This window comes from Coptis chinensis, chromosome 9, assembly GCF_015680905.1.
Source record: "Coptis chinensis isolate HL-2020 chromosome 9, ASM1568090v1, whole genome shotgun sequence".
Classification (NCBI taxonomy): domain Eukaryota; kingdom Viridiplantae; phylum Streptophyta; class Magnoliopsida; order Ranunculales; family Ranunculaceae; genus Coptis; species Coptis chinensis.
The window spans coordinates 54,560,249-54,632,337 of NC_141464.1; the positions used below are offsets into that span (position 1 = coordinate 54,560,249).

Below are 72,089 nucleotides of genomic sequence, written 5' to 3' on the forward strand. Positions count from 1 at the left end.
AACTTCAACAATTTAGTGACGAAGCTATAAAATTAAAATTGTTCCCATTTTCTCTTAAAGAAAAAGCCAAGAGTTGGTTTCACACTCTTCCATCGAATTCAATAACGGGATGGGAAAAGTTATGCATTGTCTTTTTTTAAAGAACTTTTTCCCTAATCATAAGGCGATTGCTTTTAGAAAAGACTTGTCATCTTTTGCCAAACTGATGGAGAGTCATTATGGAATTGTATGGAGAGGTTTAAGGACATGCTCTTGCAAAGTGTCCCAACCACGACCTAGAGAACGGTAGGCTAGTCAGATTCTCTCTATGAGGGTCTCGATTTTTAATTCTAAGGCTATGATTGAGACCATGAGTACCGGGGATTTCTGTGATAAGGCTGTAGAAGAAGCGTGGGACCTTTTTAGAAGAAGTCTCTGAGAAGGTCCAGCAATGGGAAACTAGTCGTGAGCCTAAGAAGGTGGCTAGTAGTACTACTACACAAAAGGGTTTGTTCCGTGTTGACAAGGAATTCGACACGAACGCTAGGATGGCCGCTTTAATTAGAAGAGTTGAAGCTCTCGAGCTAGAAAAAGAGACAAAGTCTCTAGCTCCAGTAGCCAATGTTGAAGTTCACGGGTGTCCGGTTGTGTGAAAGTCTTGATCACGTTATAGATAATTGCCCTGGTGTAAATGCACAAGTCAATGCTTTTAATTCATACCAAAAGCCAGGCAATAATCCTTTTTCTAACACGTATAACCCTGGATGGTGTAACCATCCCAATTTGTCTTGGTCTAAAGGTATACATCAAGGAGGCCCCGTGGTTAACTCAAACCCAGTACCACAGTATGCACCTCAACCACCTAAACTTTCACCTATAGAAGAGGCCATTGCTCAATTAACACAAAACACCATGAAATTCCAGGACACAACGCAACATTTTATGCAAGCCAGTCAAACGGCTACTCAGGATAATGCTCAAGCCATTAGGAAGATTGAAATCACCATAGGTCAAATTGCTAATACTTTGAATGAGAGAGACAAGGGTAGGTTTCCTAGTCAACCAGTAGCTAATCCGAGGAGTCAGTTGGAAATAAGTTCTAACTTAAACCAGGCTCACCAGGAGCAAGCCAAGGCTATCACTGTTCTTAGGAGTGGAAAACGTGTTGATAATAGGGTTGAGATGTCTAAGGACGCTGAGGTCAGATATGATTTTATAGAGTGTGACAAGGAGGAAGGTGAGGTGAGTGAATCTAATAGTCATAATACTTCTAGGAAGGGTGTAGAACCTCCTACTGCTGTGGAGACTAACCCTGTGCCATCTTATATACCTAAAGCTCCTTTTCCCCAACGTTTGATTCCGGCTAAGAAAGGTTCTAATCTTAATGAAATAATGGAAATGTTTAAACAGGTTCAAATAAATATTCCGTTACTTGATGCTATAAAACAAGTTCCTTCCTATGCCAAGTTTCTTAAAGATTTGTGTACACAAAAACGTAAGTTGAATGTGCACAAGAAAGCTTTCCTAACTGAGCAAGTGAGTTCTATTATCCAAAACCAAACTCCACCTAAGTTTAGAGATCCAGGATGCCCTACTATTTCTTGTGTTATTGGTGATCATATGATTGAGAAAGCATTACTTGATTTAGGAGCTAGCGTTAATTTGTTACCTTATTCAGTTTATTTACAGCTTGGTCTTGGTAAGTTGAAACCTACATCAATTACTCTTCAATTGGCAGATAAGTCTATTAGGATTCCACGTGGTGTTGTTGAGGATGTTTTGATTCAGGTTGATAAATTTTATTTCCCTGTTGACTTTGTTGTTCTGGATACACAACCTGTTCAAGATCCTAAACACCATATTCTGGTCATTTTAGGCCGTCCCTTTTTAGCCACTTCTAATGCTATCATTAACCGTAAGTAATGGAGTGTTAAAACTTTCTTTTGGTAATATGACTACTGAACTTAATGTGTTTAATGTGGGTCAAGAACCTCCCCGAACCGACATGATTTTTGGGATGTTAATCTTATTGATAGTATAGTTCACGAGACTTTCTTGGAGAGTTATTCGATGACCCTCTTGAGTCTTGTTTAACTAATTCGGTAGTGGTTGTGATGTAGATGATGTAATTTGTGAAGTTAATGTGTTCTTTGGATGCAACCCCAATTTTAGAAACCCGATAAGTGGAGAGCCACAATAGAGCATCCGACTCCATCCGAAGTCTACCCCGTCTCTTCTATAGAGAGTCCTCCTAAGCTAGAGTTGAAACCATTACGATACTCTTAAGTATGTTTTTCTCGACACCTGATGATTCTTTGCGGTTATTATTGCTTCTAATCTAGATAATGAACAAGAAGGTAAATTGATTAGGGTTCTTCAAGAGCATAGAGCAGCCTTTAGGGTGGAATATTGCGATATTAATGGTATAAGCCCAACCGATTGTATGCATCATATTCATCTTGAGAAGGATGCTAAACCAACCCGTGAGTTTGAGAGAGGCTTAATCCTAACATGAAAGAGGTAGTGAGAGCCGAGGTTCTCAAGTTGTTAGATCTTGGGTATCATTTATCCCATTTTCGATAGTAAATGGGTGAGTCCTGCTTCAGTTGTCCCTAAAAGTCCGGGCTTACGGTAGTTAAGAATCGCGGCGGGCGAAGTTAGTTCCCACCCGCATGACTACCGGATGGCGTTTTTGCATTGACTATCGTAAGTTGAATTTGGCTACTAGGAAAGATCACTTTCCTCTTCCGCTTATTGACCGGATGCTTTCGAGAGGTTAGCCGGTCATAAATATTATTGTTTTCTTGATGGTTATTCGGTTATTACCAAATATGTATTATCCCGGAGGATCAAGAAAAGACTACTTTTACTTGTCCTTTTGGAACTTTTGCCTATCGTCAGATGCCTTTTGGATTATGTAATGCACTGGTACCTTCCAAATGATGCATGCTTAGTATTTTTCCGATATGGTAGAAAGGTTTCTTGAGGTGTTTATGGATGACTTCTCAAGATTTGGGGATTCTTTTGATGAGGGTTTGCACCGTTTAGAATTAGTGTTAATTAGGTGCAAGGAGAAGAATCTTGTGTTGAATTGGGAGAAGTGTCATTTTATGGTTCAACAGGGTATTGTTCTTGGTCATATTGTTTCTAGTAAAGGAATTGAGGTCGATAAGGCCAAGGTTGATGTCATTTCTGGTCTTCCACCACCTAAGACTGTGAAAGATATTAGGTCATTCTTAGGTCATGCTGGTTTTTATAGGCGTTTCATTAAAGACTTTAGCAAGATTTCTCGTCCCTTATGCAATTTATTTGGTAAGGACGTCGCTTTTGTCTTTGATGATGATTGTTTAAAAGCTTTTGAGAAGCTTAAGCATTTATTGACTACCGCTCCTATCATACAACCACCTGATTGGAGTGAGCCTTTTGAGTTAATGTGTGATGCGTCTGACTATGCAGTTGGGGCTGTTTTAGGTCAACGGTTTGACAAGTTGCCCCATGTTATTTATTATGCTAGTCGAACCCTTAATGATGCACAGATGAACTACACTACAACTGAGAAAGAGTTGTTAGCTGTTGTGTTTGCTTTAGACAAATTTAGGTCTTACCTCATAGGGTCTAAGGTTGTCGTGTTTACTGATCATTCGGCTTTGAAATATCTCCTTACTAAGAATGATGCTAAAGCGCGTTTGATTCGCTGGGTACTCTTGTTGCAAGAATTTGATATAGAGATTAGGGATAAGAAGGGTACGGAGAACGTGGTCGCTGACCACTTGTCTAGACTTATAGTAGAATCTTCTACCGATATTTTGCCCTCAAATGAATCTTTTCCCCGATGAGCAACTTTTTGTTATATCACAATCGCCTTGGTATCACGAATATTGTTAATTATCTTGTAACTAAAACAGTTTCCCTCTCATTGGAGACAACATGATAAATCTAAGTTTCTTCTTTGAGGTTAGAATTTTTTTTCTCGGATGATCCATACTTGTTTAAGTCATGCCCCCACCGCATTGTTAGGAGATGTGTCTCCTCGAGAGTAAGTTTCATAGTATTCTCTCTTTTTGCCATGACCATGCATGTGGTGGTCACTTTGGTCCTAAAAAGACGGCTGCGAAGGTTTTGCAGTGTGGTTTTTATTGGCCTACTCTATTTAGGGATGCACATGAGTTTTGTTTGAATTGTGATAGATGCCAGCGTACAGGTAATATTTCCCATAGGAACATGATGTCTCTTTCCCCTATTTTAGTTGTGGAACTTTTTGATGTATGGGGTATTGACTTCATGGGTCCTTTCCCTCCTTCCTTTGGTTATCTTTATATCCTTGTTGCCGTAGACTATGTTTCTAAGTGGGTTGAGGCAGTGCCATGTAAAACGAATGATCATAAAGTCATAGTTAACTTTTTAAAATATAATATATATTTTCTCGTTTTGGTACTCCTCGTGCAATTATAAGTGATAATGGTACCCATTTTACACACCGAGCATTTGAATCTTTAATGAAAAAGTACTCTATTACTCATAAGCTTGCTACCCCATATCATCCTCAAACTAGTGGCTAAGTTGAAGTATCTAATAGGGAGATTAAGCGGATTTTAGAAAAGACTGTACGACCTGACCGTAAGGATTGGTCTCAACGTCTTAATGATTCTCTTTGGGCTTATAGAACTGCTTATAAGACTCCTATTGGTATGTCTCCTTATAGGCTTGTGTTTGGAAAGGCATGTCATTTGCCTGTAGAATTGGAACATCGTGCTTTTTGGGCCATTAAAATGTTTAACTTCGATATGCGTAAGGCTGGTTCATAACGTAAACTTCAGTTGAATGAGTTAGCTGAGTTAAGGAATGAGGCATATGAGAATGCCAAGATTTACAAAGAGCGGACTAAGATTTTTCATGATAAATCTTTTCTTCGAAAGTCTTTTGAACCTAATAAAAAAGTCTTGCTATATAATTCTCGTTTGCGTCTTTTTCCCCTGGTAAGTTACATTCTCTAGGTGGATGGTCCTTTCATTGTTAAAACTGTTTTTCCTCATGGTGCTTTGTTGAGATAGAAGATCCTACGGATGGTCGTGTGTGTTTAAGGTAAATGGTCAACGTTTGAAACCATACCTTGACGGGTTTGGCGGGCGGGATGTGGAAGAGGTAAGTCCGCTTGATCCTATTTATCATGACTGATTGAGTATCCGGCTTGTTGATAAGCCCACATAGCACCGATCGGTTGTGTGAAGCATTCGTGCGCTAGAGACGCGTTAATCGTAAGGCGCTTGTGGGAGGCAACCCATGTTTTTAGTATTTCCTAAATTGTCGTAAAAGCTTTTGGCAACTTCCCAATTCGTTTTAGCAACTTAAAACCTCTAAAAACTTCATTCATTCTACTTGTTTCCATTCTTCACCATTTTATTTCTTCGGAAAAAAAAAAACCTTGAGCGCGACTTCGCCTCTACACGTCGAGAAAATTCAACTTTGAGCGCGCCCGTGCCCAAGTTGAGCGCGACTTGCGCCTAAAACACTGTAAATCCAAAACTCGAAGGCGCCAGCGCCTACCACCGACCTATATGGGACGAAATTTTCCGATTTTAAAGGGGACCGGTCGGTCGAACCCTACTGAACTAAGCGAAGACAACCAAAAAGAGTTCGGTGAATAGGATGGAGCAATGAATATGACCATAATAGTTGAGAATTTATTTTCCATTTTATTGTTCGCATTTGCTTATTCTATATGCATGTTTTTATTTGTGGATGGTTGCGACACTAAGCCCACCAGTTGTGTGAAGCATTCGTCTGCTAGAGACGTTAACTGTAGCGCTTGTGGGAGGCAACCCATGTTTTTATTTTTGAGTCATGTGTACCTTTCGCATATCTCATGCATTCCACTTTAGCACCTTTTCTCCGTGTTTTTGGAGACGTGTAACTCTATGGAATGAGATATGTGCCACAGGTTAGTCGTCATAGTAAATTGGTTCCTTTTCTATTTTTTCGATATTATATCTTTAGTGAGGTACTAATTTCTACAGGTGACTCGAGTTTTATTTTTCGTTCAGGGAGCTATTGGTAACTTCTTTCCTTATTCTTTTACTTGTCCATGTTATTACTTTTTGGAATTAAGCATATCTGTCAACATTGAGGACAATGTCTGAACTAAGTGTGGGGGTGGGAACAAAATGTTTTGTTTAGCGAAAAATAAAACTCATGTATACTATGCACTTAGGGGTAGTGGTATTGTTTCCTTTTCTATGATGATTATAGTCTAGAAATCTCAGTTAGCATTATAATTAAGAGTAGTTATTAAGAAACTTAGGTTAAGATATAGGTAATAGTCTCTGCATCTTTTCATAAATATCTTGCATGAACGTTATATTTGTACTTGGCAGTACTTTTCTGAGACCTAGGTTAGAGTGCTTAATTTTACATATCCGGTGAGAATCTAGCCTAAAAGCCTCATATGAGTTGATATCTGAGTGATGACACAAGGGAGAAGTTAATTCCGAGTAGAGAAAACACACGTCCACTTGCTTGATCACCATACCATATCCTAAAAGAGAATTTAGGCAATCTTTGGATCGATATAGCCAGAAATTCAAACCTAAAGAATATTTTTTTCCGCTAGTCGCCCCACTGAGCCTTTCATTAGCTTTTTCATAAACCACAAATTCCTTACCCTATATAAAAAAATAAATAAATAAACAAATAAATAAAAATAGTCTACCCATTTGATAAGTTTGAGAAATAGGATGAAATGAAGAAAAGAAATGAGAAAGACACATGGAAAATCAAGAATTTGTTAGTTGCTTCAAAAAAAAATAAAGAAAAGAAAGTTTCCATCCAAAGAAAAAGAAAAATGAATAGAAATAAAATAAAAAAGTTAGAACTCCAAAAATAGAATCAAAGGAGTCAAAAAGCCAAAACAAAAGGGCTAAGGATGGAAACAAAGTGTAGAAGCAAAGTAAGAACAAGACTTTATCTAGTTACAGAATTTGAAGACCTTATTTTCTCAGACTTGTCTATTTTGTTTATCCATTCCAGTTATTTTTAAACTATCACCTAAGCCATACATAATACCTAATAAAGACTTTTAGCTCAATTAGGAATAGGTTGGTGTGATAGTAAGTGGCAGATGTGTTTGATCAACCTCGGCTCCTTTGGATGTCATTGAGATTGAGAGGAAAAGTGTGCTCACCTCACACTGGAGTGAGCGAAACCTGAGCGGAAAAATCAGAGTATTTTTGTCTTGACATATTTGTGAGGACCTACTTAGGGACGCTATTCCGAAATTTCAGAACCGGACCTGCCACTGCATTTCATAGTTTTATTCATTGCATGTATGTTTATTTGTAGATGATTTGATTATTATGCATATGTTAACCTAAGTTTTAAAATGAGTATTTTTTATTCCTTGCTAGTGAGAAGTATGAATATCTGAGATAAATTAAGGAAACATTACTGTTATTTCTTAGTCATTATAGTATAGATGAAGTTTGTGAGTATCTTATCTGAAAACTCTCACGAGACTAAACTCGTCCACTAGGGTAAACCTAGGGGTTTAAGAGGCTTGTTGCACATGCTAAGTGTAATCGTGATTCCTACGAAAATGAGTTAGGGTTTTTAATTTTTGTTATTAGTTTAGATTTAGTTTTGCTTGAGGACTAGCAAAATGTAAGTTTGGGGGTATTTGATAAGCGCATAAATATTACATTATTCACGCTCAATTTTATATTAGTTAGTTCGTTTAATTTATTCGTTTGATTTAGTTAGTGTATTTTTGGTGGTTTTACAGGAATTGGACTTAACATGATTAAAAGTGTGGAAATTGTCGAGATTCGGGATGTCAGTGGCATGAGTTCCCCTAATCTGGTTGGGCCTGGTTAAAGCATGTGAGTAAAGACAAGAGGAAATAAAAGGAAATGGAATTTGGGCCTAAAGTTTAGTCTAGGTCCAATAGCCTAAAATTGGACCATGTGTGCCAAGCCAATTCTTAGCAACTAAAGAGACCAGCCCATAACCAGATTACAAAGCCCATATACTCAAAAGCCCATACCCACTAACTAAGGGTCACACCATTTCTTGTCTAGCCGAGAAGCACTGTAGGAACCGATCTTTCTTTCTCCATCGCGAACAGACTTCAAAATCCCGAAAACCCCGCCTTTTTATCCCGACCAAAAGAGAACCTTCCCAAAGACAAAAAAGGGAACTGCCGAACCCATACCGAAAGAAAAAAAGGAGTTTCCTTTTAAAGAGGATTCTCGCATATAAAGTGGGGGCGACAGCAGTGAGTGAGGGGGGCGCCTCTTGGCTGGAAGCGTAGCAGAACAGGAAACGAGTGGAGGTCGTCGTTCTTGGCTGGGAAAAACGTAGAACACAGCAGGGAAGGAAGGCTCTCTTGGCTGGTGCTGGAACGCAAGGTGACAGCAGTGAGTGATAGAGGGCGGCTCTTGGCTGAAAGGGAGGAGAACAGTAAACAAACCAGTGAAGATCGGCTGAAGCTGGAGACCGAAAAGGAAGAAGGAGGTCGCTGGAGAGCAGTAAAGAAAAGGCTCTCTTGGCTGGAAAAGAAGGCAGAACCAAACCAGCACAGAGCGTGGAGGCGCGACCTGACCAGAGAGAAGGAGAAGACTTCACAGTAGGCTATGGTCTTGTTAAGGGAGTTTTATTTCTTCGGTTTTATGGTTCCAGTTATTATGTGTGGCTAAACTATAAGCTAAGGCTTAGAGGAAGCCCTAGACTTGCGTAGGTTTATACTGTTTAATTGATTCACTGTTTTCGGAAGTTAAAGATTCATTGATTGTTTTCATATTGATATTAGTGGTTTACCTTCATTGATTATATCTTGCATGTTATGCCATGACTGGACTAGTTAATAGTTTGATTAATATTCTGTTTTTATCAAAACATCATTTTTATCGTTTACGTAAACTTGTGAGAAGTCGTACTGTAAGAAGACGATTTTTGCTAGGAGTTTATATTCTCGTTTGTTGAAACTCAATCAAACCCATATATAGATTTATATAGGAGCTCAACGTTCACATCTTTGAGAAAGCTAGGATTATCTTTTCCTCGTGCTACTCTTAATTAAAAGAGAACTTTGAATTAATTAAATTAGGAAAACTTACAACAGTCTAGGGTGAATTCGAATGCCTTAGTATCCTTTCCACTGATACTTTAATATAAATTTTATAGTTTTCATAATTAAGTTAAATAGGACTAGTTACTAGTTAATCAAAATTTCATAAACCAATATAGTTCGGATTAGGTTAAGTACTATTTTAGTATTCAATTGTACCCAACACGCAATCTCTGTGGGATCGACCTCGTTCTTGCGCACCTATTACGATAGACCTCGTGCGCTTGCGAGTATTAGTATAAGTAAAATAGGATTTAATTAGCCTGTTTATTTAGGCCGGTTAATTTCCTCTCAAGAACTTTAGACGCTATAATTAGTAACCATCCTACACAAAGCGAAATTGAGGAGAAACCTAGATGTAGCAAAAGGTCAAGGACGTCAACGTATTTTGGACCTGATTTTCTAACATACTTGTTGGAAAATAATCCTCAAACGTTCAAGGAGGCAATGTCATCTCCAGAAGCTACTTATTGGAAAGAAGCAATAAATAGCGAGATTGAATCCATAATGCAAAATCATACATGGGAATTGGTGGATTTACCACCAGGTTCCAAGACTTTGGGATATAAGTGGATATTTACAAAGAAATTTAAGACTGATGGATCAATCGACAAGTATAAAGCTAGACTTGTGGTTAAAGGCTTTAGACAAAATGAAGGATTGGATTATTTTGGCACTTACTCTCCAGTTACAAGAATAATTTCCATAAGGATGCTAATAGCAATAGCATCAATACATGGATTTGAGATACATCAAATGGATGTAAAGACGACATTCTTGAATGGTGAGTTAGATGGAGAAATATACATGGAACAACCCGAAGGGTTTATTGCTCCTGGACAAGAAAGGAAAGTTTGCAAGCTTGTTAAATCTTTATATGGATTAAAGCAAGCACCTAAGCAATGACATGAGAAATTTAACAATGCAATGTTGTCAAACGGTTTCAAAATAAATGAGTGTGACAAGTATGTCTATGTCAAAAGCACTCAAAAGGAATGTGTCATTGTTTGTCTCTATGTAGACGATATGCTAATTTTGGGTAGTAACATGAATGTCATAAAATCAACCAAAACAAATGTTGTCTAGTAAGTTTAACATGAAAGATTTAGGTGTCACTGATGTTATCCTAGGAATTAAGATCTCTAGGACAGAGGATGGACTTGTTTTATCACAATCTCATTACATTGAGACGATTCTTGAAAAGTTTAAGAAATATAACATCACACCAAAAAGGTCACCAGTTGACGTAAATCTTCATTTAGCCAAAAATACTGAAGATAGCATATCTCAACTAGAATACTCTCGTATACTTGGCAGTTTAATGTATGTCATGAACTGTATAAGGCCTGACATAGCATACTCTGTGAGCAAGCTAAGTCGATATACGAGTAATCCTAGTAGAGATCATTGGACTGCCATACTGAGAGTTTTGGGATACTTAAAGTATACTCAGAATTTTGGTCTACACTATACAAGATATCCAGCCGTTCCAGAAGGGTACTGCGATTCTAATTGGATATCTGACACTAAAGACTCAAAGTCCATAAGTGGATATGTCTTTACACTTGGAGGTGCAGCTGTTTCTTGGAAATCTTCAAAACAAACGTGCATAGCGAGGTCCACTATGGAATCAGAATTCATTGCATTGGACAAGGCTGGAGAAGAAGTAGAGTGGCTTCAAAATTTCTTAGAGGATATTCCAAACTGGGCTAAACCTGTGCCAGCAGTGTTTATACACTATGACAGCCAATCTGCTATTAGAAGAGCACAGAGTAGCATGTATAACGGGAAGTCTTGACACATACGTCGTAGACATAACACCGTTAGACAATTGCTCTCAAATGGAGTTATCTCAATCGACTATGTAAGGTCAAAAGATAACATTGCGGATCCGCTTACAAAAGGTTTAACAAGAGAGCAAGTAAAAATATTATCAAGGAGAATGGGCTTAAAGCCTTTGAGATAATCAACAAAGAGTCATCATAATGGAAAAACCAACCTAGTTGACTGGAGATCCCAAGATCTAGGTTCAATGGGCCAACTGAATTATGTTTGTGACTCAGTTAGCACTGGAGAGTAATATTATACTATAACCCATTCCTATATAAGACAGTGGATATCTGCCGTGAGAACCAGGATAAGTCCAGCTTTTAATGATTTACTATATCTTGGAAAGTTATGTTATCCAAGTGGAGTATTGCAGGATACTTTTTATAGAAATCACCTATGTTAGTCGCGAAAGTGGGACCGCTTCTATGAGAATTTTAAAGGCAAATGTCTCAAAAAGCACTATCTCAAAACCAAGAAGTGTTCGAGGCCAAAATGAACACAAACGCGTGAGAACCAACAAGATTTACTAACGTGAAGATGATTGTCTAGGTTTATACAAACGGTGGTTACAGTTCAAGGACATTAATTGAAGTCTACCGATCGTCTAATTAAATCCGATCATCTTTCACTAAGGCAAGTTCAAGGCCTCCCATGCTACTTGACCTGATGCGGTATCCTTTCATTTGTAAAAGAATAGAAATCTGATGTTTATGATAGAAGAAGCCAAATTTTCATTCATGTGGGGGATTGTTAGAAAAATGATTTGCTCAAATCCATTTGAGATATGAATGAGTAATTTGTCTCCTAAGTTATCCCATATTGATCTGAAATGGGTTTCTGAAAAGAAACAGTACGTAAAGTGAGAAAAACCTTTTCAAAAGGATGCACTGGTTCAAAACAGTGCATTATGCCGAAAAGGTGCGACCTTTCGAAATGTGAACTGGTTTGAAACAGTGCATCATGCCGAAAAGGTGTGACCTTCGAAATAGGCACTTTGAAATAGTGCTTTATAAATGAAATGGTGTGTCTTTTTTCAAACATGTGACTTTTCAAAGAGTTGCTTACTTTTTCCCAAAGAGTCACCGTTGTTTGAAGAGGCACTACTCACCTATAAATAGTGGATGAATTTAGAGAGAAAGACACACCAGATCACACAGAGTTCTGATCTTTCTCTTCTCCCCCTGTTCTTAGTCAAATACTATGTTGTGTTCGCTGATTCTATAGAATTGAAGTGCTAGCTTTCTATAGAAGGAAATCCGTTCTATCTTGGGAGACAGTTTCCCATCAACCTTCAAGCACCGTGAGGGGGAAAATCTATCTTAAGGATATAGTGTATCTACACTAGGCTTGGATTTAATTAAGAAGTACAAGACACTTACAAGAGAAAAGGTTTGTATAGTTTGGTAATTGGTAAAGAGTAAGTACAATTAAGTTGTATATTCCTAACAAGAACTATGTGCTGAAAGCCAACAATCTGAATCAACTGAAACAATTGGGCGTTCTAAAGGAGCTTCACTGCACTCGTCACACACCAGCAGATATGTGGTATTGCGCTCTAGTTCTCTAATGCTCTTTTACGCACTGAAAGTGCTCCAGTTAGCATACTCAGAGCCAATCTTTGTTCAATTACTATTGCCTTTGTGAAGGCTACCATTACTCTGTAATCTTTCTTTTGGGAGTTGCCTTTTTTAGCATCTTGTTAATGGGGTAATCTTTTCAGATTGGGGTCTAAGTGAACTGTATACTGTTCAAGAAATAAAAATGAATCAATATTCATTGCAGGTGGCAATAAGGCAAGTAGCAAGCACTGGGATGGTTAACGCCAACAATCTAAATTAGCTGGAACAATTGGGCGCTCTAAAGGAGCTTCACTGCCCTTGTTACACACCAGAAGATATGTGGTACTGTAGTGTCTGAGTTTGTACGCTAGAATGAAGAGGCAATATCTAGATGAACTTTGCATTGTTTTCTTCTAAGGTAATATGCTTTTGAAATTGTTTTTCATGTTGTCAAAACATAAAAGGAGAGGAAAAACTATAAAGGGTAATAAAAAAATATATTAAAAAATCATTCAGATCTATTAAAAGTTTAAAATAAGTTACATATCCTATCCCAAATAAAAAAGTTACATAGAAGTTACATAAACAAAAGTTGAAGAAACAAAATTTAGGAGAAAAAAAACTAAAGATGCGAGAGTTTGACCTTTTTATTTTAAGCTTTTGCTATCACTGCTCGGCTGCTCTTCTATGGGGAAAGAATTATGTTTTATGTGATCGGAATCTATATATATACATGTATATTTTTTGTGTTAGAAGTCCTATACAATTACATTACTAACTCTATTTGCTTCTTTTGGTGTTGTACGGTTAGTAGAAGTTGTATTAGAAACAAACTCTTTATTAGAAATAGATATTTGAATAAGGGCTGGCTATATATGTTTTTTTTTTTTTTTTTTTTTTTAAGTGGAAATTTTATTGATAATGATAACGAGGATTACAAATAATTAGGACAAGCGTGCAACAAGTCAGCTAAAGTCCTTTCCTCGAATAGCAAATCCTATCCTTCTAAACACAAACTTCGTTGGAACCAAATTAACGCAAGTCCATAACCTTAAAACTCTTGAAAGCTCAACCGATATTGTTCCAAGAAACCGAAAGTGTCAAAACTAAACGGAATGAAACAATGTTGGTTAGCTATACAAGCTTCCTCATGCTTCTCTATCTTCCCCGCCACGCTCTCTTAGGCTTCTCCCACCTCAAAGACTCCATTCCCAAGCCCTACCAACGGAGAGAGGCTCCACATCAACACACGATGTCTCCCCTCGGACCAATGTAGATCAATACATCCGCAGGGCGATGTAGATCTTCCCTCATTCGGATCGGTGAGAAAATTAACGGGAGCCTCCTTTTTCACTTGTACCCCCCTCCGAATGCATCACATAAAATATCTCCGACATAATCATGTCGGTATTTGAAACCCGAAAATGTCCGCAATGTCTGCATGGTCCCCGAAAGCATCTAGTCTACTCTTTTTGCAAACGGGGCATAGACCACCATCGAGTACAAAGGAATCATGAGACGGTGCATCGAGAATAGAACGATACTCCACCGGGCGACATATCTTTCCCAAGTCCCTCCATCGGAATAGCAAGTAGAAAATCTTTTGCGTTTCGGATTTCCAAGCATCCAATGACTGCTTTTTGACGAGCAGATAACACAAACTCCCTCTCAAGACCAGCAACAATCTTACCATAGAATGCTTCCGCCAAAACTTTTTGTGGTTTTGAGGGGACGGTAGCATTCACAATAACCGAGGTCAAAATCGGGCAGACACATACTCAATGCACTGCTAGCAACATCAAGAATCTCATCCAAAGGCACTGGCCCACAACTCCGAAGAATGTGGTTCTGAAGCTCAGAAGTCTGACAACGAGAGGCCACAAAAGCAAAAGTAGAGACATCAGTGGCACAATAAATACCTAGCCCACCAAGACGTACTGGGAGTGTCGATAAACGCCACTGCAAATCACCGAAGCAAGGACCATCAGAAACCACAATACCTGCCGGAGAATCATTTGCGAGATGCCGATCAAAAGTCTTGGCTGCCTCTCTAAAAAGGGATGGTGGGTTTTTTACAGCGGAAGAATAAACACATTCCGGTTGTAGGAGATGTAAGGATTGCTACATAGAATAATTTTTTATTTGATTGATAATCATATGAAGCTGAAGATATTTTAGCCATTTGCATCAAGCTCAAACTTCCTTCTTGCATCTTGGCAAAGCACACACTATAATAAGAGGTAGAGATCTATTAGTAGCATATTCGATCAAACGGGTGATTTTCTCAGCCTACTACGGATCCCATACTGCCCCCATAAACTGAAAATCCATAATCCCAATTGCTATGGAAATACCGTTTAGTTGACCTATGCCTGTTTGAAAACCTCGCTTAACCACTTTTTTTTGATAAGAATCAATACGATCTTTATAGAGTTCCTCCTCCTCAAATGAAATTCAATGGGATCCACGGAAACCATGTCCTCGTCCATAGCACCCCAAGTGCCCGGATCAATCAAAAGTTCGATTCTTTCTCGAACCACTCATTTTCAAATGATATCCACATTGTTCACAAATATTAAGTTTTAACCTAAAAAATTTCTTATAATTTAATCCATAACAATTTTCGCATTGAACCCACAAATGCCTATTTTTTTGCTTATATCAAGATCAATATCTTCCTATCATATCGAAATCACTTCCATTTGCGCTAGTTTGTATATTTGAAACTCTCGCCATGTCAATACTATTTACGCTTTCACTACAAATGTAACTATAAATATAACTCTTACTGTAATTGTTTCTACCGCTTGAAATGGAACTATCCATATTTATTTCAGAATCGAAGATAATTCTCAATGCAACTAGTAATGTGATTATTCCAACTATATTGAGTATCATACATGTAACGGTCATAGTAGTGATTGTCACTCTTAAACCCATCATTTGGATAACTAGAAAAAAACTTTCCAGTTCACTTTAAAAGAAGCGATCATTTTCAATCTCAAAAATTTTATTTTCAATATCAAAATATATGGAATAATTTTCACCATTACTATCCCTAACTAAAAAAGTGTCATCGAGATCAAACTCCGAATGTCTCTCGATACCAAAAAAAATGATCAACATTATTAGAGCTATCATCCCAACCATGAATCATATTATTCATAACGGGGGTCTTCACTCCCGTTGGTATTTTCAATGGGACCAATACCGCTAGTGATTTAATTACTTAGCCCACACTGTGTTCTAACTCTTCCTTAGACAACATTGAATTGAACCACCATTTTTCCATAGAGCCTTCCTGCCCCCTATTTGAATGAAAATACAATAGATGAATAGCCGTTCGATGAATAATCATTTGAAAATTTCCTCTCGGAATAAGCATATAGATCCAATAACTAGGATCATTAACTAATAACGAGTAAGTATTGAAAGAAATGATTCTATTGTGTAAATCGGGGTATCACTTCACTATAGATGATGGCACCCCTTCTTCAATTCGAAATATAAAGAGAGGTTTCTCCCATGTTGTGAACAAATTTTCATCGAAAAGATAAATATTTTTTCTCTCTTATATTATATATATTCTTATATTATAAATATGAAGAATTACTTTTCTTATAATTTCGTACAATAATAAGTTTCTAGTGCAACACCTTACGAAAAGGACAATATAACGGGGGTGGGTAGGGGCGTTGTGCTCCTTGGCTCAATCCACGGTATATAAATATCAAATAATCTACCAATCCCAAGACCCATAGGATTAATTATGGATCCAACAATAGAAAGACACATTTTGGTTGTTTATTCTTAATAATTAAATTATATATGATATGAAAAATATAGTAACTACGGGCCTCATTCTTTATTCAGTTCGGCTCAATTCTTTTACTAAAAGAATTGAGCCGAGTTTAATTGCAATTCAATTAAGGTAACGAGCGGTAATTAAATTACTAGATTACGATTACAAAGTGTCCATTGCTTCAAATTCAATTTGATCTCCTTCCATACTTCACAAGCAGCAGCTAGTTCAAGGCTCCATTTGCAAGCCTCGCGGATAATTTCATTACCTTCACGAGCAAGATCCGTCCCTCATTACGAGCTTGTACCACGGGCTTCTAGGGCTACTCGATTAGCTACGGCACCGGTGCATTTCCCCAAGGGTGTCCTAAAGTTCCTCCACCGAACTGTAGTACGGAATCATCCCCAAAGATCTCGGTCAAAGCAGGCATATGCCAAACGTGAATACCCCCTGAAGCAACAAAGCGCAAACACCTGGTAGAGATACCCAATCTTGAGTGAAGTAAATACCGCGACTTCGGTCTTTTTCAATAAAATCGTCGCGTAGTAAATCAACAAAGCCTAGGGTGATCTCTCTTTCCCCTTCTAGTTTACCTACTACGGTCCCAGAGTGAATATGATCTCCACCGGACATACGTAACGCTTTAGCTAGTACACGGAAATGTATACCATGATTCTTCTGTCTATCAATAACTGCATGCATTGCGGTGAATGTGAAGAAGTAGACCATTATCTCGGCAATAATGAGACAAGCTAGTATTTGCGGTGAATCCCCGTTAAGTAGTCATGCATTACGATGGGCACTCCCAACTCTCGGCAAATACAGCCCTTTTTATCATTTCTTCGCATGTACCCACATTCAAGTAATGTCCTTTGATTTCACTGGTTTCGGCTTGTGCTTTATAAATTGCTTCAAAGACAAAATAGGAACGGTCTCTCCAACGCATAAATGGTTGGGAGTTCACGTTCTCATCATCCTTGGTAAAATCAAGTCCACCGGGAGACATTCATAAACCGCTTCTACCGTAGTTCTTAGCGGATAATCCCAATTTTGGTTTAATAGTACATCCCAATAGGGGACGACCATACTTGTTCAATTTATCTCTCTCAACTTGGATACCATGGGGCGCCCCGAAAGTTTTAACATAAGCAACAGGAATTCGCAGATCCTCCAAACGTAGAAGCGTGGCTTTGAACCCAAAAACATTACCCACAATGGAAGTAAACATGTTAGTAACGAGAACCCTCTTCAAAAGGTCTAAAGGATAGGCTACATAACAAATATATTGATTTTCTTCTCCAGCAACGGCTCGATGTCGTAGCATCGTCCTTGTAACGATCAAGGCTGGTAAGTCCATCGGTCCACCACGGTTGTCCATGTACCTGTAGAGAAGATTCGGCATTTCTGGCATATGCTTCTTCGGTGGAACTCCGGGTTGAGGAGTTACTTTCGGAATGCTGCCAGAAGTATCGATATCTTTGGGTGTATATTGAGGAGTATAATAAGTCAATTTGTAATCTTTAACGCCCGCTTTGAAGCCAACACTTGCTTTAGTCTCTGTTTGTGGTGACATAAGTCCCTCCCTATAACTCATGAATTAAGAATTCTCACAAGGACAAGGTCTACTCGACATGGATTAGGCTTTAATGAAAACCTTTCACAGAATCCTTCACAAAATTATCAACAAATCTTATCAACTAATTGAATGGTTCGTTATTACACCATGGTATTTGATTCGCCAAATACATCATTATTGTATACTATTTTATATGTATGGCGCAACCCAATCCCCTTTTTTGCAAGTTTTGAATCACTCACTTTGTAAATATATATATATATAAATTAAGTAAATATCTAAATAAAAAGAAATTAACTCTTGACAGTGATATATGTTGTAGTTGTATATCTAAATCCTAGATGTGAAAATATGTGGAATTTATCCATGAATGAAAAAAAGGTATTATATATAAGTATAAAAAGAACAAGTGTAAATAGATATGATGAAATAAAAAACAGCGGCCAATGTCATAAAAATGATGAATCATAATAATTCTTATCCATCTACTTTATTTTTGAAAATGCACTCATTGAATGAGTAAACAATTGAATTGGATTCAGTTGGATGGTACCAACAAAATAGAGTACTCACTTCCATTTCTTATTGAATTAACCGACCCACTTGCTATCGGACATTTTTTATTTTATTACTGTTTTGCAAAAAATTTCGACATATAATACTTTATTATTATTATGAAAATAAATCCTACTATTTCTGGTCACGGGTTTCCGCACTTGAAGAAAAACCTCGGGCGTTCGCTCAAATAATTGGTCCGTATCGATGTATCCTTTCCGTGGGAAAGATGCCTAATATTTACAATGCTTTGGTAGTTAAAGGTCAAGATCTTGTTGGCCACAAATTAACGTAACTTGCGAGGTACAGCAATTATTAGGAAATAATCGAAGTTAGGGTCTGTAGCTATGAGTCGCGACAGACGGTCGATGAGAGGAATGGAAGTGATTGACACGGGGAGCTCCTCCTCGAGTGTTCGGTCGGTGGAGGCGACTCTCGGACCAATTTTCAATGTTCTTGGAGAACACGTTGATAATTTGGGTCCTCAGAGATACTTCGCACAACATCTCCTATTCATAGATCTCCTGCCTTTATACGCTTAGATACCAAATTATCTATTTTTGAAATGGGGATTAAAGTAGTGGATCTTTTAGCTCCTTATCGCCGTGGAGGAAAAATCGGGCTATTCGGGGTGGAGTGGGTAAAAGCGATTACTCATCATGGAATTGATCAACAACATTGCCAAAGCTCATGGAGGTGTATCCGTATTTGGTGAGTGGGCGTAACGTTCGCTGAAGGAAATGATCTTTACATGGAAATGAAAGAATCGAGAGTGATTAATGAACAAAATATTTCGAATCAAAAGTAGCTCTAGTCTATGGTCGATGAATGAACCGCCGGAGCTCGTATGAGAGTTGGTTTGACTGCCCTAACCATGGCGGAATATTTCGGGATGTTAATGAACAAGACGTGCTTCTATTTATCGACAATATTTTTCGTTTCGTCCAAGCGGGATCCGAAGTATCCGCTTTATTAGGAAGAATCGCCCGAAGAATGTGTTTTTTTTTTTTTTTTTTTTTTTTTTTTTTTTTTTTTTTTTTTTTTTTTTTTTTTTTTTTTTTGTCTTAGAAGTCATATACAATTAGAATACTAAGTCTATTTGTCACTTTTGGAGTTGTAAGGTTAGTACAAGTTGTATTAGAAACAAACTCTTTATTAGATAGAATATTGGAAATGGTCAATATTAGAAATAGATAGATAAATATTTGAATATGGGCTGGATATGGGTTGAACATTGGAAATGAGTGTATATTGCGGGCCTACCTTTTCATGGTAGGACAGATTCCATTATCTTGTTGTCCTAAAGAGTAAAGGGGATGAGCAGTGGGTATACACTCCACTGTAGTGTGCTTCAAGGGGATCTAGAACCTTGGGGAAAGCTCGTTTGTCACTATATTAGCAATGGCTAAGGAGAAAATGAAAATAAAGGAAATATTCAAATAAGCTGATCAACACTATTTAATTACTGAAAATAAAGTAACACTATGGATCAATTTTCCACGTCAAAAAGTTAGAATGATCATAGCTCTAAAAGGCCTTCAGGAGTGCTTAGCAAATCCCAACATTCACACAACTAATCAAATAGTACGTCCTTAATTATATTTAGAGTTGGGTAGATTTTGGGAAGTGATTAATTTAAAAGAGGTTCAGTATTAAAACCATAATTGCTTAATGTACTTACTACCTAGCAAGCTTAAAATAACATGAAGTGAATTTTTGATAGTGAGAGAGTTCGCGCGCTTCTATTTTTATGGTTCGAGGGGAGAGATGGAAGAAAGTCATGCTTTTAAGAATTGTATGGATATCTCATTGCCTCAAATAGGGAAAGACAAAAAAGTATGAAGTAGTTGTCCTTAGTTATGAGCATAGCTAATAATAGTGTTCCTTAGTATTGTTTAATGAACAATCAAATAAAGTAACTGGTATACGGTTCACTGTGATGTGCGTATTAATAATATTTTAGTACTTTATTAGGAATTATCATAACAATGTGATAAATATGTTGCAGGGGTTGAATAACTAATATAAAAAATTCTGTTCAATTGTCTATCAAATTTAAGGGAAAAGTTGCTGCTTTCTACAGCTTGTGTAGCACTTGCTTCATTGAAAAATATAGAGGCAAGGTTCTTTTCTCTTCCTAATATATCTATATACGTTCTCAGTAGTTGTCAATCATTCTCTTATTACCGTTACGAATTCTTTGCGTTTATGTAAATTTCTAAATGATCTGTTGCACATAGTTGGTCCAAATAGGGGACATCCTGTTGAAGGCTCCAATAATACTACTGTTTTTATTACTATTTTTTTTCTTTATAAAAGATTTGCGACATTCAGCTAGAATCCTTCTAAAGTGGATTCTAACTAGCGATAATTTAGCTAAAGTTAATACGATTCTTACATTCAGCTAGAGCACTAGATAATTTAGAATGACATTCTAACTAACCCTAAACCCTAAGCCCACAAAAGGACTCGAGGCTGGCGGCGCCTTCGCGTGGGTCGCGCCAAAAACATCTTGGACCATGAGCGAAGTCGCTTTACTCTGGCCTTGGTAGCTCGGCCCCGACCGAAAACCAGAAAAAACTCTTTTTTCTCTACATTCTCCACCTCGGTGAGGTTTTAATACATAAAACCAAGCCGAACACATCCAGCAAGATCACATCCAGTAGGAACACCTCCAAAGAAGGAAGACTTCGCGATCAACTGCCCCGAAGGGCTATGTCCACACAGGGCTTTTTCAAACATGTAGGATTTGGAGCAAGTCCAAACAGTGTTGGAACTTAACTCCGGTGACAACTTTTGTCAGCATATCAGCAGGATTGTCATGGGTGTCTACTTTCTCAAGTGCTACATCACCATCCTCAACGACATCCCGTATAAAGTGATAACGGACATCAATATGCTTGGTCCGACCATGATGAACTTGGTTCTTCGCCAAATGAATAGCACTCTGACTATCACAATACAAAGCAACACTGTTCTGCTCAATACCCAAATCATCTAGAAGACCTCGAAGCCATAATGCCTCTTTCACAGCCTCTGCCACTGCCATATACTCGCCTCCGGTAGTAGATAGAGCAATTGTAGCCTAGCATAGACCTCCAACTAACCGGTGCACCATGCATCATAAACACATAACCGGTGAGTCGATCGTCGCCTATCTAGATCACCGCATAATCGAATCCACAAACCCACTGACATAACAAGTGCCTCCACCATAAGCTAATCCCACATCCAAGGTACACTTCAAGTACCTTAGTACCCATTTCACTGCCTCCCAATGTTGCTTCCCAGGATTTGCCATATACCTGCTGACAACACTAATCTGCTGTGGAAATGTCCGGCGCAGCACACCCATATAACATACATCAAACTGCCCACGACACTTGCATAAGGAACATTTGCCATATGCTTTTGTTCCTCCACCGAACTAGGAGAGAACTTAGATGAAAGCCTAAAATGCCCAGCTAAAGGTGTAGAAACCGACTTTGCATTCTCCATACCAAATCGAGAAATTACTTTCTGAATGTATTTCTTCTGAGATACAACTATTCGTTGCTTCTTCCTATCTCTGTCAATCTCCATGCCCGGTATCTTCTTGGCTCCACCTAAGTCTTTCATCTCAAACTCAGAGCTAAGTTGAGATTTCAACTTGTCTATCTCCACCATGCTTTTGGAAGCAATAAGCATGTCATCCACATAATAAAGGGGAGATAGATGAAGTCATTACCACAAAGCCTTCTAAAGTAGACACAGCAGTCATACTTACTTCGGGTGTACTTATGTTGCATCATGAATGTGTCAAAGCGCTTGTACCATTGCCTGGGTGATTGCTTTAACCCGTACAGTGACCGATTCAATTTGCATACATAATCTTCTTTCAAGAACGCGACAAACCCTTCAGGTTGTCTCATATAGATCTCTTCTTCCAAGTCCCCATGCAAGAAAGCAGTTTTCACATCAAGTTGCTCTAACTCCAAGTTGAAGTGAGCAACTAAACTCAATAACACACGAATGGACGTATGTTTGACCACCGGGGAAAATACCTCATTGTAGTCGACTCCTTCCTTCTGTGAAAAACCCTTTGCTACCACTCTTGCCTTGTACCCGATCTTTATCCGGACTCGGGGAAGGACCTCTTTCTTTCGAACACCCATTTACTGCCGATAGTCCTTTTGCCCTTTGGCAATAAAACTAGGTCCCATGTGTGATTTTTATCAAGAGATTCCATCTCTGCTTGCATAGCTACCAACCAATCTCTGTAATGAGCATCTCTAACAGCTTCCTTGAAGCTATCTGGCTCATCATCTTCGATATTCAGTGCATATGCCACTAAATCCACCTGACCATAGTGTTTCACGGCTTCGTGCCCATACTTGTGCACTTCTTTAACTTGTCTCGTGGCCTAAGATTCACCACTACAAGTTCATGGATGCTCTTGCTCTTCTTCCTGTTGCTATGTGGTTCCATGATTTGGTACCTCATCATGATCTAACCAGTCATCTGCTGCATCAGACAACTCAAGCTCAGTAGCTTGAACTTCTATAGACTCACCATTCTGCCCACCTTCCTACTTCCGGCTACCGAAGATAACACGTAAGTCTCATCAAAGGTAACATCTCTATTGACCCGGGGAACTTGTGGTCTTCTAGACACCACAATCTATATCCCTTTACCCCATTTTATGCTTTAAGAATATATGGCCTTCTTAGCTCTAGGATCTAGCTTGTCGTCCCTCACATGGTAGTAAGTCATGTCGATCCAAACACTCGCAAAATACTATAATCACCGGGTTACGACCACACCTCATAAGGTGTCTTGCAATCTATAGTCGATGCGGTGACCTATCAGACATAATGCACGCCACCGCGCCATGGACCCTTTGCATCATACTTTTCTTTGCCTGGGGCATTAGATAATAAACATCTTGCTCTTTCAAGCAAAGTTCTATTCATCCTCTCTGCCATTCCATTCTCATTGGCGTGCCCCCCTGGTATCCGGTGTTTGAAATTCCACATTTACGCCTGAAACTCTTGGAAAGGTCCATAGGTATACTTTCGATTACCATTGTCGGACCGTAATGTCTTTACCTTCCTATCCGTGCGATTCTCAACCCTTGCCTTCCACTTCTTAAATGTCTCAAACACTTCATCTTTCGATTTCATCATATACACCCACACATATAGCGAGTATGATCATCAATGAATGAGACATAATAGCGGTTACCTCCCCTTGGAAGCCACCTTGGAGGGTCCCCAAACATCCGTGATGCACATAGTCAAGGATGCCTCGTTGTCGTGTTGCTTGCTTGACTTGAACTTGACTATCGCACTACTTCCCATATCTGCTTGATGCTCATTTAACCCCATACTTGGCTTCTTCAAGTTCTTCAAGAACCCTCGCCAGCCTTACTCGGACAAACCGCTTTTCACTCATATGCCCTAAACGATATGCCATATCTTAGTGCACTCGGAATCATTACTACATGCACCCACATCTACATCGCTTTATCACCGTACTACCTATCGAGTATACAAGGTTCTATATTTTTGACCCTTCATAACAACTAAAGAGCCATTAACAATATGTAGGACTCCACCTTCGCCCACAAACTTGTAGCCTTTGGAGTCCAAGGTACCAAGAGAAATAAGACTTTTCTTTAGCTCAGGAACATGTCTCACATCGGTTAAAGTACTCACTACACCATCATACATCTTGACCCGTATAGTTCCAATTCCTACCGTCTTACAAACAACGTCATTACCCATTAAAACGGAACCACCATCAATGCTCTCATAAGAAGTAAACCACTTTCTATTCGGGCACATATGATAGGAACATCCAGAATCAAGAATCCACCTTTCGGTCATATAGTCTTGTGTGGACACACGGACCAACTCATCCTCTTCGTGAGCTCGAAGCATAATTTGCCTCAATTTTTGCTTTACCTTTCTTCCGACCATCTCTCTTGTTCTCTTTCTTGGGTGAGGACAATTACTTGCATAATGTCCCTTTTCATTGCAATTGTAGATCATACATGTTTTAAAAGGCTTCTTTGACTTGGACCTAGAATTCTCATTACTTGAATAATTACGTTCATATGAATTTCCTCTTGCCACTAGCCCCGACTGCGATCAATGCTATTCTCTACACGTGTCTTCTTCATTAACTCATAAGAAAGAAGTGCACTCAACTTCGTCAAGATCGGCGACTTCTCGTTCATGAATGTAGTCATTAGATGCTCATAGCTTTCCTCGGCAAGGAGAATATTAAACATGCCGCTTTGATCCTCATCATCCATCTTCATACCAACATTCAAATAATCCGCTAGGCGTCGACGAACTCACTAACGTGCTCTTGCATCGTTGAACCATCGACCATCATGTACCGATAAAGACACTTTTTAAGGTACATCTTGTTCGGTCATGCTCTTGGTCATATACATAGACTCTAGTTTGAACCAAATACCGACCAATGTATTTTCTCCCATCACACTATACATAACCTCATTAGCAAGACATAACCGGATTGATGAACAAGCCCGAAGATCGAATTCTTCCCAATCATCATTACTCATACTTTCGCCTTTAGATTTAATCCCCTTTAAAGCCTTGTGCAAACCTTGTTGGATGAGGATGTCCTTTACTTGGACTTGCCAAATCCCAAAGTTATTCTTCCCATTAAACTTCTCTACTTCAAACCTTGCGTTTGACATCTTGGGAGCCATCTTTCAAGTTACACACAATAACCCAAAAGAAACAGTTTCACCTCCGAATTTAATCGAACACCTTGCCTACACAAATTTTGAGCACTAAACTCAAAATCCTAGGTCGTATACCTACGCTCTGATACCAATTGATGTGAATATATAAGTGTGGAAACAACGTTACCCACAACAAACGGATCAATCCTATACAAAGATTGATCCTTCACACTAGACAAGACTTCAACACCTTCCAAGCAATATCCCAACACTTCTCAATATCAAATAACAAGCATATAAAGTAAAACAATTTAATGTAAAGGAAGAACAAACCACAAGACGAGATATATCATGGTTCGGCAATTTGCCTACTTCTACACAAAAGTTCCAAAGCTTTTACCGGATGTCCCGAGTAACGAGATTACAAGTCTCTCAATTCACTCACAAAGAATGAACACTCAACTCACAAAGAATTGCTCTCTTTATAATCTCTCTCTTTCTTGGTTTTGGAAAAAGTTAGGTTTTCCAAAAAACTAATTTTGTTTTTATACCAAAAAAACCAAAATCTAAGATTCTTGAAGTGAAGCCACACAAAAAAACTCGGCCTTCAGTCGCTAAAACATCGACCACCAGCTAAGCCTTGGTAGCTAGCGCCGCTCGACCGTGAAAACCAGAAAAAACTCTTTTTTCTCTACACATGCTATGATTAATTGGAACTTAAATGTAAGTGTTTTCATTTGCATGTGCTCTGTCTTGCATCTTTCCAACTCTTGAGGTTCTTCGAGATGGTATTTAGTATTCTAAATTTCTAATGTTTTGTTGACAGAAACTGAAATGGGAATTGGTGGACATGGGGAGCCTAAATGGGACACTTTTGAACTCCCTGACGGTTCACAATCCTGACAGTGGAAGTAGACATTGGAGTGAACCCATTAAGGAGTCCAGTGGGGACATAATTACACTTGGCACAACTTCAAATATATTTGTGAGTTGAAGTTCCATTGCTTGTATTGAACTAAAAGCGGTATACGTCAAAAACAATTTATACTTTAAACCGCTTGGTTTTCTATCTAAAAAAAGCGTAAATTAGCTAATTATTTTCTATAGGGTATGGATATATTAATAAATCGTCTTTGGTGTGCTCTTTGCAAGCCTTTTCTATAAAAGTGGTAGAAGATGCTTTTACGAATGAAAGAAATTTATGTCACAAATAAGGTCCATCTAGTTCCTTTTATGTTGGTTTTATATCTATATAATAAAAAAATGATACTAATTACCAACTATAATCCAAATTAATTACAAATAAATTAATAACTTTAAAATTTTCAATTAAATATTAATAGTCTAAAGTAGATCCAAATATTTGGAGAGTTTGGTAATTTTGTTAAGTGTTCAATAGTTTTATGAGATTTTCCAAAAATCAACCAAAACGTTTAAAAACAATTTAAAATCATTTAAAACTTAAAATTGTTTAAAACGATTTTTGTTAAAAACCTAAAACTGGAACCGTGACGCTCCAATTGATTTGGGTTTATAGATAATGGGACAATGATTGGATGGAACTAAAAGCTCGTCATTTTTATAAATTGACCCTTGTTTTCTATCTATTGGAATTAGCTTGTTATATTTTACTATGGATATATTACACTGTCTTTGGTGTGCTCTTTGCAAGCCTTGGTAGAAGATGCTTTTTACGATAGCGATATTTATGTCACAAATAAGGTCCTCTAGTTCCTTTATGTTGGTTTTACATAGTTAACATGTTCTATGTCGTTTGTAATATTTGACTTGTAAATATGGCAGTGTGAAAGTCATGTTTGTATGATATAGGGGCTATCTTGTTGTTACCTGTCACCACTGCTATATCATAATTTTGTTTAATATCATCATTTGATGTGCAGGTTTCTCTTGCATCAGATTTCATGTTTAACCTCATGTCAAGAGATATCACAGCAAGTGTTGGGTATGATTACATACTCTGTTAGGTAATTTGTCAATATCTAGGAAGTATTGTTGTGTGTGATTATTTGGGGAAGGGATTTGGCAAATACTTCCACCACATACTGGGTGGTTGGTGACTTGGTGTGGCTGTGTGTGTGCTGGTGGGAATGTGTGTAGTCACATGTTTTGGAAGTTATCAGGGAAAGGGACTTGTCAAATCCTTTAACTGTATAAGAACTCAATATCGATGATTTACCATTTTTGCTGGTGACAGTGTCGTCTAAGGGGAAAGATTGATTCTAATGGCTGCACATCTACATTTCTGGAAGAGTGACTGAATGTGGGCCTTACCTTTATTCTTTCTGCAGAGGTGAGGATATCTTGCACTTGTAAGATTATTTTTTATTGGCTCATGTACCCTTGCCCTTTAGGTTCCTCGTTTAAGAGTTGATAAACTGAAGATCACATAACCATTCTATTAGTATCACCAAAGCACCGTAACTTAAAAAATCAAAAAGATTTAGTCACTTGAGGTTTTGGACCTGTAAACTTTTCATTTAGACTTGAACTGTTGTTTGGGGCTTAATTGAGGATTGAATATTTGTCTTTCTTGTCCTGGTTCTTGGGTTGCACCGTGTTGTTATGTTTGGGTATGCTGTTGTTTTAAAACATTTCTCAGCAAATGCATTTTTTTATATAGATCTCAAGGTATTCAGATTTTCCAGTTCCCGACACATGTATGCATTAAATCACAAAATTAAACTTTAGTGCTTTTAGGGTTTGTACTGTATAAGTTAGTGATGGTATCTACGATTTCTGTTGAGGCCTATTCAAGTGGATTTTATTTTTATGTCATTCCTCAAACCTTTTCTTGATACTATGATGCTTCTTTTTCCTTTCAAGATAGTATGAGAATAATGTTCTCGGTTGTTGTGATCACTTTGTGATTATAAAATTGGTGAAAATTTAGCATCTCTGATGTTTGACTGCTTGAGCTCAAAGGTTTGTACCTTATTTTGTTATTTTATAAAACTTGCTGGTGTATACATCACAGGCAGTATCAGGAGCATGTGAAGGATCTCTCATGTCTATCAAAGAATCTCTGCCGAACTGTTATCGTTGATAATAACCCATTCAGTTTCTTATTGGAACCACTGAACGGAATACCATGTGTTTCATTTTCAGCAGGACAGCCTTACGATGATTAGGTATTATGAGCTACAACATTTTGAGCCGTGGACTATGCCAAATAACTTTTACACCAATGCTTCAAAACTTCATGATTGTCAACTAATTCATAATCCATACTTTTCCTGTTCCTGTTCATTTCAGCTCTCGGAAGTCCTACTATACTTCCTCTGCTCAGACAACTATCACTGCATAAAGATGAAGGTCTGTGCTCTATGAAAAGTTTCATATGCCTGAGTGGTTTCAAGAACATGGAATCCCTTCTTCTTTTTGGACATAGGATTGAAAATCGATGCATAGAAGTTCTATTGTTCTTTGGGCACTTGAAAAATTGGTAGGGAACGCTGCTGTCTAACCCTGTTACTTCAGGTGCTGTTAACAAAATTTTCAAAAGTTAAATGCTTTTTGATGAGGTCAATTCATCCATCAGTAATAAGTCTTTAAAATTTTGAAGTTCAACTATAATTTGTTATATAATTTGTTTGTAAGCTTGTTAAATTGCGTTAGTGTTGTGGGTGAAAGTTGTTCTCTTCTTCAGAAGGGATTGTTGTACATGTAGATTATATTTGAAAGGTAGTGATTTGAAGGTGTTTGAAAGGGGATAATTAAAGATAAGATGATAGAGCTCTAAGAGCATGATTGAAGGGCTATTAGGTCTGCTGCTGCTCCATTTGCCTCTGTATGTTCTGTTCGTACTTGCGAAGTTTCTATATAATTTACGTATAAATCTACAAATTCTCCCAACCTTTAAATAAGCCATCTCAATGCATTTGATAGGTACTCGGTGGTGGTGCAACACTCTAAACGCTAGCTTCTTTGAGTTGACCCGGACACAGCAGATCGAGCTTCTTTGTCAGCTGGATTGCTTAGGCAAGCTACATACACAACTGCAAGGCTCGGATCATTCAGGTGATGACTATACACATCTTTATCAGTTACTTGCTTACTCACATATGCATTTACTAATTAAAGAAAAGGACGATATACATCCCTGTAAGTCTAAGTAGTGTAAAATTATGGCAAATGTAACTGAGGCCACAGTATTTCTTAGGAGGGTTTTCTAACAACACAAATAAAAAGTTCCTTTTGAACTCCTGCTTAGTATAAAACCCACCATGGATTGCTCTCCAATGTTGTCTATATATATATACCAAGCAAGATTTTGGTATATAAGTTGATTTAATATTTTTCTGAACCAAGTTTTATTGCACACCTAGTCACTCACTTCGATGTTGTACCCTTATCTTATGAATGAAATGGAGTCCACCGTAGTGTACACTTCTGTTAATATAACAATCTGCTCTTTCTACTTAAGTTCGTTAAAGGAATGCTTTCTTGACATTTATGATCGATCACAATGTTATTATTTTACACATGGGTATGCGCTTATTGGTGGATGATCTTAACCCCTATAAAAGATTAGAGATGCAATTATATTAAGAATTCATCACTTACTGATGGAGGCAAGATAGGTTCTGACTTTTTGGGCTTTTGAAATTTTGTCAGGATCTTGACTAATATGGCAATTGAGGCCAATGATGGGAAGCCACTACCTCTCTATCAGAAAGCTCTTTGTGGGTTGTCAGCTGGAGCAATTGGATCTAGCATTGGCAGTCCAACAAATTTGGCACTCATTCGAATGCAAGCTGATGCCACCTTACCTCTTGAACAAAGAAGGCACTACAAAAATGTGTTCCATGCTCTATATTGTATTGTTGCAGATGAAGGGGTTCTATCCCTATGAAAAGGTACAGGGCCTACTGCAGTGAGGGCAATGACATTAAATATGGGCATGCTCGCTTCCTACGATCAAAGTGCTGAGTTTTGTAAGGATACATTTGGTCTGGGTGAAGCTAGTGATATATAATCATTTCGTTTCGTATGCGTTTACAGGCATTGGCAGTGTTTATTAATTTTCTCTGTTTGCTTAATTACATGGATATGCACATTATTAATTGTTTGTACTATAAATTTGCAAGTTAAATTGAATTTTTGAGATGCCTTTCCTAGATAAAAGTTAAAACAAAATTATTTACCACAACTAATGACCTCATTTCTTATCAATATTTTGCATATTCTTTCTATGCTGGATAAAAGTGATTCAAGTACTGAGTGCCTGATAATTGAATCTCTCACTGAGTCACTTGGCCAATACACATTATAATCATACTGTTTCAGATATTTCTCTTGTAGAGTTTCTTGGAGTATGATGTCTGTGAAAAGTTTCTTGGAGTATGATGTCTGTGAAAAGGAATAGCCATATTTGTTCTCTTTGGTTTGCTGAACTGTTCCTGTTTGATTTCCTTCTCTAGGAGCAAGTGCTGTTTCGGGATTCTTCGCTTCAGCTTGCAATCTGCCCTTTGACTGGAAAGTACCCTTACACTGGCTCTTTGGATTGTGCCCTTAAAACTTTGAAAGCAGGAGGACCCTTAAAATTTTACATTGGATTTCCTGTTTATTGTGTTAAGATTGCTCCTCATGTCATGGTAAGCTCTTCCTCACAGTATTTAAAGGTCATATAGGATTCTTTGTTGCCAAAATGATTTCTTTATGAAACACAACTGACCAGTTCTTGGTTTGCATGCCGATTGTTGGTACATGTTGCAGATGGCATGGATATTTTTGAACCAAATCCAGAAGGCCTCGAAGAAACTTGGGTGGTAGATCCCCCTGATGTGCTTGGGTTCATCATGAAAATAATATTTGTTCGCATTTTACCATAGGTGCATTTATGCGAGGTAGGATAGCTGGTAAGCGATAAGTTATAGAATAATATGCTTGAGTGATACTTCATATGCTTTCCTCATTCTTGATATGATTCGATTGTCAATTGCTTTCCTTGTGTCCTATTTCATGAATCCAGGTGAAAAGCTATTGGAGCAATTCTGATGTTGTAAACGTGGTTTTTCACATGACAGATAACTTGCTGCTCTAAATTTCCTATAACTCATTGTGCTCCACATCTTGGTTTGATAATAGGTTAGTTAGTTTTTCTTTGATAAGCATGTATACTACAGCATATATGACATCTATTTTATGAGCATAAGGCTTGTATAGTTGTTTATAGTTTTATGTTCATATCTATCTGTGTTTTTTTGTGTATGTTTGCTATCAGTAATTCTTTTCCAAATTCGAATGTATTTAAAGTCTTGTGAATAATATTTCACATGTAAGTATGCGAACATTATTTATACACATCAAGTTAGTTAATGTAAGATTGTCTTTTTCAAAAGAAATAAAATATATTAAATCCAAATATGCAGAACATTGTCTGTGAAAAAAATCTCCTAAATTTATTTTACGTAATCGGTATATTTTTGCAACTCTGACAATCTCAATATGTATCTTCATTCATGTCTTCAGTTGATATTTTATCTACTTTATCTCTGATTGACAGCGTTTCTCTTTTCTATGCCTTGTTAAGATAGTTGAAAAAATAATCAATGCTACTGATCTTCTCTGTTTCTTTTCAAATCCATTCCTAATACATAAATAAAATTTAAAATTAAAACTAAAAATTAAACTATAAAAAAAAATTTGTTTAAAAAACTTGTGACATACCTTTGTCGTCTTGTTCCAAATATAATGATTTTGAAGTCAATATAGCGCAGTTGGCTATGCTATATATTAACACATATATCAATTTTTTCTTGTTTAAGTATCATTGAATAATGTCGTAGTGGTGTATTGACCTGCATTATTTCTTGCCAATTTTAATCATAATTTATAGACTAACTTAATTCTTTATTTGAAATTCTTATACCACACGTCAACTCACCTCATCTGTCAATCCCTTGTAGTCTTCATAAGAAATGGTATTCTTATTTTTCCTATAGTAACAGAGTCTATTTTTGCTCAATTGTATTCCATGCATCAGTTAATGTTTCACTAATCATCATTCTAGCATTTATCTATCCGCAATTAGTTGCGCCCACATCTATGGTATCCATGTGGTTTACCTGCAGTATTTTAAATAATCTTAGTAGCTACTGATAGAACAATATAATCCAAACTAAGTTCTTAGATTTAGAACACAATAATATTTATTAATTCATGGAACAAAAAATTTAATTTATGCACTCAACTAATTACGATTACACCCTTACGATAAGACACAAACTTTTAGTTGCTTTTGATGTTATCTAATGATAATTTACATTAATGTATTCGTTGTGAAAATCAAGATTTATTTTAGTTGAACTTGTTACAGGTTGGACAAAATATAATTTTGCATAATATAGTTAGCTTAAGCAGAACAGATACATAATAAGGTAATTATTTCAACTAATTTTTTTAATTTAATATGATCTGTTACTTTATAAATTTTGTAAATAAGAGGAATATGTTGTACCTATATGATTGCTTGATTGGAATTATAGAATAGTCTGCAATATACAAAAGAAGAATTTAGAAACTGTACAAATATTTTGATTAATCGTTGGATTTATATGTATAGTACTTGTTTTTTCTAATAATACCTTTGTTAATTAGAGGAGAGAAGCTTTGTAGATTAGTGGAGTATGGTTTTTGTTTGTGATTTATAGTTGTTTTTCTGGATAAACATCCGTAGGTATTGAGATAGTTATAGTAGTAATAGAGTTCTAAGACTTCTAAGACTTCTAAGACTGTCAAGTGTTGTGTTAGTTTTAGACTTTTAATTGTATAAGACTTCTAATTGTTTAAGAACTTAGTTAGCTTTAGACTTTTAATTGTATAAGACTTCTTAAATTTTTTTCTTGGACATTAACAATAGTGTTTAGGGTTTATAACTGAACATAAGGAACCTCGACTTTACAAAGTATAGAAGAAATTATAAGCCAACGACCCAACTGAGGAGGCCAACGTATCCTCTTCAATTACACATCTAAAACTAATGAAAATTTTCAACCACGAATAAGATGAACAAATTTAGGACAACTTTCAAAGCATTTAATGCATTATTTTTAGCAAAGTATTTGAGTAAGATAAGAGGAATAGGACAGCTTTCAAAGGCTAGAGATGGACAAATGTGAAATGTCTTAGAAAAGGATCTGTGGGGACGGTCGATGCTACGAATGCCCTAGTTCTTCTTACAAAGTAGGCAGTTTTTGACTAAGCTGTGAGGGAATGGTCTGCTGGTGGGACGAATAAGTGCTTCAGAATGGTTTGCTGCTCTAGGCGGTGGGAATGTTTAGGGTTACTGAACAAAAGGAACCTCGACTTTACAAAGTCTAGAAGAAATTATAACCTAATGACCTAACTGAGAAGGGCAACGTATCCTCTGCAATTACACATCTCAAACTAATGAAAATTTTCAGCCACGAATAAGATGAACAAATTTATTATGATTAGAGAGATAGGTTATTGGTTAGAGTAGCTGATAAAATAAACAAACATTAAAAAATCAAGTGCACTCGCAAGTCGAAACACATCGGATCCCAGAAGGTATTGTTTCATAAAACTGATATTAGTACTTCAACATAATAAAATACAATATGTGAAAAAGGCAATTGAATAAAAAAGATGGGGGTTTAAAGAATGATTAAGTAAAGTAGGTCGACATGACTTGAATGATTGCTTATGAAAGGGTGCAGTAGTTTATTCATTGGATTGAATCAACCAAGAAAGGAGAAGTAATAAACATAGTTTTTGTGTGTAGCATTCAATTATTAGTGTTTTTTGTGTTCAGTCCTTTTAGTTCAGTTGGAACATAATTCTCCAGCTTTCATTGGCGGGAAGCTCACTGAGGTCTTCCTAGCTAGTTGACGACAATGGTCAACCTATCACGACCGTAGTGAGTCAAATAGAATGAATCCGATATGTTCTATTTGTTTGTTTTAGGCTATACCTTCCTAGCTCCTCGGTGGTTCTATTTCCCTTTCAAAAGGAAGAAGAATTGATACTTTCTTTCTATACGCAATTTCCATAAGAAAGATTCTAGCCAACTCGCCTTAGAAGAAAATCATTATTGAATTCGCTCTGATGGAGGGAATGATTGTACAAATCATGTTTTTGCCTTTTTCCCTGTGAGGTGGATTTCCAACATTCAACTTGCGGAATAAAGGCTGTAAAAGAACTGGGGTAAAGACTGGCGCTAGTCTAAAATACGAATAAGAACATAATCCCTTTGGTAAGATAAGAGGATTATGACAACTTTCAAATGCAAGAGATAGACAAATGGGAAATGTGTTAGATAAGGATCTGTTGAGATGGTCGATGCTACGAATGCCGTGGTTGTTCTTGTAGAGTAGGTAGTTTTTGACTCAGTTGTGAGGGAATGGTTTGCTATTGCGACGAATAAGGGCTTCAGAAGGGCTTGCCGCTCTAGGCGGTGAGATTGTTTGAAGTCATTACTGGTGTTAGGAAGAAAGGCTTGGTTGTAAGAGGGAGCTCTTTGACTCTGTAGCAATCCAGCTACTGCTATGGATGCTAGAGATGGTCACTACTGGTATCGATCAATGCGAACTCCTATTGAAACTTTACCTTCCTTTCTTAGGTCCTATTGTTTGCCCCAGTGTGGCGAATTGCACCCCTGTAGACCAATCACTTTGTAGTTTGTTCCTTGGTCGAAATATCGAGAACCGACTCATTGAAACAACAAAATTTTTCTTTAGGATATATGACGTGGACAATATAATGTAAAATCAATACATGCACCTGCTAATACCTAGTGGTTTAATTTTTATGGTAAGATGAAAGACAATAGGTGTACACTTTTCCTTCCTTATCCTCCTTTACATATAAGCTAAGAAGCTCATCAATAGGAAAGATAAAATACATATATTCTTGTTCTTTAGCTAAACTCGCTAAGTAATCTACTACCCGATTAGTTTCTCTATACATATGTGTGTATTGGAGATTCTGAAACCTATGTCTTAGGCTTTGTACCATGGTGGTTTTTCAATACCTGTCAGAATCTGAGTGTCAATAAGCGAGTCAGAGGCCACTAACACTTTCTTTTGATCGAGCATGAGACACCCTTATAATCCTTTGAGGATCGCTTGTAAATCCTGAAAGAGTATATGCTTCAGACCATTGGAACCTGAGTTCACCTTCCTGGTCTCGAATAGGTCCACCATATCTTGACCTTGAGTCAGATAAGGCCCAATCGGCATTGAATTTAACCTACTTTTCATCAAGTCTAATCCAGATACATTACTTTTGTAGCTTTTGTTTGAATTGGACTGAGATGCCCAGTTTGCTCATTACCCCTCCCCCTTGTGGTGTATCATCAAGCACTTTGAGTAGACCTTGTAGGTACAGTGTTATGTCCCTTAGAATCCTTCCAGAAATCACTTGATTTGGTTGTGATGTTCCTTGAAATCACCTAAAGTTCCTCTCCCTTCCGATGTAACTCACTGTTGCACATGTGAACACTTTAACTATCTCATCTTCAACATTATTTTTGTTACTAACATCATCCATTCCCTGTTAGAATTAATGAGCTGAGAAGTAGTCCTATTGCCGACTTGATAGTAGACCAAATAACTGAACTATAAGGGCATTGGAAGAAAACATGCTTAAAATTCTCCCGAGAACTATTGCATAAGCAACATGATGATGCACTTAAGACCTTCCTTTCAATAAGCCTATCTTGAGTTGGAAGGCTGCCTGAAAAGAGTTGCCAAATAGTGAAGGGGTTTTTTAGGATTACCTGTTAACTCCATACCAAGTTGAACCATATAACCTTATCCTTTGGAATTTTTAAAGCTTTATATAATGACTTAGAGATGAAATTACCACTTGCTTCAGGTGCATAGTAAACTGAATCGTCATCAATGTAGTTATTGATAGAGGTATTCAAAATATAATCCTTGAGAGTTCCTTCAGTCAGACCTTGCAGTATGCTGTTCCATTCTCCATTAGAAATAAGGCCGGTGACCTTTGCATCCAATGGTAGCTGAATATTATTTCTTGCTACTAGGTCATCACATCATATAATATTCTATGTGCACACCATGGCTCGTGCCATAAGGAAGTATTATGTTCCAAAGTAGTACTGTAAACAATGAGCTTCTGTGCAGTTTCTCTAATGTTTAAAATATTTCGCCATGCCCATGAGCAGTCCTTTGGTGTCTTCATAGTCCAAATAAACTTGTTTTTATAAGTTGCACCCAAATCTATTTCGACCATAAGCACTCATTTTTGGAAACAATCTTGAACATCGGGCCACAATAGGCAGCTTTGTTCCAAATCTTCAAATCTAAAATGGTCAGACCCCTTTCCTTCTTCGTAAGAGATGTAGACTTCTTGCTTGCATGATGCATTTTCTTTTTCATCTCTGGCCCACTCCATAAGAACTTATTACAAATCTTTGTAATTTTGTCCAACACGATGCTAGGTAAGATGAAAGTTCTAGACCAATACACTTGGAAAGTAGTCAATACAGAGCGTATCAACTGAATCCTCCCTGCATGTGACAATCGTCTTGCTTTCCACTTCTTGATTCTGCAAGTGATCCTTTTCCACCTGGCTTGCAGTCTGTGATGCTTAATCTTGAGGCAAAAAGGGGTAATCCGAGTTAAGTTGTTCTTACAGAGTAGGCCGTTTTTAACTCAACTGTGAGGGAATGGTTTGCTATTGCGATGAATTAGGGCTTCAGAAGGGTTTGCTGCTCTAGGCTATTGGATTGTTTGAAGGCATTACCGGTGTTAGGAAGAAGGAATATTGACTTTCATTTGGTTTCTGACTTTATCTTCGTATATTAGAACTTTGATATTTTAGTTTATTAGAAACAAATCAATATTCGAGGCTAAGCACTATCAACGCATGAAAGTTTGCTTTATATTTGAGAATGTTTTTTGTGCTTCCGTGTAGTAATTAAGTTCAAGCAAATATTGTTTGAGCATTGTTTGGGTTATTTCTTGAATTATTTGATATTGAATATTTAGATCATGTTTATATCATAATTTTCCAATGTTTATGTGTGATAGATAACACATCTTTATTGTCAAAGATGTATGCTACTTCTCATAATAGGGTCTGAGTCTGAGCTGCATTATCTTCATCCTATATAATGATCTAGACTCTAACATTATTATTATAGTAGCCATATTCAGGGAGGCATCACATAACTACTGGGCTAAGAGATAAGTCCCAGACTATAGTATGTATTGGGCCTAGAGAATAGGCCTAGGACCATACTATGCCCCATGAGTAAACCTAAGAGAGGGATATAAAAAGAAAGGGAGGAGGAAGAAAGGGAGGTGGGGGGGGGGGGGGGGTTATCAATGGAGGCATAGAGGGGTGAGGAGAGAGAGGTGAACTACGGCGGCTTGATCCCGAGATGGGTACGTAGGTAACCGAATTGGTGTAGCCGATCCAAAATATGGAGTGAATTTGAGTAAAGTTAGAGATTCGCAAGATTCGCGGTAATTGGGTTGTAACAAATGGCGCCGTCTGTGGGGACACTACACGACCACGCGATGGTCTTGTAAACGTGATGGACGCGGCTGTATGTTTATCCAAACCTTCTCTGGCGAGGAAAAAAGTTTTAAACAGAGGAAAATTCAGGAAACACTGGTCGAGATGGGTGATAAGGATCCTTCTTTTATTGGGTCACGTGATTGGATTGGAGCCATTGAATTAAGCTTTGTATTGGACATGCTTCTTGGGGTCAGCTGCAAAATCACGAATGTCAGATCCGGAGCAAAGCTTCCCGAAAAAGGTCGAGAGTTGGCTTTACATTTTGAAATGCAAGGAACCTCAGTGATGATTGGTGGTGGTGTTCTTGCCTATACTCTATTGGGAGTTGACTACAGTGAAGCAAGTGGTGACTGCGCCTTTCTTATATTGGATCCTCATTATGCTGGTAATGATGAGCTCAAGAAGATCATAACTGGTGGTTGGTGTGGGTGGAAAAAAGTTGTCAATAGCAAGGGAATAATCGGGTCTCACATCTGGACCACTTAATGGTCGGAGAAGAGGAGAGGGCAGCTCTAGTCATTAAAGAAGATGGTGGTGGGGAATCAAGATTGAGGCTTGATTGACGGTGTTGGGTTCACTAGTCCGAGAAATCATGTGGTTTACTTCTGTTGGAGTTCTCGGGTTTGGTTCAGTGAGGTCGATATTCTGGGGTTCAGTGATAATTCAGCTGTTAAGAGTGAGTTTGCAAAGTTCCAGGCTATTTTGCAGGGCGAAAGACTCTCGACTACAGAACTTGAAAATGTTATTGGTGATTTTAGTTTGTGTAGAGTATTCAACGTAATAGCATCGATGGCGAGAAAGTTGGAGACAGAGGAACAATCAGATCAATAGATAGGGGCTGAGATCAACGGCTTGGAGCATCTGAATACGGATGGTAAGATGATTACAAAAAATGTAGAGAGGCATACACCGCGGCAGGTAACTCGTTTCTTTTACCGTCATGTACATAATAGATGGACGAGTAGTGACTCGGCCGTCAGCCATAGTTACACTGGGGGCAAGCAAGCCTTGTCCCCATCCTTGGCAGAGATGTATGTGGGGACATAATGGGATTGTCTCCAGACCTCGTGGTATTCCATGAATCTATTCGCTCTAGGAGATCACGGATCATGAATGAGAAACGTGGTTGCACTCCTCAGGATAAGACGGATTGTACACAGTTTGGAGCATATAACCGCCATTATATAAATATTTATGCTGAATAATGTTCTGCATTATAACTCACATGTTATTTGTACAACACTCAAACATGAAAGTTTCAGGGTACAGAAAAAGAGAAAGACATGTGGTACCACAACAAAACTACAACAAATGCGATTGGATATGTTGTAACACTTTCCAAAAGAGAGCGGAGGGGTTCGAGAAGACCCTTCGTGGATATGTCGTGGGGCTATCCGAATGAGTGCGGAGGGGATGAGCCCTCCGCAGACCCTCATGTCCAAACAAATACATGTGGGTGGGGGCGCAGAGTCGTCCCCGAACCTTTGTGTCCGAAGCCTAAAGTGGGATAGGATATGCAGACATGAGATCTGAATCAAACATGGGGGCAAGTTGAGTTGCCCCTCATCAGACTCCACTGGGCCGGCGAGAGGGATGAGCCCTCCGCATGACATGAGATCCGAAGTCAAACCCGGGGCAAGGCGAAGTTGCCCCTCATTAGACTCCACTCGGCGCGGCAGACAAATGGGATAAGCCCACTACGCATACATGAGATCCGAAGTCAAACCCGGGGTAGGCCGAAGTTGCCCCTCATCGACTCCACTCTGGCGAGGCAGAGAAATGGGATGAGCCCTCCGCGGACATGAGATCCGAAATCAAACCCGGGGCAAGGCGAAAATGCCCCTCATCGACTCTCCACCCGAGGTAGAGATAGTGGTGGGGGGATGAGCCCTCCGCCACATGAGATCCTAATCGGGACTAGGGGGCAACAGAGTGGCCCCCTCAATGGGCTCCACTTCGTAGAGGCGGTGGGGGGGATGAGCCCTCCATGAGTTGAGTTCCGGAAGAACAATACTATTGAGTTCTACAAAAGAAAAATGGAGGGGAGGAGTCCCTTTTTGGACGGGATATCGAATTCTATGAGTAAGTGCAAGGGGGATGAGACCCTTGGCGGATACAATGTTGAGTCCTACGAAAGGGAAATGAAAGGGTGAGACACTCCGTGGACATGATAGTGATTTCTATGAAGGAGAGCTTATGGTCAGGGAGAGACAATTCCGGACATTGTAGTGAGTTCCGAAAGGAGAAAAACAGGGACGGGCGAGACCTCCGCGACATAGTGGTGAGTTCTCCGGGAAGGAGAGATGGTGGGCCGAGGTGATATAATCCCGCAGATAGAGGCCGATGAGTTCCGGTAGGAGAGCGGTGGTCGGGGAGGCATACTGCCGATATGGTAGTGAGTTATATGTGAGAGGTGTTTGGGTCAGGTTGAGACACATCGTTAGGCATTGTATTGAATTGAAGAGAGAGAGTGAAAGGGATGAGACGGTTGAGTCCCACGAAAGGGAAATGAAAGGGGTGAGACACTCTGCTGATATAGAAGTGAGTTATGTGAAGGAGAGATTATGATAGTAATTTCGACACTTCGCGGACATAGTGGCAAGTTTTCGAAAAAGAGATGTTGGGTTTGAGGTGAGACACTCCATGAGGACATAGTAGTGAAGTTCCGTGAAGGAGAGGCTTATGGGTTGGTTTGTGACACACTCGGGGACATAGTGGTGAGTTCTTTGAAGGAGAGATGGTGGCTGAGGTGATATAATGGCTAGACAGGCGAGTTCCGGAAAAGAGAGCAGCAGGGTCGGGGAGGCGCTCACGACATGGTAGTGAGTACTATGTGAGAGGTGCTGGCTGGGTAGAGACACATCATGGGCATTGTATCAAGTTGAAGGGAGAGAGAGAAGGGGATGAGATCCTTCATGGATACGTTAATGGGGTATATGAACAAGAACTGATGGATTGAGTACTTCACATACATACGGTCTAGTAGCAGAGTACATGGATATGAAATGTCCTGAGGAGGAGAAGACTACGTACAGTCACAGGATACTGTGGATATCTAGAGTTCAAAGAGAGAGACAAAGAAGTTTGAGGACTTCTCGGGTCCGCCGTTGTCATCGTCGCCGAACCCGAGAGGGGGCAAATGTAGTAGCCATATTCAGGGATGCATCACATAAGTACTAGGCCAAGAGATAAGGCCCATACCATAATATATATTGGGCCCAGAGAATAGGCCCAAGACCATACTATGCCCCATGAGTAAACCTAAGAGAGGGATATAAAAGAAAGGGAGGAGGAAGAAAGGGAGGGGGGGATATCAATGGAGGCATAGAGGGGTGAGGAGAGACAGGTGAACTACGACGGCTTGATCCCAAGATGGGTACGTAGACAACCGAATTGGTGCAGCAGATCCAAAATATAGAGTGAATTTGAGTAAACTTAAAGATTCGCGAGATTCGCGGTAATTGGGTTGTAACAATTATCAAAAAAGTGATGAATGTATTATAATATCTTGATGATTAAGATAAAATCCTAATAAAAGAAAAACAATTATTCAACTACTGAGAACTATTTATTCCTCTCCAAAAGATTCTTCAATTACTTGATACTCTACTGTCTTCATCACTTTTACTCTTCATTTTTTTAGCTTTCTTTGACGGTCGAATTTCTTCAATAATTTCTTTGTAAATCTGGTGCTGCATTTTAACATAACAATATATTGGTTATTTATTTTCTCAAAAATAGTAAATAAAATATTCGGAAGAGGAATTGTAACAAAATTTGAATATACATTGTCATTTCTGTCATTGATTCCACATCTTTATTATCTTCAGATACCATATTTGATATGGTAAATGATTGAAACTTTTCATGCATACTATATTTATTAAGTTTGACTTGAAATATCCAATCACTACCAGTATTTTTTTCAAGTTCTTTTCGAATGTCATCGAAATCTTGACCCTGCAAATTATATAACAAACAATTAATAATAATATAATATTGAAATAAAGTTAAACGTGTTTATGCTTGACTTGCCTTTTTCTTTAAATCAAGAACTTTTGCAATTGGTACTTTCACAATATCTTCTGCTTTGTTACCAAAAGCTACAAAAGCAGTCATTTCGGTTTCATCCTCAATGCGTAGTTTTAAAAGGTATCTATAAATTAAAACATTTAGAATATTTGTACTCAATATCCTTTTTATTAGACATTTGTTGGAAGACTTACCTCTTTTTTGGTTTTAAATATTTGGATCCACAATCTGTGCATGTATGTTATGAACCACTATCAACGTGTTTTACGGTACATTTAACGCAAGTTTGGTAGTACCAGTTGGTCCCTAACATCTTTACAAATTTTCCTCTGCATGTGAAGATCTTTCCCTGTAAAAGGTAATAGATTACAAAACTAACTATATCAATAATATGATATTGAAAATATATGAAAAATAATGTAATACTAAATGGCTAACCTGATTGGTTGGTTCCATCCCATATTTTATGAGTTCTTCTATTGTTATCCTGTCCTTGCTCATTTTTTCCTCTAATGAAATTGGTTCTTCGTTGTTTGTTTATTCTATTCCAATTTTTTTATTGGGGGTCTTCAAATCTTTACAATTGAAAAAGAGAATCATTATAGAAAATATGAATAATTGAAAATTTTGTAAATAAAACTGATCATAAATTACCTTTTTCTCATTTCATGAACATATTTTAAATCCAAATTTATGTAAAGCTTTGTTGCTGATAAGACACACACTTGATGGAATTGCACTATTAAATAGAAAATAGTTTAGTATGATAGCAATTATTTTGGAAACTAATACAAAGATGATGTTAAAGCTTAAACTTACTTCCAATCTTTTTCAGAAATAGGGATGTCAGAATGACAATAACATTTTCTTTCTTATTGCTTATATTAGCAATTGTGTTGGACATTTGTCCCCATAAAACCACACTTTTCTCATATCCCCTGTAGATTATCCCAAATTGTCAAATACAATTTAATAATAGAAGAAAAAAAATATGCGTGCTTACTCAATTAATGTTTACCTTTAGATGGAATTCCAAAAGTAATTTCTCTGTAACCTTGTGGTTTTTTTTTACCAATTTTTTTCAAAATTGTAATTATATCTGTATTACAAATATTGTTAGATCATTCGAATATACATTATTAAAATATACAAAAAATTGTAAGTTTATTAAATACCTTTCAAGTCACATGCTGATGCATCTTCTGTTGCAAGGAATTTTTCGAATCCAACAAAAGTGAACTTGTAATTTTCAATACTCTTATCATCTTTGTTGGTAGGAGTTACTATAGTTGCTTTTGTAAACAAAATTTTGTAGTTAAATCGTACAGGACGGTAACTCTTGTCTTCTTTGTCCACTTCAAATTTCTCAAAAGTATAAATTTTTCCCTCTTCTAGTTTTTCTTCAAATTTGTCTTTTAGACTGTCTTGTACCTTGATATGGATTGGATCTCCCTATGATTTCAAAATTAAATTATTAAGTAAAAAAAGGTGATTATTAATTAAATTTCTATTTCTTACCTTTTCATCAATGAGAAGCATGTTTATTCCTAAAGTTTGTTTTCTGTTCAACGGATTAAAAGGGAACCACAATCTGCTAACACATGCTTTCACTATACACTTGTCTGTTTTTTGGTTGAGCTCTAATGCCTTCGAAATAGTATTATAACATTGTGAATTAAGCTATTATTAAATCAAAAGTTAAAGAGACAAAATTTAGGAGAATAAAACTAAAGATGCAGTAGAGTTTGACCTTTTTATTTGAAGCTTTTGTTATCACTGCTCGGGTGCTTTTCTGTGGGGAAAGAATTATGTTTTATGAGATCCGAATCTCTATATATACATATATATATATTTTTTTTGTCTTAGAAGTCATATACAATTAGAATACTAACTGTATTTGACTATTTTGGACTTGTACGGTTAGTAGAAGTTGTATTAGAAACAAACTCTTTATTAGATAGAATATTGGAAACGATAAATATTAGAAATATATAGATCAATATTTGAATAAGGGTTGGATATGGGCTGAATTTTTTTCGTCTTAGAAGTCATATACAATTAGAATACTTAGAAGTTGTATTAGAAACAAACTCCTTATTAGATAGAATATTGGAAACGATAAATATTAGAAGTAGATAGATCAATCTTTGAATAAGGGCTGGATATGGGCTTTATAATGGGCTGGATATGGGTTGAACATTGGAAATAAGCCCATATTGCGGGCCTAACTTTTCATGGTAGGACAGATTTCATTAGCTTGCTGTCCTAAAGAGGAAAGGGGATGAGAAGTGGGTTTACACTCCACTGCAGTAGGAAATAATTTGTCGTAATTGGATAGGATGACCAGAAGTGCTTCAGCAATTCTTGTGTAGATGCCAAGTGATGCAGGGTTTCCTCTTTATTTCCCTCTGGTAGTTGGTCAAGGACATTTTCCTAAAGGCTCTTGCCAATGTGATACTTGGTACTTGAGTGACGTTGAGTCAAGTCTATTAGAACCTAAAGCCTAACATCAAGCCTAACAACGGGATCACTAAACCCATTTTCTCTCATATCTGAAATAAGATTTTACAAAAAACCGAATGTATGCTGAGTGTTCAAGTCACGTCTGATTGGTTTTGTGCTGAATTCTGCACCTCCCAGATTTCTAACAAAGTTAGCATGATGAGAATCATAATATTATCGAGGATCCTTAGTAGAAAGAGGTTAAAACAGAAGCTTATGATGAGGATCCTGCAGATCTTCAATTGCAACCATCTGGTAGACCATTTCCATAGTTGCTGCTTGAGTGGCACTCTCATCCAACTCAGCCTGTTTGGACCTAGAAAGTGCTTCTGCTGCTACAGTCCAAGTGTTTCCTAATGCAACATGTTCGGCTCTTCCTTGAAGAACAACTGCTGCATGGCTGTTAAGATTATGTGAGAGATTGTATTCATCACACTCTAAGTCAATAGCTACTTAACTTTCATCATGATGCATGTAATCATCACCTTGATCAACTTCCATGTCTAAGGTTGGATCAACTCGCCTGAACTTACGCCGAGAATCATTGGCTAACGTTTTATCACCCTTAAAAAAAGAAGTAATCACCTCATCATCATCAGCTGCAGCCACAACAGCAGCAACATTGCTTTCCCTGTACAGATACTTTGCTCAACAATATTTTGCCCAAAACTAAACTTTTGTGAACTTGTAAGGGAGAAATTTCAGATATGCCTTGTGAAGAGCTGGTTTTCAAGCAAATATCTGATCAATGATCTCCGGTGTGAAGTTAAAAGTGACTTTGTTGCTCCTCCCATCTGTCGCTGGATTGATATATGTAATCATAACACTTTTAAACCCTACTCATTGTTTCATATCCTTGCTGGCATCAGTAGGAAGCAACTCTTGTGTCAGAGTTTCTTTCTTCTCCAAAAATTGAGTTGGAGAATTCTATTTCAGGTGTCACAAACAGAATGGTGTAAGCACCTTCTATTAATTCCTTTATTATTTGGGGGGTGAAGTATTGTAGTGAAAGATGCACTGTTGTATATTTGTGTCGATGGAAGGCAAGCTAGCTTACATATTGCTTGCTTCCTGTATAGACTACAATTGTCTGAAATTTGTATTCATCTTTACTCAATTTTTCCTCCATTTCTAATATACATTGTTACTAATTTTTTTTTACATTGTTATTAAGGTTTGGAACCATATTTATGTAACTCTTAGCATATCTATTAAGGTTTTGGTGACGGGTGTCATGCTTAAATGTTGTTCTTGTTGATTGCTATAATGGATTATTATACTTGAAACATTAATTTAATCTGATGAAACATCTAACTTTTTGCAGAGAAGGCTCAAAGCAGAGCAGGGCCTTGAGTAGGCAAAACAAAAGGGAGAAGAAGCTTTCCTGAAAAAGGATTATCTAACGGCGATAACTTGGTATGCTAAGGTAACCAAGAGTATTTTTTTCAAGAATACTTTCTACTTAAGGTATTTTTTTACTGGTAATTTCTTTTAATTTTTCGTTCTAAATCGCTAAGTGCAGCTTATGAAATAGGAACAGTGTTCCTGTATCCAATATGATAGAATACACAAACTTTTAAATAGGAACACACACAAAATTTGGAGTGTGTTATCCAAAGTAGAAAAAGGGAAAAATCTAATACATTCTTCCCATACTTTTATTCGTGGATCAGCCAATGTCACTATGGGGTTCTCCGCATTCTCTTGAGGCATCTGAGATTTGTGTTGGTATGATAACTTTGGCAACCTCCTTCCTGCTCTCTTTGGGTGGTGCTAATGTACAACAATTTGTACTTGACCAAATTGTTATGATAAAAGATAAGGCTGTTGTGTTTTGTTGTCTTTTCACCCTTTAATAAAATAAAATAGTGCAAAGATCTTATTAAGATCACATCAAAATGTCCAAGTGAGAATGTAATTTATTGAAAAATCAACACACTCGAAAAAAAGAGAAAAGTGGAGTTTATACTCATGGAGAGAGTTTAGGGCCATAGACTGCAACCCATAATGTTGAGGGGCACGGTGAGCAGCAAGCAGAAGATACGGTGTAGGAAAATGTTGAAACTTGAACTGCTGCTGATCATGGTTTTGCATAAAGCGGGAACTAACATCAACTCTCCGAAAGCCATGTAGTTGACATCCTTGCAATGCTTTCTCTATAGCTTGTAGCTCCAGAAAAACAACAGAATTCCTTCCAGAACCACCACAAAAAGGCAAGACAACTTCAGCTAGATGGTCCCTTGTAGCACCACCATATCTAACGTCAGTAGAACTATTTCGATTAAAGTCAACACTCTTTTACAGCTTGTACCCTAGACCTACAGAATAAACAATCAATTTGATCCGCAGGAGATCTGCTGCCATGCCATTATGGCAGTCACTATGTCAGAGCTTGGCATCTCCAATTTCTTAAATCCAATCCATACATTCTTTCCTATAAAACATATTAAATATTTGTATTAGGCAAGAAATTAATATATATTTATTTAACTTGTTTTTATTTTAATCTTGTATGTGATTTATCTTGAATGTAAAATAGCTAAATTAGGACATACCTTGAGTTGATATCTTCATATTGAATTGAAAACTTCTTTATACACGATGTTTGTAGTGGCCCAATAATGAGAAGTGGACTAGGTCAGCGGGATAAGGAATGAAATGTAACATAATAGGGGGATTCGAGGAGTAGGGAATCATGACTGCGGAACCCTAGACCGCGGACGTGGCATATGTACGGCAAGAAGGGGAACCGAGAGATGGGAAGACAGATGGACGATCTAGATGCAAGGGGGAAGGGGTATAAAAAGAAGGGATAGAGAAAAGAACAGAGAGAGAGAAAAGAGAGAAAAGAAAGGAAAAGAAGAAGAGTGAATAGTTTTTATTAGGATTTTAGTTATTAAATTCTTATCTCGGGTTTTGAGGTTCATACATTTGGCCCCATTTGTGGGGACGATTAGGATAAGTCAGAAATGGCACAAAGAGTGAAGAAAGGAGTGGGTAGACCAAGGAGGGTAGTGGTGCAGGAGCCAACACCGGAGGCGATGATTGATGAGGAGGTAGATCAAGAAGAGGAGCCCAAAACAGAAGAGACCCGGTTTATGCGAGAAGAGATTGTGAGGTTGAGAGAGGAGAACAATGAACTGAGAAGAGAAAAAGAAAGGGCGGAGGAAGAAGCAGGGGAATAAGTAAGTGAGAAGTCTGACGAGGAGGGTGAGCTGATTCTCATTGAAAACCCGGTGGCTGGCCTAACCATGGAGCAAGTTCAGGAGATGATATACAATGATAGGGAGGCGAATCGACAAAGCAGCGGCGGTCGGGGAGGGGGCTAGCCAAGTGGTGGCCGGACTGAACCGCAATCTATTAGCGGATGTCATCTGGGCTTCAGAGGTTCCAAAGCGGTTCAATCAGCCTAGGTTCGAAAGATATGATGGCAAAGGAGACCCGGTGGATCACATCCATCATTTCCGATAATAGATGCCTCTTTAGCAAGAGGCTCGGTAGGATGGGCTGCAGTGTATGATGTTCCCAGTTAGTCCTAAAGGAGGGGCGTCGGATTGGTATTATAGGTTAACGGCGGAGAGCATAAATAATTTCCAGGAGTTGGAGTAGGTGTTCATAGACCATTTCATACATCAGAAGCGGCAAGTGGTAGATATCGCGACATTGTTCAATGTTCGACAAAGATCCGCGGAGTCAGTTAAGGATTATCTATGTTGGTTCAAGGCTGAGACATTTAAGGTTGAGAATTTGGATGAGAGAACCGCGGTGATAGCATTTGAAAGAGGATTGCGTCCAGGGATAGGAGTGCATCAGTCCGTGGCTAAGAATGAGATCAAGACCTTGCATGAGCTATATCCGCGAGTGAAAAAATATATAAGATATGAGGACACCATGCAGAAGGATTCTAGGAGGTCAGGAAAGGCAGTGTTATCATTGGAGAAAGACAGGGAACACCGAAGAACGGAGACATCTGAAAAAGAAAGTGGGGGGTATCACAGATATCCCCCACGGGAGGAAAGAAGCCGGGAGGGGGTTCGAAGGGAGAATAGGGAGAGGAAGCCATATCGGGAGATGGATCAGACACCATTGAACCGATCACTAAATGAGATTTTGCCCCTGATCAAGAAGCTTTGGGGATATGAAGGACAACGGAGCACACCGATAGAGATATCGGATAAACCTTTCTGCGCCTATCATCAGGTACGAAATCATGAAACTAACGACTGCTACGCGCTAAAGTGGTTGGTTCAGAGGTTGGTGGAGAAAGGGAGGATGAGGGAGTTTGTGAGGGGTGCACAAAATGAAGAGTGCTTGCCACCCCAGGGCAGGATACTGGGAACCATTAACATGATTTTTAGTGGGGAGGTTCTAAGTCACAATGCTCATAGAGATAGGGTAAGGAGAACCGTGAGCATCCAGCAGATTAATGAGGGAGTAGGTAGACCGCGACCAAGGTAGGGGTTAGCGGAGGAAAGAGATAAGATTGTCTTTAGTAGTGCGGATCTACGGGCTGTGGATTCCCCTCATGAAGACGCGTTAGTTATCACAGTAGCGATGCGCAATTATATGGTGAAGAGGGTGTTGATTGATTGTGGCAACGCAGTGGACTTGTTGTTCAAAAGAGCTTTGGAAGAGATGGTAATCGATCCTAGGCAGCTGAGGCTTCCGCGAACTAATTTATATGGATTCAATTGGAGTATGACAGAGCCCATGAGAGAACTCTTATTGCCTGTGACCACGGGCCCGGTGACAGTCTTCGCCCGGTTTATGGTGGTAGACTCTACTTCTCAGTACAACGCAATTTTAGGGAGGCAATGGATTCACGAGATGAAGGCTGTCCCATCGACGTATTACCAGGTAATACGATTTCCCACCCCAATGGGCATGTATGAAGTTCACGGCGATCAGGTGACCACCAAGAACAGTCATCGGGGTATAGTGAAACAGTTGATCCGTGGACCAGAAGGAGAGACTTCAAACCCTAGGAAGAGGCAAGCATAGCAATTACAGTGCGCCTCTATAGAGGGGGAGGAGGAGTCATCGGTGGGACCGAAGACGCTCAATGAGATTGAATTAGTGAATATTGGGGAGGGAAAGGAAGAGAGGTTCACATCGGTAAGCTCTAGTTTGCCAGAGGAGTGGAAGAGTAAGTTGGTACAGTTCTTGTCCGAGAATAAAGGTGTCTTCGCTTGGATAATTGAGGATGTTACGGGATTGGACCCAGGGTTCGCATGTTATCGGTTACACATGAAGGAAGATGCTAGCTAAGCCAGTGAGGCAAAGGATGCGAAGCATTAGACCAAAGTATGCCGAACGAATTTGCGAGGAGGTCGCAAGCTAGGTTAAAAGGAGCTGGAATAATATGAGAAGTGGAATTCACAGATTGGTTGTCCAACGTCGTCGCGGTACCAAAAAAGAATGGCAAGGTTCATATGTGCGTCGATTTTACAGATGTGAATTTGGAGTGTCCCAAGGATAGTTATCCCATGCTGCGAGTAGATGAATTGGTGGATAGAACAACAGGATTCAAAATATTTTCGTTCATGGATGCATTTATGGGATATAACCAGGTCACAATGTACGAACCGGATCAGGAGAAGACAGCCTTTGTGGTGGAAGGCGGCACGTATTGCTATATGAGGATGTCGTTTAGACTGAAGAATGCCAGGGCTACCTTCCAGCGATTGGGAGAGAAAATGTTCGAAAGCAAGATTTGGAAGGGGATTGAAATATACATAAATGATATGGTGGAAAAGAGTGTGTCTGAGGAGGAGTATCTAGAGGGTTTAAGAGAGACATTCGAGATACTGCAGAAATACAATTTGAAGCTAAATCCTGAGAAGTGTACATTCGGGGTGACCACAGGGAAGTTCCTAGGTTTCATTGTTACTCTTTGGGGAATAGAGGCTAACCCCGAACCGATAAGATCCTTGGTAGAGATGCTATAACCGCAGAATGTCAAGGAAGTACAGCAGCTGGCCGAAAGGGTTGCGGCTTTGAATAGATTTATTTCCAAATCATTTGACAAATGTAGACTGCTGTATCAATTACTAAAAAGTACACCAGATTATTATGGACTTCAGAATGCAAAGAGGCATTTCAAGAGTTGAAGAGGTATTTGGGTAAGGCTCCTTTGTTGTCGCGGCCAGAGCAGGGAGAGAAATTATACTTGTATTTGGGGGCCACTGAATATGCGGTTAGCTTAGTTCTCGTCCTACTCGTTGACAAAGTGGAGAAGCTGGTATATTTTCAGAGCAAAACATTATTGGACGCGGAGACGCGGTATAGTAGAATCGAGAAATATGCCTTGGTGTTAATATTTTAGGCCCTAAAGCTAAAACCCTACTTCGAATCACACTCAGTGGTGGTGGTGACGAACCTGCCTCTAAAACAAGCATTAAAGGCAGAAAAGTCAAGCAGAATGTTAAAATGGGCAGTGATACTTAGTTCTTACGAAATACAATATCAGATAAGAACCGTGGAGAAAGCGCAGACGATGGTAGAGTTTCTAGCAGAGTTCCCCACAGAGGATCCCACTTGGGGAGAAGAGATGGTCATGGAACCGGAAAGGGATGTAGATCCCGACCTCCTAGACCCGTGGGATAAAAGGAATGGGTGGAGGGTATTCGCAGATGGATTCACCACGGACGCATGAAGTGGCATAGGGGTACTAGTTACACCTGATAACAACAGAATAGAACATACAATGAAGCTAAGGTTCGCGACATCCAGTAAAGAGGCAGAGTATGAGGCAGTGATAGCAGGATTGAGAATGGCTGAGGATTTGGGGGTGAAGAACTGATAGTGTATTCAAATTTAAACTTAGTGGTGTGTCAAGCTAATGGAGGATTCGCTGCCCGATGCCCCCACATGGCAAAGTATTTAGAAGTATTGCACAAAAGGTCCACCAAGTTTACGAAGCTCAGGTTTGTACATTTGGGTCATGGTGAAAATAGGCATGCGGACGCCCTTGGGTACGTTGTTGCAGCCATACCTGGGTCAGAGGAAAGAACTATACGAGTGGGAAGGTTGGAGAAACCAAGCACGGAGGAGGTGATGGCACCAAACACGGAGGAGGTGATGGAGGTGTGTCAGATCGCAGAAGAAGAAGGGGGATGGATGGATCCTATTAAGTGCTTCTTGGCAGGAAAGGAGGAGACAGATAAGAAAGAAAGAAGAAGGTTGGAACAGACTTCTCAGAGATATGTTATGCTGGAAGGTGAATTGTACTGCAAGAACTTCAATGGGCCGCTGTTGAAATGCCTGGGGTCGCGGTTAGCTTTGGAGGTGTTGGCAGAACTACATGAAGGGGATTATGGGAGCCATTCCACAGGAAGGACTACGACATATCGACTATTGACACAGGGCTACTTTTGGCCCCATATGAAAAGGGTTGTAATGGAGTTCGCTAAGAAGTGTGACAAGTGCCAGAGATTTTCATAGTTGATCTTCACCCCCGCGGAACCCCTAAATAACATCTCTAGTCCGTAGCCGTTTGCTATGTGGGCGATGGATATAGTAGGAACACTGCCCATGACTAGCGGCAAGAGGAGATTCATGCTAGCAGCTATGGACTACTTCACCAAGTGGATAGAAGCCATACCCTTGCAGTAGGTGAAGGAGACGCAGGTGATTAAGTTCCTATGGGAAAATATCATACGCAGGTTTGGACTGTTGTGCGCCATCATCGCGGATAATGGGACACAGTTCACAGGAGCAAATGTGATGGAGTTCTTGCAGGGGTACAAAGTGAAACAGGGGTTCTCTACCCCCTACAACCCTGAGGGTAATGGACAGGTTGAATCTTCCAACAAAACTATAATGAACAACCTTAAGAGAAAGTTGGAAGATAAGAAGGGGGTGTGGGCAGACGAGTTGAATCATGTCCTTTGGGCTTATTGATATAAGTAAAATGTAGTTTTACCTACGAATAAGTTCCGAGACTCAAACGCAAGTAAAACTAAAACTATTCTATCCTTGGATATCAAAGATTTCTACTCTCGAATGCTATCACAATAAAGTTGGAGTAGAAGATTCGTTCCACTCCTAGTTCTTTAGTATTCAATGTTTTCTAAGATTATCGGTCCTATCCAAAGTCAATGAGAGTATTGCGGAAATTATACTACGATGCAAATTATACTAACAAGATATGATAATTCAACTATGAAATGCTAAAGTTGAATCTAGATAAAGAACTAGGGGAATTTGATTCCACCTTGAATCCAACTTAATAAACTAGTATAGATTGTTGTAATCCAATTTTTACGTTCTTACGATAAGAATTGGTCGTTCTAATCCCTAATCAATCATGACAATCTCTACCAAATAATGACTAGCATGTGAGGAAGTTCAACCCATTCTCATGGCGAATCAACTACCTTCTAGAGTGGAATAGACTCTTACAACTATTTCTACACTACACAATCAAGTTTTCATCAAGGCTTCCTCAAACCCTTTTAATGGAAGTATAGCCTAGAGTCATTAAACTATCATTTCCAATTGAATTTAAACAAGACATGATATAAAGATTCTAAATTTGCTTATTTCAATTCAAATGGAAATCTAATCATGCAAGATTTAATTGAAACTAATAATGATAAATAACTAAATCTATGAATTGAAACTACAATGATTTAATGAAAATGAAACTAGATTATGAAGAACTAATTAACTTTATTGATCTAATGAATAGCAATAACAATAATTCAATAACTTAATTTAAAACAAGACAAAAAACTAATTAATTAATGGAGTCTAAATCTAGATCTAGAATTCTATCTATGGCTACCTAATTTTCTAGATGCTTAAGAGTTAAGTCTTGTGTGTTGAAATGGAGGAGACCAGATCCACATTTTCGTGCATGGGCTGAGGAGCCATGTTTTGGGCCAGAAAATCGAGCCCAAAACCCAATTTCTTCAGTCCATAGAGGCATTTTCAGCTGGATTTTGCTTCAACAGACTTTTCGTCCTTTTATGCTCCTCTGATTGGGTCAAGGTTAGGACCATTGGAAATCTCTTTCCAAGCCGGTCGTTTTGACATAAGGTATGCCCAATTCCGAGGTTTGAGTCCAAAGATACGGTTTTCGGAAGTTCTACTAACTTTTGTGCGCTGTTTCTGCCCGCGTTGACTTTGCCTTTTTAGCTTTGACCGGGCTTTAAAAAGGTTTTTTCTCCTTGAATCTTGGCCTTTAATCACAAAACTTCTTAGCAACCAACCCTTGCTCCTTTATCTCGCCAAAGTGACACATTTCTGCACATAATTGACTCCAATGCCTGAAATACATAAAAGCACGTAATCAACATTAACTCTTATTTATTACTCGCATAATTAGTCTAAAAGTATTATTGTTAAAGGGTTAAAACTACAGTTTTGGGCTCTTATCACTTATTGAACTACCCCTCGGACGACCACCAAAGAGACCCCATTTGCCCTAGCCAGCCTATGGTGTTGAGGCTGTGATTCCTTCAGAGATGGTGGCATCTACAATGCGAACCAGGGACGTGGAGGAGGGTTCAAACTGGAGCATCTTGGCAGGGGATTTAAATTTGGTGGAAGAAAGAAGAGACTCAGCCCTCATTTAGTTAGAAGAGTATCACAAGCATTTACAGAGGCAATACAACAAGCGGGTTAAGCCGTGGCAATTCCAGATAGGCGACTTCATGCTCCGACAGGTGACCCCTAGTACAAAGAGGGAGAAAGATGGGAAGTTGGGTCCAAATTGGGAAGGACCCTACACCGTGTTGGAAGTAGGAGGGGTTGGCACTTACAAGTTACAAACAATGAAGGGCAAATTGATAGAAAAGCCATGGAACGTGAGAATGCTGAAAAGATTTTACAATTGAATGTAATTAAGGTACAAAGCAATATAAGGAGGTCCAGAGCAAAGGACTAGAGTTGTTTGTAAATATATAATACAACGACCCTTTTGTGAAAAGAAATTTGCTTACTATGTATGATTTATAAGTCAGACTGTAGATAGCGGAATAGAGGTGCCCCTCGTGGAGCGGTATAAGCCTTTCGCGGGCAGGGAGTATAACTACATGTGGGGCAAAAAGAGTGGTCCCCACTAGGCTGCTCCGCCCATTAGAGTGAGAGGCGGCAGAGGGGATGAGCCCTTCGCTGACACTAATATGAGAGGAAGTCTGGAGAAAAATGAGTTGCGCCAATAGGCGTCATGGCCTAATTGAGCTCGCGGAGTGGGATGAGCCCTTCACGGACGTTAAATCCGAGAGACACATGGGGTAAAGAGAGTGGTCCCCATAAAGTTGCTCCGCCCATCAGAGGCGACTTTTGAGAAGAGAACGTTACTTGTAAGGAAAGTTGTCTACATTGGTCCAGGGACAAGATAAGTTAGCTCCAACACGCTTCCTGGCCCAATAGAGCCCGCGGAGAGGGAGGAGCCCTTCGCGGGCACGAGATACAAACAATGCATGGGCAAAGAGATTTGCCTTCATCAGGCTGCACCATCAATCAAGGAGAGGGACAGCGGAAGGGATGAACCTTTCACTAACACAACGCCAAAGTCAAGCCTGGGGCAAGATGAGTTGCCCCCAATAGGCTACCTGTCACAATGGAGCCTGTGGAATGAGATGAGCCTTTCGCGGACAAGAGATACAAACGACACATGGGGCAAAGAGAGCTACCCCCATCAGGCTGCACAGCTCATTAAAGAGAGGGATAGCAGAAGGGATGAGCCTTTCGCTGACACAACGCCAAAGTCGAGCCTAGGTCAAGGTGAGTTGCCTCCAACAAGCTTTCTGAGACAAAACAGTCCGCGGAGTGGGATGAGCCCTTCGCGGACAAGAGATACAAACAACATATGGGACCAAGAGAGTTGCCTTCATCAGGCTGCACAACCAATCAAGGAGAGGGTAGCAGAGGAGCATTTCACTGACACAATGCCCAAGGCAAGGTTGGGGCAAGTTGAGTTGTCCTAACAGGCTGCACGACCCAATCGAGACTGCGGCACCAAAGTCGAGCCTAGGGCAAAATAAGTTGCCCCCAACAGGCTACCTGTCACAATGGAGCCTGTGGAGTGAGATGAACCCGTCACGGAAAAAGGATACTAGCTACGTGCGAGGCAAAGAGAATTGCCCATGACACAGTACACCAATGAGGTGTAGAAAAGCTTCAGGGGGGGGGGGGGGTAAATTTCAAGAGTGCACTAAGGAAGGGGCAAGGGACTGATTAGGAACATATCTAGCTGATACAATCAAACGGGGTCTTAGAGGAGGAGTAGAGTCATGAAAATCTATATGTGGAGGTACTTTGCAATTTAAACAAGTAGCCAGAGTCAAAGGGTAGAGAGGCAACAAACACACTGGGCAAAATCAAGCACCATATTAAACAAAATATTCGCAAAACAAGAAGCGAAACAAATAACAGATCATGAGTTTTTAAGAGTGTCTTAATACACAAAGAAGATTTCTAGAGCATTTCAGATGTAGGTTCATCAATGGTCATCGCATCAGTGGCTTCATCAATGGCCGCGACGGTAGTCTCATCAGTGTCCGTTACCTGGTTTGTGAGTTCCTCTATCACCGGGTGATAAGGAATTACCTCGTTGACCGGCGCCTCTTCCCTTGCGACCTCCGGGGTTTCGATCACCGGGGTGGCAGGCCTTTTGGGGGAGGAGATGACCTTCTTGAATGAGGCGCGCATGCTCCTCTTGAATTTTCTTGGCCACCCTCTTGTCGGCTAGGAGCTTGAAGCATTCATAAAGTATGGTCATATCCGCTTGGTGCTGCTGTAGTAGGTCTGCGGAGGCATCCTGATGCTTTCGAGTGAGGGCATCCATGGCTTCCTTATGTTGTTGAGTGAGGGCATCCAGATTGACCTGATGTTGTTGGAGAAGAACTTCCCTTTGATGGCTCAGGCGTTCGTTGACCTTATCCATGTATTGTTAGTGGGAGGACTCCACAGACTTTAGCTCATCCTGGGCCTTGAGTTTGGCCAAATTAGCAGCTTCTAGATCCAATTGAAGGCTGGCATAGGCAGTTCTTAGTCCGGTAGGGCCGCTAAGTTCTTTCTCAAGGGACTCCACCTTGGCCTTGGCACCAAAAAGGCCGCGGATCATGTAGGAGACATCCAGGCTCACCTATGATCAAAGAGGAGAATGGATAAAAAAAAAAAGGGAGAGCTAAGGGAGGAAGAGAGAGATTGTACCTCCTCCCAGTTGGTGTACAGAGAAGTCCGATGCTGCTCAAACGACCCCCCTTCAGTGTATGCCAGGTCTTTAGGCAAGTGAGCCCCAAAAAATAAGGAGGAGGCCACTACTGGGTTCTCTAGAGCTGAGTCTGCAACATTCACCTTGCGATTGTACACCTTAAAAGTAGGATGGAAGTTCTCGGTGGTGGCAAGCTCGGACGCCAGGGCGACAGGTGGAATGGGTCTTTTCCGGATCGGTGTGTGCAAGGGGAAGAGACCGCAGATTGAACAGGTAGAGTGGTGGGCATAGGCTCTTCGAACACTAAGGTCCACTGTCTCTTGGTTGGAGGCCTGTCAGCTGGAGCTCGCACCTCCATGGAAGGAACCTCCCTCACGTCATCGTCACCCTCGGAATCACTATCAAACAATTTCACTTTGTGGACATCCATGTCATCAGGAGGGGAGGGTGGAGAAGTGTACTGGTCATCCCAAGTGGAGATAGAGCGGTATGAAGGGACATCTTCGGGGGCTGAGGAGTTAGGAAGATTGCGAGATTCAAAAGAGGCGAGGGAGTGTGAGGAGGTTCAGGGATGGATACGATGGGAGGAATGGGTGTGAGTTCTTTTCTTTGGAGGAGGAGATGCTTTGGGTTTCCGCTCCTTGGGAGGGGGAGGACGATAAAAAGGAGCTGAGTAGCCACCGATAGTGTGTAGAGCAGGGATTGGCAACAGAGGAGTAGCGGTAGTAGGGTGGATACCCAGATGGTCAGCCTGAGCAGGACCGAGTTCGCGGAGCCATTGAAAAATAGGACATGAGATGCCGGAGTAGATTTGAGATTTGGAGTCCAGTCGCCAACCTGCAAAGAATAGTAACAACGGTTTAGTTGATAACAGGGAAAGCACATCAAGAGAGAAGGGAAGAGCTAGGGTACTCACCGCAGGCTATGAAGGCGAGATGGTTAAGAGTTAAGTCAAAAGGAATGTCCGTGGATAGAAATTGCCCCGATACGTATAACAGGTAGCGATGCCACACTTTATCTGAGGTTGTGACACGGAGTACAAAGGATTGCTTCTGAGGGCGTACACAAAAGGACTAGTACCCTACACTGACATCTTTGGTACTTTTTTTATTAGGAATTTCAATCCCTTTCTTGAGGTGGTTCGCGAGACAACAACATATAACTGGCCATGTGTGAAAATTGGTCTGGGTAAATAAACACCAACCTTATCAAAAGTTTGACCTTGACTTTTGTTTATAGTCATAGCGAAACAAACTTTGATAGGAAACTGTTTCATCTTGAAGACGAAAGGCCATTTTGTATCACTTGGAGACATAATCATTCGGGGAATAAAAACTGGTTCTCCTATCTTTGTTCCAGTAATAATTGTTGCTTCTATGACTTTTGGAGCAATATTTGTCACTGTGAGTCTAGTACCATTACACAGTCCTTCACTTTGATTCATGTTTCACATCAGCATAATAGGGACTCCATGCTTAAGCTTCAGATTGTGGTTCACATCAGCATAAAAGATCTAATTTATTTTTTATTGTTAATTTATTAGTGAAAGGACTCTGCAAGCGGTAGCTATCAGCTCTGGTAATTTTTTTTTTTTGCTAGTTTCGCTTAGTAATAAGAAAAGTATGGTGTTTTCATGTACTTTGAAGATACTTTTTTTGTTCGCATTATGTATTTTGAGTTTTACTTGTTGAATTGGTCTGTTTATATTGGATGATGGTTGTGCTTCTTGTTAACATGCGTTGGGTTTGTTGGTCTGTGTAATTTTATACATTGTAGTTTTTTATTCGGGACTTGAAGTGATTTGATGATTATTGAAATAGATATTAATTACATTTGAACAAAGTATGATAGTATGGTTTGGAACTGCAAATGCGAGGTTTTGTGTGAAGAATGTATTAGAAGTGTACCCTAAGATATTTAAGATGTGTTGAATTAGAGTCCAGTATGAATGGATGGGTTGGGGTGACGCTAGGGGTGTCCACGGTTCGGTTCGGTCCGGTTTTAGGTAAAATTTTGAGCCGAACCATTACTATTCGGTTCCTAAAAAATAGAACCGTCAACAAACCGATGAATCACAAAAAAACCGGGTGCGGACCGACAAGAAATTCGGTTCGGTTCGGTTTATAAACCGATGCTTAGGCCCCTTTTCCAAAAATGCTTATTTACTATCTTAAGGCCTGATTTGCACCAAACCCAAGCCCAATAGTTGGTTAACTAACCAAGCCCATGTATTTATAAACCTGTAATGTTATTATTGTTTGTACTCACAGGCGATGTGGGACTATGTATTTACCAGCTCAAGACTTTTGGGATGTTCTTCTTTACTCCATGAACACTTTTAGCATGATGTAATACATGGATCTTCTTTGTGGCCTTGCAACAAATACAATGCAATGAGCCAATGACATCTCTATTACCGTGAAATCAAGAATTGCTTTCCCCGAAAAGGACCAGGGAAATGGGTGCAAGAATTTGGATTGAACTAAGAGAATTGGGACAAAGCTCTTTACTAATACAAATAAATAGTTAAATACCATAATGGTGACGCTTAAAGTCAACCATTAATATCAACATAAACCTATAGAAAACAGCCAACCCCACGTTCTTGCAGAGGCACTATTATGCCACTTTCGAGGATGAAATGGGAACATACTTGAGTTGTTATTTGCAATTTGTAGTACCTTTCACACCGCCATCTCCATATAGGCACACTTTATCCCTTGGAGGAATAAATGAACCCTTTAGTTGGGACAGATTACGGCGAAGTAGCCCGCAGCGGTTAGCGAGACATAAGTGATAGGGATACCATCATCCTCAACGGCCTTTCTCACTAACATCTTCTTATCAAATGCATCTCTTCCGGTTCAAGTGCATGTCCCATTCTTGATGGATCCATACCAAATTCGATGGTAAGAATCATTTGTAAAATTTTGTACATAAATTATATTTTTGTTGAATTCTATGACTTTTTGTACAAAATCTTGCACATAAATCGTGCAAATTATAAAATGTTGAGCATGAATTTAAAATAATGAAATAATTTTTGCCGCGATCATAGGGCGATCTTACCTTGATATTTCCAAAAACTTTGATAAATAATGATAAGTTTGAGTTGTAAAGAGGAGGTTATTACTATCGATTACCAAATTGCACAAAACAACATCAACTTGTTTCACAAAGATGCACAAGGCTTTGGTAATCGAAAAATGACCCTTCTATTAAATGGGCACCTTGTTGCTTAAAATCAATGAGCATTTGAACTTTGTCTATGTTGAAACCAATTTCTCGGCGGTGAAGTGCGTAAGTTATATGACCATGGGCTAAACTTGCCTTAACAAATCTCTTACCAATGTATCAAGTTCCCCTATTACGAGAACCTTGCTCTTCATCGCCATGGTTGTGTCCAACATGTAGATCAAACCTAAACTCTGCCTACCATCCCCAAGGAAAAAGAGTGCCCGACATAACAAATGCCAGCTTAATCACGTGAATCTAATGAGTCACTCGTGAGCTCGGCGGACACTTCTAGATGTTGAATTGGACTTTGATGGGTTCGGGGATGATTCCCCTCAAAATTATAATCTTCGATTTTGCTATCCTCTTCCAACTCGGAAGTGTCTTTGTCATCCTTTCCTCCAAGTTCGTCAAATCCCCCACTTCCTCGGGCTGTTTTGGGGTGTGTACCAACTTAGTAAATCTAACCTATATGTACAACTCACATGCCTGCAACTCGAGATGTTTGACTTGTAGATGAAGAGGTGAGTAAATGGGTGAAAGGAAGAAAGCGACTAGTCACAAATATTCACTTATAAGAGATATAGTGCTATACAAGGCAATATGTAGCAGAGTCAAAGAAACATACAAAAGAAGTCTAATTAAACTATTATATATGATCCCCCAGTCACCCAAAAGTGGTAGATGAGCAAAAGAAACATGCAAAAGAAAGTCTAAAGTATTACATATGATCCCCCAATATGGTCCTAAAAACTGTCAAACTGTTATATCTTCACGTATTCATTGTATCTTCACATATTCATTGTATCTTCACATATTCCCTGTAGTAAATCAAAGAACCATCCCAACAATGACTCCAAAACTGCCATATTGGGAAATCTATACATTTTGCACCAATAAGTTAGTAACAAAGCTTCAAAGGTGATCCAAAATCTGTCGTGATCCTTAGTTCGATCTATACCTAATAATCACTTTCAAATAGTTAAATAACCATAATCAGTGACCAAAGCAAATTCCAATTATACACAAATGCAAACAAGTTATAAAAAACTTCCGAGAGTTTTATTTACCAAAAGCCAAAAGAGACAACTCAAGCCCTCAATCGGACCTTACTTTTCGACGTGAAATCATCGCTCAAGCGCTTCTACAGAGATGATCAAAATAAGAATAAAACAGCTTGTATAACTAATAGTTAGGAGTGCAAAAAACTATTTATTTTCACATAATATTACCTGAATCAATTGCGTCATATTGCTCTATTTCTCTCATTGCTGCTTGAAGATCAATTGGCTTCGCACTAGTCCGCAACCAATTTTGAGTGCAAATGAGGGCTTCAACTGTGTTAGGTCGCAAAGAGCTACGAAATGGGTCAATTATACGGCCTCCTGTGCTAAAAGCCGACTCCGATGCAACGGAAGTCACCGGAATGGCCATCAAATCACGAGCCACAAGAGAAAGGATGGGATACTTGGAGGCATTAGCTTTCCACCAACCCAAGATATCAAACAATTCCTCTATATTTTGTTCTTCAAGAGTTGACGTCAAATACTTGTCCACCTCAGACATACTCCCTAAACTTCCCTGCATATTACGCATCATCCATTTCGTCGCCGGATCACTTGACACAATAGGTTCACTTTCATGTTGTGGTGGTCGGTGGCTTCGAGCCCCTTTCCATTGCTAACATACCATCCATGCAAACGCATTTCTAGTGTGTTCTTCACCTTCTTTTCAATTGAGTCAACGGTGGGCTGCTTCAGATAGCCCCGTCATCATCAAACTCACATATTCTAATTTGAAGCGAGGATCAAGAACCACTTTGAAACCAACAAGTAGGGATTGATCTTTTTCGGGGCTCCAATATTTATCAAATTTTGCAACCATCCTCAAACCCATATCATATAAGGATAAATCAGCCGAATCACATAAATCTTTCAAACTTGTCCTCACAATGATAAGCTCATTAAACAAAAGATCAGAAGTGACATAGTTAGAACCAGAAATTTTGTTTGTTGTTTCAAAATAAACTTGAAGAAATTGAACAAACATTCTAGCTCTCTTCCAATCCCTAACATCCGGAGGCCCAATGTTACGCTTAGTGGTTGGAGTTCTCGTGCTTTCTTCATCCTCAAGATCATCCTCATTCTCAATCTCTATTGGTACGAAGTAATTCCTATATCCAACATCTTCATCCTCTAGCCTATCAAATGCTTTTTCAAACTTTTCCCCCGCATCCAACATCTCATATGTCGAGTTCCACCTTGTTGCCACATCTAAGCATACATTCTTCTCACACACAATTTTTTCATCTTTCACACACTTCTTCCAAGTGGTCCATCTAGATGGAGATGATCTCACATATCTTATTGCATTCCTTATCTTAACAATTGATTCATCAAATTTTTTCAAGCCATCATGAACAATAAGATTTAAAATGTGAGCCGAACATCTAACTTGTAAAAATTCATGCTCTAAGACTATATTTTTCCAATGACTAGTCTTTTTCTTCAACCAATCAATGGCTACGTTGTTCGAGCTTGCATTATCACATGTAACAGTCAAAACACTATCAATACCCCACTCTAGCAAGCACTTCTCCACCATCCTCCCAATGGTCTCACCTTTATGGTTTGGAACTACACAAAAGCAAATGATTTTTTTCTTTAACTTCCATTCACTATCCACATAATGAGAGGTGAGACACATATAATTAATATTTTGAATAGAAGTCCATGTATCGGTCGTAACACAAATTTTTTGACCTTTCAAGACACGCTTCAACTTCTTTTTCTCCTCCAAGTACAAAGCTACACAATGTCTAGTAATTGTTGTGCGACTTGGGACATGGAGCCGTGGACAAACAACTCGACAAAAGTTTAAAAACCCTTCACACTCCACAAACTTAAATGGAAGCTCATCAACAATGATCATTTGGGCAATGGCTTCTACGCAAGACTCTTGACTAAATGTGATGGCCACAAGCTCATGCCCACCTTCTTCTTTGGGTTTGAAAGTCAATTTCGATTGCTTCGAGTCCTTTGGTATACGGTTTGGGTATTTCTTACAAACACTAGCAATGTGAGACCTCATCTTTGGAAGTTCCATTAATAACATAATCACACTTAAACAACGCCTTACAATAGTTCACGTAGAACTTAAAGGAACACTACCTTCAACTTTGGTGAAGTGACTCCATACATCCGGCGATCGTCTTCTTTCTTCTTTGCAAATGTGCTACCTCATTCTTCTCAAGTTAGATGCATCAGGTTGAAGTGTCACATTAGCAGCTTGTGTTTCCGCATTTGTTTGTTTCATTGAAGAATCCATGAATCTAAGTAAGAGAGGGGGGACGAAATATTAGGCCATCAAACAGAAATTGGTAAGATTTAAGAGAAATAGAGACTTAGAGAGTGAATAATTAGTGAAGAGTTACTTGTAATGGTTCTCTTTCTCTTGTTGGCACAAGTGGAATGATGGAGAGTACGTGGAGATGGAGAAGGTGAGCTTCACTGTCGAAGCCCCTTTTCGTGATTGAGATTTGAGAAGGATTAGACGGCTGCAAGATTAGACTTCTAAGTTCTAATCCAATGGTTGAAATAAAACAAAACTTAGGGTATGAACTAAACGCGGTTCGGTTCGGTTGGCATCGGTTAATCGAGACATGAAACCGAGAACCGCATCGACCCAGTCGGTTTTCACTTTTAGGAACCGAGAACCGAACTGGGTCTACAAAGAACCGAAAAAATTGGCCGGTTCGATCCGGTTCGGTTCGGTTTTTCGGTTTTCGGTTTTTGATGAACACCCCTAGGTGACGCTTTGTTTAGCAGTGGACATTGTTGGATCTAGTTAGAATGGCTTGTGCGTTTGTGTTTAGGTTAAAAAAGTTGCTACCTACTATTTTAGTTTGGAGGACTTTACAAAGTTCCATCTCTTACTGTTTCAACACTTAAAAATAATGATGATTAAAACACTGCATTCAACCAAAAAAGATATATAGTATCTCCAGTGTGAGGCCTCTTTGAATCTACTGGGGCCGGAGTGGGTGGGGTAGGGAGCGGAGGGCACTCAAATAAAGTTCATGCTACACCCATTCAAGGCTCTCTGAGTTGGGGTAAAGCTCTTTATTTTGCCTAAGTATCCCTTTTACAGTCCTCACTAGATGAGTGAGGGAATCCAAAAAGAACTCTTGGTGCTTGAGGATGAGGTTTTCCTCGTTGTTTTAGGAACAAAATGAAAAATTGGTGATGCAAATTGTTTTGTGCTTGTAATATGTACCTTGTTGTATGTTTCGCATCTAAAATTACACCAATAGTTAGTTCCTTTATTAGACAGTTTAACTATTGATCATTTTCCGTAGTCTTAGATGTTAGAACTTAAGTTAACGTGTTTTGATGTGATCTAGTGAATAGTCATATACTTTTTACCCACTATTTTTATCATTTTGTGCTTGTAATATGCACTCTATTGTATGCTTTCCATTTGAAATTGCACAAATAGTTGTTCTTCCATTAGACAATTTAGGAATTGAAAATTTAGGAACGAGACTTGCTTTTAAGAGATGCAAAGCTATATTAATTATTATTTTTTTGAATACCTTTTTTGCATAGGAACGAATATGGATAAAAGTTGGATGAATACGCCACATAGGCCTGAATACTTTCAAGGTCTTAAAGATTTTATTACGCTTGCCGCCAATCATTTAGACAAAAAGAGTAGATGTCGGTGTCCATGCAAGAAGTGCAATAATAGGTACTACTTGCACATTGATGTAGTAAAAGATCATTTATTTGATTCGGGTATCGACAAAGATTACACTCGATGGGTACGTCATGGTGAGCCTTTTGAAGTATTGAGCGATGATGATGACGATGATGATGACAATGATGGTTCGGGTGGACATTTTCATGGGTTGGATGACTTGCTTGCAGATGTAGCACCGACTCCTAGGGATATTTTGGATCCCAGAGTGCAACATTCAGAAGCATTTTATGTTCCAAATACAAGAGATGGGAATCCAGAACCATTTGTTAACTTTTGCATGAAGCTCGACAACCTCTGTATCCTGGTTGCAAGAAATATAGTACTTTGGATTTTCTCGTAAAGTTGTTTCATCCGAAGATAATTAACCGTTGGAGCAATAAATCGCTTTGACATGGTTCTCGAGTTATTCAAGGATGCATTACCGATGGTGAAACACTCCCGGGCCATTCTGAGGCCAAGACGTTATTATGAGGCTTAGGACTTGGTTATGTTTGTATACATGCTTGCGTCAATGATTGTATGCTCTTTTGGAAGGAAGACCAAGATCTTGAAAGTTGTTCAATTTGTGGTGAACCGAGGTACAAAATTAATCAAGGGAAATGTAAAAGATACCACGTAAAGTCTTGAGGCACTTTCCACTAAAACGAAGGCTTCGAGATTGTTTATGTCTAGAATGACTCATCGAAGACATGAGATGGCACAAAGACAAACGAAGTTCGAGAGGACAATGTACTTAGGCATCCAAATGATTCAAAAGTTTGGGAGGACCTTGACAAGGAACATCCATGGTTTGTTCTGATCTTCTTATGAATGTTCGGCTTGGTCTTGCAAGTGATGGGTTTAACTCTTTTGGTGACATGAGCGATTACTTAAGATGTGGCCCGTAATGCTTATGCCGTATAATTTGCCGCCTTGGAAATGTATGAAAGAACCATTCATTTTCATGTCTCGCTTATACACGGACGAAAGCACACGGAAATGATATTGATGTTTACATGCAACCGTTGATAGAAGAATTATTAGACTTGTGGCGTAATGGGGTGGAGACATTTGATCGCGGCGACAAATAAAATGTTTGTAATGCATGCAAAGCAAAGATTGTGGACAATAAATGACTTTCCCCGCATATGGAAACTTATCCGGTTGGTCCACCAAAGGTAAGATGGCTTGCCCGAATTGTAACAAGGATACATTCTCTTTGTACTTGAAGAAACGGGCATAAGCAATGTTACATGAACCACGGCCGATTTTTATGGCCAAGACATCCTTTCGAGAAAGCGCCTCAAGCAATTACCGGTGGAATTAGTGGCGGCAAGTCCGAACCAAAGAAATTAAGTGGGGAAGATGTGAGGTTACAACTTCTGCATGTCCAAGAACAAACATTTGGAAAACATCCAAATAACAAGAAGAGAAAGCGTACTGAGGTTGAGTATAATTGGACAAAGAGGAGCATTTTTTTCCGTTTACCTTATTGGCGACGCCTTAATCTGCGGCACAATCTCGATGTTATGCACATTGAAAAGAACATTTGTGAGAGTGTTATGGCAACGTTGTTACACCTAGAAAAAACAAAGGATTTAGTGAAAGCTCGAATGGACTTGGAAGCATTGGGTATTAGACCAGAGTTACATCTGATTCCTAGGGGTAATAAGTTTGGTATACCCCTTCTTGTTATACGTTGTCACCGCCGAGAAAAGAGCTTCCGCGAATGGTTGAAAGACGGTAAAATTTCCTCGATGGTTATGCATCAAACATTTCTCGATGTGTCAATGTTAAAGAATGCAAAGTATCCGAATGAAGAGTCATGATTGCTATATTCTTTTACAACGAATTCTCCCGGTTACGCCGTGGTTTCTTGGCTAGTGATGTATCAAGTGCATTAACCGAGTTGGGTTTGTTTTTTCGAGAACTATGTTGCAAGACATTAAAGCTGGAAATGCTCGAGAGATTAGAAAAGGATATTGATGTGATACTTTGTAAGCTTGAGTTAATATTTCCGCCAGCGTTCTTTAATGTTATGGTCCACTTAGCAGTGCACTTGCCATATGAGGCGATACTTGGAGGACTAGTTCACTATCGGTGGATGTATCCAATTGAGAGGTCGATGTTTGTTAGCTATAATTTAATTTGTTTGGACTTATATATTTCTACTTGGAATTCACTTGTTTAAAGTCTAAATAGGTTTTGAAAACTCTCGCAAGCAATATGTTAAGTAATAAAGCACACCCGGAAGGATCCATTCTTTGAAGCTACATTGACACTCGAATGTCTCACATTCTCTACTCAATGTATCTAGAAGGAATTGAAACATGTTTCAATCATGAAGAGCTTAATTATGATGGTGATCATTCTAAACAAGTCAAAGGGTTGCATGCTTTCACCATGAAGGTTCGACCATTAGGAGCTCCCCAAATTATCGAACTTAGTGCGAAAGATTTCAATAAGGCTTCAATACTATGTGTTGAATAATTCGAAGAAATATCTTCACATTTTGAGTAAGTCCCCAACTTAGTTCTTCGACATTGTATTTATTATATATGAACATATATGTAATATTTTATTTTAAATACACAATAACACATGGTTGAGCTTAAAAAGACAAAGTCCGCATGAATTAGACGAAAGGCAAGAACGACACTTTGCTGAATGGTTTAAAAAACGCGTAAGTATTGGTTGAGTTTTTCAAATAGTTCCTTTACTTGAGTTTTAGAATTTTGTATTTGCATAAAATTTTTTTTTTATCAATATAGATGCAAGGAATGCGTAGAGAGAAATCTTTTGAAGCCAGCGACGAACTGTATTCATTAGCATGTGGGCCTGATCGTCGTGTGACTCGGTATAGTGGCTGCATTGTTAACGGAGTTAGATTTCATACCAAGGACCGTGAGGCAACACTCCAAACCCAGAATAGTGGCGTGGTTGTAAATGGTGAACACCAGTCAAAAGAAATGGACTTTTATGGTGTCCTAACAGATGTTTTAGAGCTAAATTACCTCTTTGGAAACCGAGTTTTTCTTTTCAAGTGTGACCGGGATGTTGGAAATAGGATGGGAATAAATATAGATGACAATTTCACTAGTGTTAATGTCTCAAAGAAGTGGTATAGTGATGACTCATTTGTGTTGGCGACCCAAGCAACTCAAGTTTTCTATTTGGAAGATACTAAATTGCATGGTACTTGGCAAGTTGTGCAAAAGGTAACTCATCGAAATGTGTATGACGTTCTAGAGAAAGATGAAGTGACTACTCCAGAGAATGATGATGAGGCTTATCAACAAGAAGAGCAGCTTGGAAGGGAAGAAATCCAAAGCAAAGATGTTGCACTTGTACAATTAAACAGGGAGGATGTGGAGCCTGATGAGGTTGATGAGAATGTGGTAAATCAAAATCTGATGGTTGTGGGCAATGACTTCATTGATGATGATTCTGAGGTTGAAGAAGATGATACATTACTAGACTATTACAGTGAAGAAGAAGGGAATGCTTCTAGTGATAGTGATACTGACATTGATTAGAAGTTCATGTAATAACATTATAAATCATGAATGAGTATAGTATTACTTCTAAGTTTTCTTATAATATTAATTTTCTTTTAGTTATTCTTCTTTTTATTTATCATTTATGGTTTTCAATAAATAATTATCCATTTTGAATGTATATCATTGTTATTTGTCAATTTATTGCTTATTGATATTATGGGATTGCATTACTGATACTTATTGAACTAATCTATATTTCTCGCCCTAATTTTTTGTTCTATTTAACATTGTGGTTTTATTATTTGTGACTAACCCCTTCATGTCTCTTGTGTAGTTATGGCACTGGTCGCCCCTCGCCCGTATGCTAGTGAGCGACCTCAATCCAATCCAATGGTGGTTCTTGTATGGGAGATAAACTCATTTTTTAATTTGTTTTACTTTTTTTTATTACGCACAAATACCTAACCTTCCTTGTGACTTTTTTTTTTTTTTTTCTAAATAGCTTCTGCAGCCCAATCGTAAAAGGGTTAGAGGAAGGGCAAAAAATAAATATCTTACAAAACACACATCAAGCGGGGTGGCGGGAGACCAAGAATAGAGATTCTTCCAGGAAAGCGAGGCCTATAGGCGATTGGGGCCAAGAATGGATTAATGAGCTTGGCCCGATAGCTAAGGATGACATGCCCCTTTGCCCATAAGTGGAAGGATGTGGATGATGATGCAAGAACACTTCTTCATGAAAAAGTTTTGGTAAATGAGTAATACATATTAATTATATTTAGTTTCATCTCTTACTTAGCTCTGCTTGAAGTTTATTATATTACTACTATTTCAAGAGCTTAAATGTGGTATGTTTTTCAAATGAGTTAATTATGAGAGTGAGATTATTGCTTACTAACCGATTTGTAGATGCCTTGCATTAGTTCATTTAAATTGTGCGTATAAAATGACAATTTCATTGGTCGAACTTTTGTGTTAGTTAAGTTGTTTATTTTTGTCTAGCTTATGTTTTTTTTTTTTCTTTCTCTTTTCCTTTTTTTTTTTAATTTTTAATTTTTATCTTTTTGTAGGATAAGTTTGATATGGATATGAGCCACCACATGTGGTGTCACCTGTAAATGGATATTTAAGGGACCACTTTAAGGATTACAGGGCCCTTCACATGCACTATGTGAACCTACCCAATAATGTAAACAAGCGCTTGAACACCCATACAAAGCCAAGATTTCACAAGATGTGTGGGAAAGTTGGTGTGATTTCTGGGAAACTGAAAAGTTCAAGGTAATTTAGAATTTTAAAGAAGAAATCTTATATTGAACTAAATGTATACATTTTATATTGAAGTTAGTGTGATTGCAGCGAACTTTCTTTATTAACTACTTGAAGACTTTTCAAGAGGAAAAAACATACTATGGAGGAACTCCCTTCTTCCTTGCTTCCCTTTTTGCTAGCCTACACGATAGGATAATAAGTACTTGCATTCATTCGATTCCTAGTACAAATTAAAATGCATTTGTTTGGATGTAGAATGTCAGTGAGAAGAACAAGTATAGTCGCTCGTGCTTAACAACTGGCCACCGTGGTGGTTCAAAGTCTTTTATCCGGGCTCTTGCAGATATGGTATGTATATAGGATTTCTTATTACTTAGATAATTATGTTTTTTGTTTCTTAAACAAATGGTATAACCTGTCTCTCTTTGGAAATGGTACAGGCTGATCCTGAGAGCCAACAAGAGCCTAGTCAGTTGAATTGTATAAAAATACCCACTATAATGAAAAAGAAAGGCTGGATTTCTCTTCAAGTTTGAAGAAAACTATGTAAGTAATATGTACTTTGAAATGCCCACTATTTGTTTGATATTTATTTCTAACTAACTAACAATAATATAGGAAAGAATGTGTGAACTCTAATCAAACCTCCACAAGAAGGCTCGACCCCATTAACAGAAAGCAAATGGATATTTGATAGAATATTGGGTGTAAGACATGGTTACAATAGAGGCCTTGGTCACGGACGGAGGTAGCTCCATCAAGCAAAAGCCGGAGGTGGATATGTGAATCTGAGGTGGATCACCGTGAGGAGGAGGGCGGCCAGATCGCGAGAGCCATTTCGAGGAGTTACGTAATTGACCTGAGAGAATGAATGCCCAACAACATGAAATGGATGCCCAAAAGGCAAGAATCGATGAGCAACAACGTGCATTGGACTTCCTTATGTCGAAGTTCCAGAATGCTCCTTAATTGTGGTACGAACAACCTTTGCTCCCTTTATCATTTGAAATAAGTTTTTCTGCTGCCATGATTTTGAATAACTCTCCATGTTTCCTAGTTGTTTTATTGGATTTTTCTTTCATGCCTTCAATTGTTTAGGTTAGTTAGTTCTGCCATCGTCGATGGGTTGTACATAACTTTCGCTTTCAACTACTGTTGCCATATAATTCTAGATCCGCCCCGCCATCAATCAAGGCTTTGTCGTAGTCAGGTGCTACATCAGTTGTGCCCACATATAATGGGGACATAACATTTGGGACTATTCAATAATAGTTTGGACTTTTACTCTTTTATGAGAGGTTGTGAAAATAAAGCATCATTCGGTGATTTGGTCAAAGTTTCACACTATAGACTATTAGCTAGAATTGAATGAATGCTAACTAATAAGTAGCTGCCTCTGCAACCTCACGTCTAGAAGTATCACTACAATAAATTTGCTTATGGGTGCTCGATTGGGCAAGCAAAGGAAGTATTGAAGTATATTCTGTTTGTACAACAAATTGCTTTAGAAATTAGTCCATAGAAATCATCTTAGGGAGGATAGTATAGAATCGTACTCTTGTCATGTTTACATTGAAGAAAGAAAACTTTAAGACATCTAGAGTATATTGAAGTCATTATGGGGGGGAAAAATGAGTATATATATTGAAGCAGTGTAGCTTCAATGTACTTTACTCTAGTATCTAAAGTAGATTGATACTGATTGATTAGTTTGCCTCTCAATGTAGTTTTACAAGCCAACATGCCTTATTTCATATTAAATTTCAAAATTCAATGTGAGTGGCACCCACTCATTACTAACTATTTTTCAGTTAAGAAAAGCATATAAAGAAGTTAGATCCATGGTCTCATGTCTCAGCAAATGTAAGTCATGGCTTCTCTCGTTCTAGTTCTCGCTTCCTTGTTCTTGTTTTTCTTCCTACTTACAATGTCTTTGCAAAACAAACTTACATAGTGCACATGAACCATCACTATAAGCCCTTATCCTATGCCACCCACCATGACTTGTACAAAACGGAAACCGAAGTCTAAGAAAGATTCCTCTTTGTGCCGAACCTATGGTTCAACACTCAAGATTAGGGATAAAATCCTAAAGGCTAACACCGAATTTTAATATAATGAGGTTTAGAAAGACCGCAAAAGATGTGTGCTTGTTCTTTGATGCTTCCCCGATTAACGTCCGATGTTGCCTTCTGCATCTTTGAATCAAGCGGTCCCGAAATAAGTGTGTCGAAGTAGTGCAATTTCTTGGGTTCCTTAGCGGCTATGCCTAGGTTCAAGATACATGCATGAGGCTCAACCAAGCCCCCGAAAGAAGCCGTGAGTGCTTAAGCATCAATTAGTAGCATTCTACCACTTGCATAGCATATCGGTAGTAGCTACAAGACAAAGAGCTAACTCAAGAACGCAAGAGAAGTGCTTTTTCAAAGGTAGAGCTACAAGAAAGCATCTACCGAGCTAACCATCTAATCTAAGCAAGCATCTCAACGTAGCTTTCCTCCTTGGAGCTCTATAAGGTAACTTCCCCTCATACTCTATATTCAAGCCAAGGAATGGGCTCCGTGCAGTGGGGCAATGGGCGGTCGGGCTAGCCCGCCCTAAACATTTAAAACCCTTCAAATATTAGGGTCGGTCGGCCCTACCGCCTAAAGTCAACATAGGGCGGGTCGCCGGTCACAAGTCTAAACCTCGAGCCGCACCCTACCCTAAGCCCTCTTTAAAGGCTTTAGGGCGGGGGGGCCGCCTATATATTTTTTTTTTTTACTACATCGGTTTTAAAACTCATTTATATTACAAAATGTACAATAATCTACAAACTCAAAGTCCAACCAATCTAGTAATAATCTTGTATAAGTCCAAAATTTAAAAATGCACATCCACAATCTAATGAATCAAGTACATCGAGAGTTCAAATTTGTTCTTCCTTGTACTCAAACCTCACTAAAATTACATTTTAAATTGAAATACATAGACAAATAATTATATTATCA

The 72,089-nt window shown here is 38.9% G+C and overlaps 3 protein-coding genes and 1 pseudogene across 4 annotated transcripts; all 4 read left to right on the top strand.

Moving 5' to 3' along the window:
* Window positions 1–891: 891 nt before the first annotated feature.
* LOC147476742 (uncharacterized) lies at window positions 892–1,902 on the top strand. The gene has a single exon (XM_086585810.1). The coding sequence runs from the start codon at window positions 892–894 to the stop codon at window positions 1,900–1,902; it is 1,011 nt and encodes a 336-aa protein (XP_086441936.1).
* A 26,544-nt stretch (window positions 1,903–28,446) lies between these two features.
* Window positions 28,447–57,935, top strand: LOC147476743 (mitochondrial dicarboxylate/tricarboxylate transporter DTC-like; annotated as a pseudogene). Its single transcript, XR_015209777.1, has 9 exons — window positions 28,447–28,452; window positions 28,587–28,617; window positions 29,088–29,157; window positions 29,755–30,111; window positions 30,556–30,734; window positions 30,856–30,998; window positions 31,112–31,227; window positions 45,512–45,613; window positions 57,897–57,935. The product of XR_015209777.1 is annotated as a mitochondrial dicarboxylate/tricarboxylate transporter DTC-like (transcript).
* On the top strand, window positions 48,742–49,188 carry LOC147476744 (uncharacterized). The gene has a single exon (XM_086585811.1). The coding sequence runs from the start codon at window positions 48,742–48,744 to the stop codon at window positions 49,186–49,188; it is 447 nt and encodes a 148-aa protein (XP_086441937.1).
* LOC147476745 (uncharacterized) lies at window positions 51,058–51,630 on the top strand. Its single transcript, XM_086585812.1, has one exon. The coding sequence runs from the start codon at window positions 51,058–51,060 to the stop codon at window positions 51,628–51,630; it is 573 nt and encodes a 190-aa protein (XP_086441938.1).
* Window positions 57,936–72,089: the final 14,154 nt, after the last annotated feature.

Excerpts from the sequence above, each read along its gene's own strand:
- LOC147476742 (XM_086585810.1), top strand. The coding sequence starts at position 892 with ATGAAATTCCAGGACACAACGCAACATTTTATGCAAGCCAGTCAAACG.
- LOC147476744 (XM_086585811.1), top strand. The coding sequence starts at position 48,742 with ATGCGCAATTATATGGTGAAGAGGGTGTTGATTGATTGTGGCAACGCA.
- LOC147476745 (XM_086585812.1), top strand. The coding sequence starts at position 51,058 with ATGGCAAAGTATTTAGAAGTATTGCACAAAAGGTCCACCAAGTTTACG.